Here is a 72,089-nt window from a genome sequence, read left to right as displayed (position 1 = left end):
CAATGTTCCAGTTGACCTGGCTGTGTCATTATTACGACAATGCATTAAGACAGTTCCTTTTGCTTATTATATCTTAAGCATATTCCCCTGTTGATGGGATACTATACAAATACCCTCAGTGTAACAGATTTGTAAAAATAGTCTGAAATGTTAAATATTTTCTTCTTCAAGTAACATCATTCCTCAACAACCATTTCCTGTATTTATATATTTCAAGTTTTAAAACATTTCATTTCCTGGGGCACCCGGATGGCTCAGTCATTGAGCGTCTGCCTACAGCTCGGGTCACGATCCCAGGTTCCTGGAATTGAGCCCCATGTTGGGCTCCCTGCTTGCAGGAAGCCTGCTTCTCCCTCTCCCACACCCCCTTCTTATGTTCCCTCTTTCGCTGTGTCTCTCTCAATCAAATAAATAAGTAAAGTCTTTAAAAAATTTTTTTTTCATTTCCCTTTTTCAGTTTACAAGCCTCATATGGCTTCCTAGTGCCGGAGGAGCAGTAACGTGGGTGTGGCCCGTGACGGCCCCACTCAGTCTGACCCCACTCCACCTCCCTGTTCTCAGTTCTTTTTAATCCGCCCCCTGAGCGGTGCTCCACCACACACAATGAATTTCTGTGAAGACTTCAGAAGGATCCCCACAGAATTAGTCCTTCCCTCTCCCAGTACTTGTTGCCTTAAATTGTGCCTCTCTAGAAGCCCTTGTTTCACTGAAAGCTTTACTATTATTTGTATACATTTTTGTCTCCCACACATCATTATGTGAGTTTGTTTTTCCTCCGCCCAGTGCCTCATAGGAGAAGTACTTTAAAAAATGCTGAATAATGGCAACTCCAGATTTTCTACCTACACAGGGAGATAGTCCAGCTGGAGAGAAAGCTGCAAGAAGAGACCTATCCTGGGGCACCGGTGGCTCAGTGGGTTAGGCCGCTGCCTTGGGCTCAGGTTATGATCTCAGGGTCCTGGGATCGAGTCCCGCATCAGGCTCTCTGCTCAGCAGGAGCCTGCTTCCTCCTCTCTCTCTCTCTCTGCCTGCCTCTCTTCCTACTTGTGATCTCTCTCTGTCAAATAAAATAAATAAAATCTTTAAAAAAAAAGAAGAGACCTGTCCAAAAGCTGCCTCGGTAGGGCAAACACAGGACATTTACTTAGATTGCTTCTTTGGGAGTGGCTCTGGGTGACTCGGTAGAGGTCATGGGGGTCACAAACCTCTGTGCACTCCTTGGGGTTGGAAGCAATCAGGGAGGAAGGAAAGGACAGTCAGGCTCAGAACGGCGAAATGACTGTCAGAAGTCACCCTGTGATTGACAGGATTAAAAATCATGGGCTTGTGTTTTTCAGTCCTGGGTTTTTCCCATGATTCGTTATTCTGTTTTGCTTGGGTGTTTCTCTTAATGTCTAATTCCTATCTCAGAATGACATCAGACAGAGCAGATGACATTTTTCTACCATCATGTAGCCTGCTTGGAAGATAGAGTCCCCTCCTCCCATCTTGAGCCCATACTAATCAGCATCTAGTCAGTAAAACAGGTTTTTCAAACAGAGAGAACTTGATAAAAGGCATTGGTTTCCACAGCGTAGGAAAGCCTGATGGAGCAAAAGGCAGAAGATGGGGTAGCGAAGAGTTAGTGATTACAAGAAGTCCCCATCAGCCCTGGCTGGAGGAACACAGGAAAAGGCAGTGTTGCCAGATGCAGGGTGAGGCTCACCATGGACATTCCTGGAGATCAGAAAACTCACGGCTGACAAATCCGTGGTCATTGCTGCTACAGCAGCGGAAGGCCAGTGGGGAGGGGGGCCCAGCCAGCTGGCTTCCTGGCTGCTCTTTTGCTGTTTTAACTATGGATGGTCTGGAGATGCAGCCATCAACCCCAGGCCACAAGGCCAAAAGGCCACTGAAGCCTGAGACCTTCCACTGCTGTCAAAAACACATTTTGTTAAAAATAAAATAAATTTCCCCCCTTCCTTCAGCTCTCTAATCTTCTATTAGTGCCTCTTTTGGGAACAACTTATTCCAGAAGTCATCTGGCTGAGAAATCAGGGAAATTTAATTTCCAGTGTTTTAGGCCTAGAATTTCACAAGGTAGAAAAGAAACCAAGAGAAAAATGGGCAAATGAGTGTCACATACCCCTTATTCCACCAAATCTCTGGCATAATTCCAGTTCTCTACTCTTTTTACCGATAAACTAATTGCAGCTTAGATTTAAGTATCAATACAACTAATTTTATAACCAGATAAAAGAAGTTTGGGGTGTACAAAATTTCCAGTTATTTCTTCAGATCCGTTCTTCTTACAATGTGTTTTACAGAATATGTTCTGTAGAAAGATCTGTCAGTCCCATGAGTTTGGGAAAATCTCTGCACTTTATATCCACCCTTGGGATTGCACACTACATCTTAATACTTGAACGTCTCTGAGAAGTTCATTAGTCCTGATCGAAATTGACATTTTTGACTTTGTAATTGGTCACAGTCCAGGGAATAGAGTAAGCAGAGAAATCTGTGTGTGTGTGTGTGTGTGTGTGTGTGTGTGTGTATGCATGTGTATATAATTTAGGTAAGGGTTATGAATGAAACAAATAGGGTGCAGTGATAGGAAATATTATAAAGGGAGAGGGACCTTATTGGATAGCATGTTCGGTTCAGACTCTGGGGGAGTAGTATTTTAACAGAGACCTTAAAGAGTGGTTGGAATCAGTCATAACAAGGAATACACCTACACAGGGCCACTAACTAGCCTATAGATCATACCTGTCAGCAAACAGCCCCCACCCTAGTGAGATGTGTCCAGAAATTGAGAATAAGCATTTGAAATATTTATAGTAATTTGATAGACAACCTTTATGGCATTAACTCTGAAAATAACTCTATTTTAGAAATTGTCATTCATTCCATGATAGATTGAAGAAGAAAAGATCTGATCCTCACCGCGGATAATTCAACAAACTCTGCTCTAGCAGAAGTAAACTTTGGTTGCAAAGTCTTTAAAGAAGGAAAGAAAGAAACAGCTGAGTTTGACAGAAGGCCCATGACTGAAAGTGTAGTTGTATGTAGGGTTTGCGGACCAAAAGGAAAAAAAAAAAAAAGAGTAATTGGATTTTATTGCAAGTACGGTGGGAAGCTACTGAAGAATTTTAAATAATTTAAACAGACACATCATATGATTGACATATTTAAAACAATCATTCTAACTGTTTTATGAAGAACCAGCTAAAATGAGATAAAGAGTGTAAAATATGCTGATCAGCTTGGAAGCTTCTGGAGAGATGATAATGGCTTAGATGTGGCTGTGATGGACAGGAGGGGGCTAACTGGGGGAGAATTGGAAGAGACTTGGCACATGACTCCCTGAGGAGCTGGAGGCAAAGGGGGAGAGGGGGATACAGGGAAGGGAGACACAGGAGGAGGCTGAAGTTTTTCTGAGAGGAAGATATGGCTAGATGTACACATTCAGGGATCAGCATTATTTAGTTTCCATAGCCATAAGGACTAGATAATATTGAAGAAAATGCAAAGGGAAGACTCAGGACCAGACCCTAAAGAGTATCTTGGGTCTCTCTAAGGCCCTGTGAGTTCAGGTAGAAGAGAACTAATTACCTCAAGTGCATGTTGATTCTTAGACATCCAGATTTGTTTCTAAATATCACTAATATTAAATTCCATTCAGTAAAATTACTGAGCACCTATACTATTTAGAAGCTGACACAGAGGTGCTGTAGAAGCTAAAAGCCAAGCGAGACTCTTATGAGCTTGCTATCTGGAAGGACATTTAGATTAGCTACACAGCTGTAAGACTTGTACTGGAAGTGCTGTAAAAGAATGTGAATTGAAATGAGAATCTGGAAATCTTCATGGGGAAGGGGGCATTGAGTTGGTCTTAAAGGAGGTGCATGAATTTGCGTCAACAAAAATAAAAAATTAATAGTATTAATAAAATAAAATATAGTATAATATATATTTATATATAATTATAACAAAAAATAAAAAGTATATAATAAGTGTAGATATACATATATATGTATATAATAATGAATAATATTAGCCCCATGCATACACACACATTTATATTTATTTCCACATCTTCATTGGCATATATATATTATATAATATATACACACAGTAATAACTATGTATAGTGTATATATAAATACTCTAAAACCTATATATATGTATATATACTGTATAGTGTATGCACACACACAGGTACACTAAAATACAAATTCATACCTCCATTCCAATTCAAATCCATTACTACAGGGTTTATTCTGACAGAAACCTGGCTTTCAGAGTTTATCATGTTTCTTTTCTTTTTTTAATTAAAATTTTAGTTAACATACAGTGCAATATTGGTTTCTGGAGTAGAATTCAGTGATTCATCACTTACATACAATACCCAGGGCTCATCACAACAAGGACCCTCTTTAATCCCCATCACCCATCTAGCCCATCCCCTACCCACCTCCCTCCAACCTCAGTTGGTTCTCTATTGTTAAGAGTCTCTTAGGGCACCTGGGTGGCTCAGTCGGTTAAATGTCTTCAGCTCAGGTTGTGATCACGAGTCCTGGGATTGAGTCCCACATCAGTCTCCTTGTTTAGCAGGGAGGCTGCTTTTCTCTTTCCCCCCACCCCTCAACCCTGCTCATGCCCTCTTTCTCGCTCACTCTCTTTCAAATAAATAAAATCCTTTTTTTTTTCTTTTTTTTTTTTTCTTTTTTTAGAGAGAGAGAGAGAGAGAGAGAAGCAGGCTCTCCCTGCTGAGCAGAGAGCCCGATGCAGGACTCGATCCCAGGACCCCGAGATCATGACCCAAGCCGAAGGCAGTGGCTTAACCCACTGAGCCACCCAGGCACCCCTAAAATCCTTTTTTTAAAAAAAGAGTCTCTTGTAGTTTGTTTCACTTGTTCCTTTTCCCCCTCTCTTTCCTATATGTTCATCTGTTTTCTTTCTTAAAGTCTACATATGAGTGAGGTCAGCAATGGTCAGCTTTTTGTTGAATTTAATGGGAGTTCTCTGTGCTTGTACTGTGTGTATGTGTGTGTGTGTATTTTTTTTTTCTGTTTAATCTTTGTATACACAGGTAGGTTCAGACATGCTAAGTCATATCTCTATGAGAAACACATTTGCTTTTATTAACTAGAATATATTTGTACAATAATTTTTGTCTTTAGCCTTAATAGCATTTGATCAAAATATTGCTTTCTAAAATTTCTTAGTGTGGTAATGTTATTCATAGTTTGGTTAGTAACTTTTGTTAGAGCTTATATTCCATTTTGGGATACCCCCATATCATGTTATATTTTTATTAACTTTATATAGAGTAAAATTCACTCATTCGGGGGTATAATCCTTTGGGTTTTGACAAATGCTTAAGTCCATGAATCTACCATGAATCTAGACATGATAGAGAGTACTTTCATCATCACCTAAGCTCCTATATGCTGCACCTTTGTAGATACTCCCCCCCCCAAGTCCTGGCAACCATTCATGTTTTATCTTTCTATTTTGGCCATTTTCAGAAAGTTATATGAGAAGAATCATATAAAAATGGCACCTGGGTCTGGTTGCTTTCACTTGGCAAGATGTACTTGAGATCCATGATGCTGTTGGAAGTATCATCTGTTTGTTCCTTTTACCATTGAATAGTATTCATTGTGTAGATGTGCCATGCTTTGTTCATCTGTTCACTGATTTTAAAATATTGGGTTGTTTCCAGTGGAGTGTTTGGGACTAGAGATATGAAAAACATTCATGTATAGGTTTTTGTGTGAACACAAGGTTTCAGCTCTCTAGAGTAAATATCTAGGAGATTTTTTAATTATTTCCTCCTGTGTTTCAGTTTAGGTCATGTCTATCGACCCATCTTCAAGTTCACTGATTCTTTGTTAAGTCTACTGATGCCCATTGAAAACATTCTTCACCTCTGTGTGTGTGGTTTTCATTTCTTGCATCTCAACTTGATTGATACTTCCTTGTTACTTTTCACCACTCTGCTGAAATTAACTACCTGATCTTGCATGTTGTTCTCCTTCTCTGCTAGAGCTTTATCATAATACTCATAGTTATTTTAAATTCCTTGTCAGATAGTTCTGACATATCTGTCATATCTGAGTCTGGTTCTGACAGTTCCTTTATTTTTTGACAATGTGTTGTTTTTCCCTCACCTTTTCATAAGCCTCATAATTTTTTTGTTGAAAGCCAGACACCTTGTCCAGAACAGTAGAGACGGCAAATAGATGTTATGCCTGTAAATGCATATACCTGTCCTTCTGCTAGAATTTTAGCATGTGGCTTTGTGTTAAGAGTTGGGCTGAGTTTGACATTACCTTCCTCAGCTGCAGTGCTTACCCTCAATTCACCACAGGAATCAAATTCCCTTAGTGACTTCTTGCATGACAGTTGGAGGGTGGTTTGCTGGTAGTCTCCTCCCCCAAACTGCCCAATTTTTTCTCCACCCTTAGTTAAGTCTTCCCTTTGTGTTGTACCTCAGAAAGGTTTGTCTCCATTCTCTTGGCCTTCTTCCATCAAGAGCCACTATCACTTTTTTTTTTTAATGTCCTCCAGTTCACTTTATTTATTTATTTTTATAAACATATAATATATTTTTATCCCTAGGGGTACAGGTCTGTGAATCGCCAGGTTTACACACTTCATATGGTCACCCCAAGACATACCCTCCCCAATGTCCATAACCCCACCCTTCTCTCCCAACCCTCCTCCCCCTTCTCCCAAACCCCATCCCCCCCAGCAACCTGGGAGGCCGCCATTCTCATTCCCGTCCTCCTCCGGAACTCAGCAAAGCATTCAGGGAACAAAAGCTCCTGAAAGCAAACCTGAACTGATTACTCAGCCTGGCCCCTGGTAAGGGCCGGCAATTCCGCCTGGGGCAAAGACACTTGAGAATCACTACAACAGGCCCCTCCCCTTGATCCTTCTTGGATCAACAAGAAATCCAGCCAGGACCAAGTTCATCTACCAAGGAGTGCAGGTTCAATACCAAGGAGAGCGGCGGAATTCCAGAGGAGGAGAAAGCAAAGCACGGAACTCAGGCCTTTCTCCCCTTGATTCTTTAGTCTTGCAGTTAATTTAATTTTTTATTTTTTTCTTCTTTTTCAAACTTTTTTTCTTCTGCTGCTAATTTTTTTTAACTTTTACCTTTTTTTTTAAACGTTTTTAACTAGTTTATCTAATATATATATATATAATATTTTTAATTTTTTATTTTTTTCTTTATTCATTTTCTTTTTTTAATTGTTTCTTTTTTTTTCTTTTTCTTTTTTTTTTTTCCTGAACCTCTTTTTATCCCCTTTCTCCCCGCCACGATTTAGGATCTCTCCTGATTTGGTTAAAGCGTATTTTCCTGGGGTCTTTGCCACCCTTTTAGTACTTGCTCCTTCATATACTCTTTTTTTAAATTTTTTTAAAATTTTTTTTAAAGATTTATTTATTTATTTATTTATTTGACAGACAGAGATCACAAGTAGGCAGAGAGGCAGGCAGAGAGAGAGAGAGAGAGAGAGAGAAGCAGGCTTCCTGCAGAGCAGAGAGCCTGATGCGGGGCTCGATCCCAGGACCCTGAGATCATGACCCGAGCTGAAGGCAGCAGCCCAAACCACTGAGGCCACCCAGGCGCCCCTCTCCTTCATATACTCTTATCTGGACAAAATGACAAGGTGGAAAAATTCACCACAAAAAAAGGAACAAGAGGCAGTACCGAAGGCTAAGGACCTAATCAATACAGACATTGGTAATATGTCAGATATAGAGTTCACTTTTTACTCGGCTTGTGAGTCTGGTGGTGGGAGAGAAGAGTTCTCTATTATTACTAAGACTCGGCTTTAGGGGGTGCCTGGGTGGCTCTGTGGGTTGGGCCTCTGCCTTCCACTCAGGTCATGGTCTGGGGGGTGGTTCTGGGATCAAGTCCTTCATGGGGCTCTCTGCTCAGCAGGGAGCCTCTTGCCGCCCCCGCCCCACCTGCCTGCCTCTCTGCTTACTTGTGATCTCTGTCAAATAAATAAATAAAATCTTCAACAACAACAACAACAACAAAAAAGACTCGGCTTTAGGTAGGCACTGTGTCTATAGGGTATGGGCTTCTCTGTACACCCGTCCCTCCCTTCACCTTAGTTGTGCCCCTGAGAGATATTCTAGAGCCTTACCTGGGTTAGGGTTATGATGATCACCTCCTCCCAGTGTGGTAGAGACTTTCTCAGTTTTAGCACTGAAAGTCCCATGTCCATCCTAAGCAAACTGGAGCTAGAGATGAAAGATCATTTTCTATTCTTTTCTTCAGCTGCAATGGGTTTTCACCAGTGTCCTAGGATGACAGTGTTTGTTATTCTATTCCATAAGTAAGATAAAGGAGACAGGTCCTACTTGGGGTTTCTTATCCCTTTAGCAGATACTGCTATTTGGCCTTTCAATCCTCCATGCTCAGGATGCTCTCTCAGTGTGTGCTAGGTGGGGCTCACAGAAAAGGGTCTGCAAGAAGGTGCAAACTCTCCTATACCTTCAGATGTAAGGAGCTTCACATTCTTGCATAAGCTTCATTCAGGCTCAAAGGCTGATGAAAAATTCCGACTGAGTTTTTTCACAACCAGTGTCTGATTGTGTCTGTCCCAGGTAAGCAACTGGTCACGTCTAATCTTTCCCTGCAAATATCTGTCTCTCAGATTTGGGGCTAATTGGCTATCTTGTTACCTCAGCTCTCTGATGGGTTCAAGAAAAGTGATGAAACTTTGCAGTCAATTGCACAGGGTTTTTTGTCATGAGTGACATATTTTTAAGCTTTCTATGTCCCTGGGACAAATCTTTGATTTTTACATTTGTACTAATAAAAAGAATTTCAACTGTGCATACATAACACACACACACACACACACACACACACACTCTATACAGTCAGCTCAAAGCTGCCCTATGTTGGCAAATACACTCTAATTGGCCTGTGTTGGATGTCCAGTTCAGAACAGACAGATTTGGTTATAGCTTCAGTGAACTATCCTGAAAATGTGTCATTTCCATATCTCTTTTGCATGCAATCCAGGAATGTTATGGGTGTTTCTTTGGCATCTAGGGTGTCAGTCACCAAATTGACATTCTATCTCCCTGCACAACAGTCCTTCTCTTTTCTTCACAAATTGTATTTGAATCATTTACTTAGCTTTATTTTTGCTGTAGTAGATTAGTGGAAATGTATTTAGTAAATACATATTGATTGTCTTACAGAGTAAGGCATATTAGAGATGTAAAGAGTATGTTGAGTTTTTATGGAAAATCCCAGTAGCTTATCCATTTGGAGCTCAAGGTAATCTTGTAAGTTGATAATTCATGATTTTCAATGTCATACAAGTCTCTGTGTTGGGACCTGTATAAGCAGATTCATAGAAATCCTTCTGCTAGCTCTGTCACCTGGCATTTTGCTGCAATGGCATATCCTTAAATATGTGCAGGTTATCTTTATAATCTTTATTTTCCCTGAATGTTTAACATAACATTTTTTTAAACTGACTTATATGACAGATTTTATACCTACAATTGCTCTTTCAACTTAAATCTATTATAACCACTATCATTATTACTGTTTTATTACCTAGAACCATGCACATTGTTTCTCTCATAATTATTATCTTTAACGCATAAATGTTACAAATATAATTTGTTGCATTTTATAGTTACTTAAAAAATGTTTATTGAACATTTGCAGCTCCTTTGTATTCTTCATCCTTTACCCAAGACATTCAATATGTTTACAAACAAAGTGTCATTTAAAAAAGGACTATACCATTTGTAACTATTATAATTTGTATTAAATACATTTATTAACACTAGTTTCACGGTTGTTTATAATAGCAAAACATTCCAAGAAAATTAAATAACAGAAGAGATGGTTTTGGAATTACGTACAGCCACTTAATTCAAGTTTTTATTATTTTTATCAGTATTAAGACTTTGTTAAAGTAACAAACCATAAAAAATAACTCTTTTGCTATATAATTCTATGCATTTTAATGTATGTATAGATTCCCATAATCACTAACACAATCAGTATATAGTGGTTCCACCACCACTAAAATTTCCCTACTATTTTTATTTATCACTCCCCTTACCCTTAACCCCCACAACCACTCATCTGTTTCTCCTTTCTATCATTTTCTGTAGTTTTGCCTGTTTCAGAATGTTATTTAAATGGAGTCATGCAGTATGCAATGTTTTCAAACAACTTCTTTCACCCATTATAAGGTCCTTCCATGTTATTTGGGTGCCAGTATTTTATTCCTTTTTACTCTTGAGTAGTTTTCCATTGTATGGATATACCATATCTTGGTTATCTATTTACCTATTGTAAATATTTAGGTTATTTCCTTGTTTTGGTGACTATAAATGAAATGGCTATAATCATTCATGTACAGGGTTTTTTTTTTTTTTGTAAACATAGTGTTTATTTCTCTAGGTTAAAAGGGATTTCTGAGTCATATGGTAAGTGTATTTTTAACTTTATAAGAAACTGCCAACCTGCTGCAGACTCTCTGTACCATTTTGGAATCCTCTGAGCAATATATGGGAGTTCCAGTTGATTTGCATCCTCATCAGCATGTGGTATTATCAGTGGTTGGTTTGTTCAGTTGTTTTTTTTTTTGTTTTTTTGTTTTTTTTTTTTTTGCCATTTTCACAGGTAGATAGTGGTATCTTATCATAAATTTAATTTGTATTAGTCATAAATGGGTAATGACATAGAGCATCTTTTTATTTGTTTACCTGCCATTTGGTTAGCTAAATATTTTCTCTGGTGAAATATCTGTTCAAATATTTTGCCCGTTTAAAACATTGTATTGTTTGTTTTCCCATCGCTGGATTTTGAGAGTTCTTTTTTTATTCTGGATACAAGTCTTTTTTTGGGGGGGGGTATGTAATTTGCTAATATTTTCCCCAATCTATAAATTATCTTTTCATTTTCTTAGTAGTATTATTTGCAGAGTAGACATTTTAAATTTTGATAAAAATTAATTTATAGACTTTTTGAAAGTTTTGTGGATTGTACTTTTGGTTTCATATCTAAGAATTATTTGCTTAACTTAAGGTATCCAAGAGAAGACAGACATACTGACAGCAGACATTCTAAACTTGAGTGAGAGAAAAAGACAGACCAGCAAGCCAACCTCCCATCTTTTTTTTTTTTTAAAGATTTTATTTTTATTTATTTGACAGACAGAGATCACAAGTAGGCAGAGAGGCAGGCAGAGAGAAAGGGGGAAGCAGGCTCCCCACTGAGCAGAGAGCCTGATTCAACGCTAGAACCCAGAACCCTGAGATCATGACCTGAGCAGAAGGCAGAGGCTTTAACCCACTGAGGCACCCAGGCACCACCCCCTGCCAATCTCCCATCTTAATAATATAGGGGCACACTGAAGGTATTGAGCAGGGAATGAAGGGATATTTTCAATGGAATCTTATGGATGATTGGTCTGGCAAAGATATACTACATGAATTGGAAGAGAGTGGGTAGAATCATAAAGAAAAAGTGGGAGATTATTACTATTGAAGTAATCTAGATTTGCAGTGTTAAGCGCTTAAGCTAGCATTGTGACAATATGTCATGGGAATGTGAAGGAACATATGGATAGGACAATCATTTTAAAGAAAAAATTCAATGTATAAGATTTAACAATACAGGGTGCCTGGGTGGCTCAGTGGGTTAAGCTGCTGCCTTCGGCTCAGGTCATGATCTCAGGGTCCTGGGATCGAGTCCCGCATCAGGCTCTCTGCTCAGCAGGAGCCTGCTTCCTCCTCTCTCTCTCTCTGCCTGCCTCTCTGCCTACTCGTGATCTCTCTCTGTCAAATAAATAAATAAAATCTTTAAAAAAAAAAAAGATTTAACAATACAGGAAATAAACAGGAAGAATTAATCAAGTGTGATTTGAAGATCTTAACTTGGATAATCACAGGGAAAGTTGGAGTAATAGCAGAAAAGTTGGTAAAAAAAAAAAAAAAACTGGTTTTAGGAAAAAACAATCATGAGTTTAGATTAGGATATCTTAAAGAGGGTTTATGTATCCCAGCACCTAGATCAGCACCTGATACTCAACACATTTTATTCTTTAAATAAGTGACCTTGAAACTTTGAGATGACAGGAAATATCTCAAAGGAATTATATTCCTTTTCTCAGTATTCAGTCAAAGGTACAGAAATATAGGGCAGCCATGAAGTCTGGAAACATAAGCAAACGTGTGTAATAAATGGTTTAGAATAGTATATTATACAACATAAAATGGCATCATGTGATATGTTCAATGTATTATTCCTCTTGAGCAATGCATATTTGATGTAAAATTGCAATGAATATGATAAAAATGGAGAATTTCCATCAATTCCTGCATGTATATAAGTCATGCATTTCCTCAGAAAATTTGTATCTCTGATTTTCACTGATAAGTCTTTAGTTTATCCAAGAAGAAGCAATCATGAGAGTTCAACCTGTGTAAAAATAAAATAAGAAGTTTCAATTCCAGAACTTTCTAATTCCAGTAGAACTCCCATGAGAGGACAAGGCTGAAGATATAGAATGGTGGCCATCATCAGGGAGGTTAGATATTTTAGAGTGGATATTGTGCTATCTGATGAATTTCCTAAGGGAGACAGTACAGAGGGAAAAAAGACAGATATTAAGGAAAGATTTGGAGGTAACATGAGGACCCAGGACAGTGTGGAATCCTGAAAATGGTGGAGCAAAGTTTTTAAAGATGGGTTATGTCACCCAAGTGGTAAATGCAGTGACCAGAATGACAACATCACAAAGATCATGAGGCTTATGCAGTAACTTCTAGCAGTTTCAGTAGAGTGGTGGGGAATTGATACAGTTTTGGAGGGGATGAATTATGAGATAGGGGAAACCTACAGCTCTCTCTGCATTTGTAGAAGTTTGGTAGTGAATGGAAGAATTAAAAAAAAAATACAAATAGTAGCTGTGGAAGCATCTGATCAAGTTTACTTTTTTTTTTTTAAGCTAGGGGTGTGTGTGTGTGTGTGTGTGTGTGTGTGTGTGTGTGTGTGTGAAGGTAGAGCCTGTGGAGAAGGAGAGATGAACAATATTGGAAAAAGAGTGGTAGATATTAAAGCATGGTCCCTTAGGACTTGGCTGGAAGGGGATTGCAAAAATTCTATTTCCTATCTCAATCTTCACTTTTATCTTCATCGTCTGGGTTTGTAACCAACCTGCGGACCTGTTAGAACATTTCTATTTTTCTGAAAAACTACTAAAATACTCTGGGCACAACTGACTTATAAGTGGTATTAACACTCTGGGTCAGTTTCTTCTATTGAATTCATCTGGTTTTGCCTCTTCTCATCTTCAAACACTTCATATAATAATCTCAATCATCATCAATTAATATTCACTGAGAAACTCCCTCCGTTTGGGGCATTATACACATTGCAGACTGATTGTTACTATGAGTTCCTAGGAATGACATTTTTAGTTATTAAAGTAGACCTTGGGGGAACCTGGGTGGCTCACTGGGTTAAAGCCTCTGCCTTCAGCTCAGGTCATGATCTCAGAGTCCTTGGATCAAGCCCCTCATTGGGCTTTCTGCTCAGCAGGGAGCCTGCTTCCTCTTCTCTCTCTGCCTGTCTCTCCGGTCAACACCAATGATTCATGCAATTACTTTGGCAGGTAAAATGACAAGACGATTTACTAATTATTATTAATTAGTAATTAATAATATTAATTAGTGATTAACTAATATTAATTAAAATATGTTTATTTTCCTATACTTGGCAGTTGTGGCTCATGTATCTCGGATCAGACTGGGGTCTGTCTATAACCTCCCAATGATTTCTGGATGATTCTGTCTACAGCATAGACACAAAAGTTTGTCTCATTGACACTTAAGAAAATGCTTATTTTTGCTGCACTTTTCAAACTCAAAACAAAAATCACTGTTTCTGTTTTCATGACTGTAAAGATAACTACAAATATCATATCATTGAAATTAAGGAATGAATGTATTGTAGTTAAGTCTATGGACAGCTAACAGATACCAATGACAAGTAAACTGGTGAATTATTTTTGTATTAACAGTGTTTGTTAATAAATTTTGATGAAAGCAATGGGTATCAGTTTAAATGAACAAACAAATACTAGGTTAGGCTTGTTTATTCATCTAAGTATTCATTAGAAAGCATTTAAAGTGCATATAATGTATTTCCTCTTATAGAAGGCTCTGAGGAAGAAAAATATCAACCCATTTGCTAATTTACTTTTCTAAGCAATAAACAATCTTCAAAGACTTGGGAATAGAGATTTCCTCTTCTAAGACCTAAATTTTGATTCAGCATTAAATGGACTCAGATTGAATGAGTGATTACCAAAAAGAGGAGTGGCTCCAAGACTTTCAAGGGAATCTGTACTCTGTTCAAGGATATCTGGTGAGGGCCAGCATCCCAGTTCACAGACAGCCATCTTTTTACTGTGTCTTTGCATGAAGGAAGGAGTGAGAGAGCTCTCTCGCGGGGTGGGGGTCTCTTTCATGTAGACACTAATCTCATTCTTTGGACCTCCTCCTTCATGACCTTATCACTTCCCAAAGTCCTTACCTCCTAAAATTATCCAACCAAGGGCTAGGATTTTAACATGTGTATTTGGGGGACACTCATGAGCCCTGATAAGCAGACACTCTTATATATACTAGGGATTGTCAGTTACAGTTCTCATCATGAATTAAAAATTAGTATACTGGGGGTGCCTGGGTGGCTCAGTGGGTTAAGCCTTTGCCTTTGGCTCGGATCATGATCTCAGGGTCCTGGGATAGAGTCTCACAATGGGTTCTCTGCTCAGCAGGGAGCCTGCTTCCTCCCCAGCACCTCTCTCTCTGCCTACTTGTGATCTCTGTCAAATAAATAAATAAAATCTTAAAAAAAGAGAATTGGTATACTGGTTTTACAGACTAGGCTTTTGAAGAGCTCTTGTAATATCAGTAAACATCCTCAAGTCAGATCAACTCAAAACGATGATATGCTAGAGATTCTGAGATTGTGTGGTTGAGAGCAGCCTCCCTGTCTTGCTGAATTCACCATGGCAAACACCACCTAGTCTCTCATGGGAAGAATCAGCCCTTCCAGTGATCTTGGCCTGCTTACCATTGAAGAAGCGGAAGTGAGCAGCAGGGTGATGAAACCAGTAGAGCTGATGGAAGCAAGACCGGTGCATAGGCAAGAAGGAGAACCAAGTTCTTGACCTTTCTTTCTTCTTCTGTCTATTACTAATATTCTAGGGGAAAATGTGTATGTTCTACACTACCGGCCTCTACTTCCGCTTTCTATTCTAATTCTTTATTTTCACCATTTTACAGAAACTGCTCTCATCAAGGTCACAATATGGCAACCTTGATTATCTAGACTTAGCTTTCCTCCTATATGTTATCTCCTCAGCTTTTGCTATTAAACTTGAGAGCAGGGATGTGTCTTGTTCACCATATTTTCACCAGTGTCTATCACAGATCACAGTGACTGGCTCCTAGGAAGCACTACATACATTTTTATTGAAAGAATGAATAACTCTAAAACTCGTCTTACTAACAAAAGAACCAAAGTTATTTTTTTTTTGGTGCTGTCATAGCATTTTGTCATAAGATCTTGTATAATTATTTATATTTACTCAACTATGTTCCCACAGAATTGAGAACAGCAACTGTGTCTTGTACACCTTTGTATCGCAGCCTAGCACAGGGCCTGGCATATAATAGATGTTTAGTAAAAGCTTGTGGAATAAATCAAGTAGGTGACTAGTGTTAATTCACTTACTCCAATAATTTGTAATAAATCATCCCAAAATGTAGTGGCTTAAAAACATAATCACTTATTTTCTCCCATGGTTTCTGTTTTGCCCTGGAATTTAGGAAGGGCTAGGCTCATTGTTGGAGGGGGGAGTGCTTTTCCAGCGCTTGTAGTCAGATGTCAGCTGGAGCTGTAGGAAGCTGAAAGCATGGCTGGGGCCAGAGGATCCACTTCCAAATTGCCTCACTCACTTGTCTGGCAAGTTTGTGCTGCCTGTTTGGCTGGAGCCTCTGTTCTTCTCTTTGTTGGCCTCTCCCTAGGTTCCCTTGAGTGTCTGCAAGTCATGGCAACTGATTTCCCTCAGAACAAGCAATTGTGGAGATTAAAGTGAAAGCTGCAATGCCTTTCATGACCTAGCCTCAGACGTCACATGGTAGCACGTTTGGCCACACACGGCCAGACCTCCTTCAGTGTGGGAGGAGACTTTTCAAGGCCACAAAAATGAGGAAGTGGACTATGAGGAGTTGGACTATCTTGGAAACCGGGTAGAATAGACAAAAATTTCAAGTGAGACAAATCCTCTGTCTAAGCACTCTTCTAAAGATATTTGTAAGCTATGAAGCCTGGAAGAAACAGTTATTGCCAAATAGGATAGTGCCTGTCTTTGAAGAGACGGCCATCTGGATGGATTGTACCTCCTCTTGCCATACACGCCATGCCTCAGTTTTTTCCTGATGGAGTTGCTGACATCTATGAAGAGTTATTCTTTAACCCCCCCCACCCACCCTCCCCGCCCCAAACAGCTTGCCTATCTCAGAGAAGGCAAGACCAGAGTCTGGGGTTGGTTAGGGCTTAAGCAGCCTACGCTCGTCTTTGGGCAGGAGCATGACTTGGCTTCTCTGGTACACTGAGGCTGTCATCAAGCCCTGGAATAAAATGCCAAATGCTTGCCTTTGGGTCTCTCAGCATCCCAGGACTCAGTGACAGCACATCTGCTGGTTCTCCGGTGTCCTCTTAGGGACACCTGTGCCCTGAGTAGTCTGGAGGAGATCCATTCCTACAACCTGCTCCTGGGAGTCTTTTCACAAGATTAAAAGTAACTGTAGAAGAGAGGGACTGGAACTCTGAGGAAGCCTGGAGGAACCCACAGGAGTCACATACTCCTTGGGTATAGATTTAATAACAAGCATGCTTCCAAGCTGGCTGAAAGTCCATAATGCGTTTACCTAGCCATTTCGTATTCAGTTACTGTCATACTTTGAAGCAATCAGATAAATTTAAAGGGCCAAGAACACAAATTATATAAAGTAATAGCAAATATTTAACAGTAATTGGAAAAAGGGGATTTGGGGATAAATACTTATTTATATTCATGGAAAAGAAGCAGTAAGTTTGGAGGTAATAGGTAAGACTTTTTCTTACTTTTCTTTTTTGATTGAGGTGAAAATTCCTGCATTACACAGTGTTTATATTAATTTTCTTTTGAAATTTGAAAGTCTTGTTTTACTTAAATGTTGTTAGAGAAGATATTTTCAGTTTCTCTTTTTAGTATAGCATTTTAAATTGAATACAAACTCCAAAATATGGGTCTAAATGCTGCTGTATTATCCAAATAAAGACTCCAAACAAATGTTATTATTGAACAAAGATTATTATTTTTCCAATTTAAACATGGCTCTATTTTTAGTCTACAGGCTGAATTTATTTGCTTGGTTATGCAAATGATGGTTTATCACCAAATTCTTATATTAATTTCAACTTATCTCCACTGATATCTTATTATATGCTAATTCAGTACTCAAAAATTCTATGAATTTTCCTTTTCTTTATTAATAAGTTTAGTGTGATTAGTACAAAGGAATCTAAGCTATGAAAATACTCGGTATTGGAAATTAATCTAGAGCTGGTCTTTGAACTGTGAATTATTTCTTGGGAATAAATTAGTCCTTTAAAAATGTTAAGCTTCTCTTTTAGCAAACCACCATATTGCATGGATTGTACAATGTACAGTTTTCATATTTAAATAACTCTGAGGGCGCCTGGGTGGCTCAGTGGGTTAAAGCCTCTGCTTTTGGCTCAAGTCATGATCCCAGGGTCCTGGGTTCGAGTCCCACATTGGTCTCTCTGCTCAGCAGGGAGCCTGCTTCCTCCTCTCTTTCTCTCTTTGTCTGCCTCTCTGCCTACTTGTGATCTCTGTCTGTAAAAAAAAAAAAAAAAAAAATCTTAAATAACTCTGAGATAGGATGTACGCTGTTGCTTCAGGGTATTGGCTAATACTCCAGTGGTCTGGAAAAGGCTACAGAGGACAGCTACCTAACATATGTAGCCAAGATGGCTCCAATTTCTCAAGTCTGTTGAGAATGTCAGTTTTTTTACTCCCTACATGTTTACTTTACTATAAAATAATAAAAACAATGAGCACCTCTATAAAAAATAATGGAAATAGAGTTGCTTTTAATAAAAGATGGTAATTTTTTTAATAGCACTAATTTTTTTCCTCCATAGGTCTTACATTCCTAGGAATTACTGAGAAGTTAATTCCTGAGGTTGGATAACATGGCCTTTGATCTACTCTTTCTTTTTATTTGGAAGGCCTACAAAGGAACATACATAGCAATAAACCTTTATTCTTAATATCCTTAAAATACAATTCAGTATAAAGAACACTTTAAGATATATCACATGTGTCTTGGGTTCTATTTTTTTTTTAAAGTTTCATTCCAAAAACCCCAGCTATTCCTTACAATGGCCTCACCCTTCAAGGACATGGCTGAAACCATGACAAGTTTCAAGACAGTTATACTCCAGTGTAACTGTCTTCAGTCTTATTCTGGCTATGGTATCTGTATAGCTTAGAGTAGTTTCTGCATACAGGGAGTTAGTTATACTTTATAATAGGCATTGTCATAGTAGTTTCTCTTTGTACCATGTATATATATTATTAAATATTACTATTTCTATTAAATTCAATGCTCTTTGTAGATATATTAGATAAATAGTTATTAGAGCTAACAGATATCAATAAGTTAATATCTGCTTGCTAAATGTTGAAATTTTTTTAAAGATTTTATTTATTTGAGAGAATGAGTGAGCAAGAGAGAACACAAGCTGGGGGAGAAAAAAGAGATGCAGGCTCCCCAGTGAGCAGGGAGCCTGATGACGGACTTGATCCCAGGACCATGGGATCATGACCTGAGCTGAAGGCAGACACTTAATTAACTGAGCCACCCAGGTGCCCTAAGTGTTGAATTTTTTACATAAAGCAAAGACATGTTTCAGTGTAGAAGTCTTAAATACTCTCAAGAGTTAGGATGTTGAAAAATTTAGGTTTTTGGGTAGGGTAATTCCTGTGTATAGAACCAAGAGATGACAGATCTCCAGAATTTTTATAAATACATAGATCGGATACAACGTGATCAATTATTGCTATAAACTTTCAAAATTATTACTTACGGTTTTATAATACCTCACATAAAATTATGTTCTTTAGAAAAAAAATTGCACAGCTTGGCACAAAATCTATAGCCCTATAAAAACTTGATATATTGACCAAAAGGTAGCAGGAAGGTAAGGATTTAATTATAGCAGTTATATATACAAACACATGTAGGCTTATGCAGACACTTTCCACTGCACCATTATCTACTGCTGTGTAACAAACCCCTGCAAAATTTAATGACTTAAAACTTAAAAATCAGTCATTTTATTATATGTCAGTATTTTGAAGGTCAGGAATTTGAGCAGAGTTCTGCTGAGTGGTTCCTTTGTTCTGCATGGCATCAGTGGAGGTCACTGAGAGGAATTCAGTCGGTGGATGGTCTCGTCTGGAGGAGCCAATGAAAGTCAACAGGATTGAGCAGGGGATGCTGGAAGGCAGGGCTCAGCTAGGACTGGTGACCTAAAGACATACACAGTGGCCTTTCCAGCATGACAGTCTCATTAGAGTTAAAATTCTTTTGGGGCAGCTCAGGGCTACCAGAGAGTATGTTCCAAGACAACTCAGTAGACGATGCAAGTTTCATTGTAGCTTAACCTTGAAAATTCAAGATATTCTATTTTTTGAAAATCCTCTCTATCTTAGTTTCCAAAGCAAGTCACTGAGGTCAGCTCCAATTTAAGGGCTAAGGAATTAGAGTCTCTTGATGGGAGGAAAGCAAAGAATATAAGCCAGCTCCAATCTACATACAACTAGACCAACTGATGGAGCACCTGGGCATAGCAACTATCCTTAGACTCCCTCTGTCTGGAATGCTTATGGCTGGACGGACAGCATTTACTTCTGCAATGTGCTCTGGTTCTCTGCCAACCAAAGATGAATCCAAATCCCCAGATATGAGCAGTTGGATTCATGTGTTCTACTGCTGCTCCATTTTTTCTTCACTGAGCCATTATAATCAAAAAAGTCTTTCTGTGCATCTGATGTCTATTATTTATTAGTTTTAGAGCTTTTCGCAGTCATGGACCACAGAAGGTCAGAGCTGCGAAGGACCCCGATATAAAATTTGGTTGTATTTTATAGATGAAATTTAGGACTAAAGTACCTATGCGACCTGTCCAAGGTGAGAATCTGATTAGGGACAGAGCCGTAGCTGGGATATCTTATAGCATGCTTGAAGAGAGGCAATCTTGATTTCTCTGTAGGTTGGGCACCCTGTGCACCTGATTCTTCCACTAGAAATAGACTACTGGCCTTGACTCAGTCTCCTATTTTATCATGCAGTACTTTAGAAGAAAGTACATAGTTTCAAGTATACCAATTTATAAGATATTATCTTATTTATCTAACCTATTTTCTCAGTTCCCATTCAACAAATGTTACTGACTCCCTACCAAGTTCTGGCATACATACAGACATGACTGCTTTCAAGAGGCTTTCCTTCCTGGTAAAAGGTCGTAACACAAAGTTTACAATGGCCATTTTGCTCTGGGCTCCTTATTTGATCATGCTATTTTTATCTTTATTTCTGTAACACGTTTTCTCTCCTTTCATTTCTGGAACAGACCAAGAGGGCTACAGTTCTGAGGGTTTCTTCTACTCAGGGCATGGATGTGGAGTGGGTGATAGTTAAGACATTCCACAGATCAATGGGGAAGTCTAGCTGTTATTGGTCCTTTTGTTTCAAGAGGTATTTGGTCATCAGATGAGCTGACAGAGCTTTGACTCCTCTCGTCCATGGGGACTCTGGGTGGCTGGCCTAAATACATAGTCCTGGTAGCTTGGATTTTCTGTTCTTGTGGTGCCCGGTCACCATTAGCTTTTGTCGTCTTCTGCTGTGGCTCATTCATCTTTCTCGCGGACCAGCCGGAGAGGAGGAGGAGGGGGTGTGGGGTGTGGACGGGACTCCCCGCGGACTGTGACAGCGCCTTCGACAGCACGTCCACCCCAGCCCCCGGCTCCCAGGGCTGGGCGGGACCACTCTTCCCGCTCCGCCGGGAGGGGCCCCAGGCCCGCGGTCCTGCCCGGAGTAGGGGTGGAGAGGGGCGGGTGAGCAGCCGACCCCGAACCTCCCCAGGAGACGTCAAAGGCCGGGCGGAGGCAGGCCTTCCGGGGTGGAAAGCGGGCAGCGAGGTGTGGCCCCGGAGCCGGGGCCGGCGGCGCTGAGGCCGCGGGCGCGGGCAGCGGCGGCAGGTCGCTCCCCGGGGCTCCCGGCCGGCGCCGGCTCCGGCGGGTGGGGAGGAGAAGGAACCAGATGGGCGGGTTCAAGCGTTGGCGGCGGCGGTCCCGGGGCCGCCGGCTCCTCCCCGCGAGTGTGCCCGTCTGCCGCTCGCCGCGCTGAGGCAGTGCGGCGGCGGGCGGGCCGAGGCTGCCGCCCAGCGCCCTCGCCGAGGCCATGCCCGGGCCCTAGCGTGCCTGCCGCAGCCCGCGCCCAGTGCCCCGTCCCGCGCCCCGCAGCCCCGCAGTCCCGCGCCCGCCGCCGCCTCTTCAATGGGCAACCTGCTCGGCGGGGTCAGCTTCCGCGAGCCCACCACCGTGGAGGACTGCGACTCCACCTGGCAGACGGACTCGGAGCCCGAGCCCGAGGAGCCGGGGCCGGGTGGCGGCGGCGAGGGCCCGGGGCAGGAGCCCGAGCAGCCTGCGCAGCCCCCGGAGCGAGTCGGCGGGCGGCCCCGCGCCGGCCCCGAGCCGGACGAAGACGCCGAGGCGGCGGGCGCCGAGCAGGTACGCGGCCCCGCGGTGGCCTCGGGCTGGGCCAGGGCGCCCCTGCCCCTTGAGGAAGGACGTCGCCGGGGACAGGGGCAAGCGCCGAGCGCCCCCCGCGCACAGGGGCCCGGGGCGCCGGCGGCCGCTGGTCCTCCGCGGCCAGACCCCTCCGCGCCGGCGGCCGTCCCGCTGCCCCGCGGACGCGGGGGGGCCTGCCGTGGCCCGGAGCGCCGGAGCCGTCCCCTGCTGGCCTGGGGCCTGACCGCGGGCGCGACAAGGAAGTCCCTCACGGCAGAACCCAACTTGAATGGGTGTTTTCTTTGCCTCTGCAGCGCAGCTGGGTGCTGCGAAGGTGGGGTGGGAGGAACCTGTCTAAAAATAGAGGATTGTGAAAACTGGTCTAGTGCGTGTTATTGGTAAAAATTACCCAGAATAGGGAGGCACTGCAACTAAGGAGCAGCGAGCATTCTCCTCTGTAGGAGGGTCTACAGCCATTCAAGTATTGTGGAAGGTCCCCAACCGAAGTTAAAATGCCACAATTCTTACCCTAAGTAAGGCCTTTCAACTGAGGAGTTCAGGGCATTCTTCAAAACTCTTGTACCACCCAGAGACTTGTTGCTCCACCTGGGCTTAAATCATTTGCCTAATAGAATTTGGAGGAGACGTTAGTAAAGGGATAACTATCCCTTTTAACCTCTGACAGACTGAAAATAATTCGGAAAACTAAAAAGGAGGAATTGTATAAGCAGCCCTCTAAAAGAAGTGCGTGCCCTGGAGGTATTAAAGGTTTGTGGTTCTGCATTAGGCCCTCCTCTTTATCAGCTGTGGAGGAATGAGAGTGGAAAAAAAAATGGAGCCCAAAGTCAAATATGACCACAGGGTGCTTGGCTGGAGAGCCTAAATATTACAGCTAAGGCTGCTTTATAAAGCTGGACGATCATTTCTGTGTAGGTCAGGAGGAAGCAAAGTCCCAGTGCAGGCTGTTCGCTAAATATGTTATTTCAGTCACCTGCAGTTTCGGGGGTTGGGAGGAAGTTGCTGTTTTCTTCCCCATTTGAGACAAAACTGAGGTTTAGAGAGTATGAGGAGCTTGCCCAAGAACATTCAGGAGAGAATGAATGATACAGACCCAAGTATGTTTGTAACTAATGTAGAACCTTTAACCTGTTGGAATTGGGACTAGCTCTCTGACCCCTTGTTTGGGATTTGCTGGTTTGCTGATGGGCCATTTTGCATTGTGAATTCAGCAGCCCCCTCCCAAAATATTAGAGGCTGTACGCCAGTTTTTCCCTTTCTATGTCTCCCAATTAAGTAACCGTCTCAGAGAAGTTTGGGATATCAAAAAACGCCAGCTTAGATTCAGTCCCGCTAACTAGGTCCATCTATAGAAAACAATTGGATAATTAATGTTTCAGTCAGTTAATTGTGACAGAAATGGTAGACCACAGCAGACCTCCCTTTTCCCCTTTAATGATTTATTTTTCTTGTTACTGTCACCATTTAACTTTCCTAAAAAAAATCTCCTTTTTAATGTTGCTTTTTGACTGTCAGCTCCATTTGTTGCCCCTCCTGGTAGTCATTTGCAAGTACGACTAGACCTACCTTTATGATCCACCCCAGTCTGACTACTTCTCACCTCCTTCACTGCCTTCATTCTTAGTTCAAGTGAAGATTTGACAAGTGATGGCGACATTAACAATCACCAAGTCTGGGGAAAAAGCATCATCAGAGGTTAAGTCAAGAATTCTCTTCAATTTTATATCCTATTAGACGTCCAAGTGGAATTCTTAACATATCCATGGATGGAGCCTTAGTCCAGGACTGCAATCATCAACTTATATGAATGGTGATGTATGAAGTCCTGGCAGATAAGTGGTCATTAAGGAGTGATGAGAAATAAGAACTAAGCCCTGGGCACTCCTCTATTTAGAACATATGAAGGGGAGGAGGAGCCAAAGAGAAGTGTGACAAGGGGAACCAATGAGATTGGAAGAACCCAGAAGAGGTGTGGCACCTGACAGTGTTTCATGAAGGAGGGAGGCATTGAACTGGCCAGCACTGCTGCGAAGATGCCCGAGTTGAGCACTGAGATATGGTTTGGTAAAAATGGAGATTTGTTAGTGATGTTGAAAGAGCTGTTTAGATGGAATGCTGAGGATGAAAGCCTGATTGTGGTGGGTCATGGGAGAAGAGGAGGAGAAGATAGGGGATATGTACAATTCTTTGGTGATATTTTACTGTAATAGGGAGCAGAGCTGTGTAGCTGCATTTGAGGGGGATTTGGCAAGGAATGTTGTGTACGTTTATAATTAGAGATACTACAGCATGTTTGTCTGCTGAGGGGAATGATCCAGAAGAGAGGGAAATTTTGATGATGCAGGAAATAGGAACAATGAATATATTAAGGAACAGAATCCTTGGCTGAGCAGGTGAAAGGCACAGGATAGAGATTCCAAAAGGAGCAGAAGTTGAGGAACAGGTCAGATACTTGCAGGTTGGTACATTTAGAGGTTGGAGGATGCAGTCATTCTCACGATAATCCTGGGAAATAGGTAAGGGCATGACTCATTATCTTTGTTTCACAGAAGATGAAACCAAGATTCAGTTAAGTGGTTGGCTTAATGCCTCACAAATAAGTAGCAGAGTTAAGACAATCCAAGTCTTGGGCTGTTGACATTGTACCAAGGTTCCTGTCGTGCTCCTTCACTTTTAGTGGAGCTGAAATGGCTTCATGCCTAATTAGCTGGACTTGCAGCCCCAAGCCTGGGATTCCAGTTCTATGCTCTCACTGAGCTTTGGGGTCTTGTTCAACTTCTCTAAGCACGGGCTACCTTGTTTCTAAGCTGGAAACACTAATACCTGCCATCCAGGTGTGTCCTAAGAATCAAATGAAATAATATATATGTAAGCGCTTTGTAAATGGAAAAGTGCTTTCTATACAAATGTAGGATGATGATTCATATGATTGTAGCTCAGGCTAAATAGATTCAGAAACTTGCTAGGCAGAGCTATTTTGAAACGTGTGGCAAGGACCAGAATTTAAGCTTTCCTTGCTTATGTAACATGACAGAGTAGCTAATGTTAAACATCGGAGAATTTGGTGTTAAAGTAAGTATCTCTATACTTGTAGTAATAGTGAGAATCACACCACTTCAAAAGGTGCGAAAATTGCTTGGAGGATGCTAATCTGTCAACACAGATGGGGGTGGAGGGTGATGAGAAAGGGATTGGGAGGGGGTGAAGCTCTTAATGAATATGCAGACCTAAACTTTGTCTTCTGTTTCATCGTTATCATCTGTCTTATTGTCCTTATGATTATCGCAGGACACAAGGCACTCCCTTAGACATTATAATAGTAGGCTTGGTTAGAGAAACGAAACTGATTACGTTGACCCATATCATACATTTTTAAAATTATTCATGGTGTTGAAAATTTTTAGAATTTAAATAGTATGAATAAACTACCATATATAAGTTACTATGATCTGAAGTTCATTTCATTTGAGAGCTTTTACTACTCTGTGTATATATATTTTAAATTTGCTGATTTATGTCACCTTGTGTTATCACTGGAGTCACAGATTATACATGCCTGTGTGTACTTGTTATGGTGCTACGAAGGATGGAATTTAGAAAGCTATTTAATTTGTTTTAAAAATCCCCTTTTCATTTCATAAGTTGTGTTTTCCTTCTAAGTACAGCTAAATGTTGCAGTTAGTGACAATTTTCTTTGTAGAATTGATTTATTATCTTAACAATTTTCTAGTATTATATATTCTAAAATTTTGTCAGAATCATTTGTGTGACCTCTGGTAAAGTAAATGTCTTAAATTCATTTTGAGTTCTGTTTCTGATGAATATTGATCTAGAACATTTGGCCTCTATAGTTCTTGGTGAATAATAAAGTTTTTCTATTCAGTAAAACGCCTTAGGACAAATGTTATTGGGTTCAAATCAGGCAAATAGAATGCCAAAAGATGTTGTAGTAAGCATCATTAAAAGAAAATTTCTAATACTGTCATTATACTGAAAAGCTTGATACTTTTCAGGCTTTCGTTATGGGTGTTCATTATTTTAAGTGTTCTAGAAATTTCTCAGATTATTTTCCTTCACCATGTAAATGGAATTTCACTTTTTATTTTAGGGTGGTGATTCCACTGAAGCAACTACCAAACCAAAGAGAAGTTTTTATGCTGCGAGGGACCTGTACAAATATCGACATCAGTACCCAGTAAGAGTATAGAACATTTTTCTCTAAAACATAAAATATTTCCCTTCTCTGTTTTTCTTACTTTTGTACTGCTAGTAAGCAAACATGCAAGAAGGGTCCTTGTGCCTTTTTTCTGTGTCCATATGCTGGAAATTGATTTATTTTTTTCCTTTAGCAGAACTTCAAAGATATCCGATATCAAAATGACTTGAGTAATCTTCGTTTTTATAAGAATAAAATTCCATTTAAGCCAGATGGTAAGTAATCTGCTACCCTGGTAAAAAGCAAACTTTAAATAATAACATATGCTTACTTGTTCTTTGTTTATTGTGTGGTCGGTACCTTCTTAATGCATTTATTCATTGACTGGCTTTACTTTGCTCTATAGGCTAATGTGTCCCCAAAGTCCTGAACTCTAGAGTTGTGAACATCCGTTTGGCAATTTCTGGAGGAATAACTGTGAATTAGCAATACCTTTCCACCACTTGTTCATGGTGGGGGTCATGATAGTGTTAGTGGGGGCCACATCTGTGAGAGGCAAAGAGATGAGATTCATAAATTCAGAGAGCCAAAGAATATTAGGTTACTAAGAAGTGTTAGAGGAGATCAAATTAATCTTTCTCATTTTAAAGATGAGGTCACTAGGTCTTAAAGCTTGGATGACTGACTTGTCTGGTCACTTGATTTGATTGTAGAGTTGGGTCTAGGATCCAGGGGCCAGTATTCTTTTCACCACACCATACCTCCAAATTATTTAGAACATAGCTGAAGAGTAACGGTTATATTAGAATTATTAGATAATTATTAGAATTATCTGATTCTAATTCTAATTCAAGGAGCTCCAGCAGTCCCAGTGCAGTGTTCTGATACTCTAGGAAGGGAACTCCAAAGATGGTAGATCTCCATTCATCTCTGCTGAGTAAACTGCTTCCTCCTTTGCAAGTGTACAACTGTCCTCATAGAATCTTTTCTATGTTTCTCCCCCTATAAGGAGGGGATGCATCTGTTATGGTAATATGCATATTTCACTGAGGCTTCGTGCTGTGGTACATGATGAGCATCCTAATTTTATCCAGGTTAAACCAGCAAAGTTGGCTTCTCTCCTTCTCACCCTTATCTCTTTGAGGTGACCAGATGGCCCTGGCTTCTGCTCTTTTTTCTTAGTGGAAACTGAGCCAGATCCACAGCCATGTGGGTCAGGGAATGAGGGTCAGAGATTGCAAAGCTTTCCAAGTAGCAGGACTACATTCTTTGGTAAACTAACTGGAGGAAGGCTATCTAAAGACTGGGAGAAGTGCTGGGAGGAGGAATTCCTGCACTGTGTACTGAGAGATGTGACAGTTGGGAGTCTGGACAGGAGAACATTGTCACAATGGCCAGATCCACTTGTCTTTAATTTTCTTTTCTGGTGTCCCAAAAATCTGCTCTAATTAAGGAGGAAACCTCTGGGTAAAAATGTTCTGTTGTGTTTACTAAGGATAGAAGCACACTGCTTTATTTACTAATTGAAGTAGTGTTTGTTAAATTATTAATTTTTTTAGAACCTGGGACAAGAAAACCGTTTGAAGAAATGCAATGATAGATTGTTAATTTGACTCCTACTTGAATTTAATAAAAGTTTACCTAAAGGATTGCCTTCAAATATTAAAAAACATTGAACATGACAGTATTTAACTAGATTATTTTCGTATTTCTAGTAGTGAATTTTTTTTGTGGTAGTAATTTAAAGTAATAACTTCAAGCACTGCATTAATTTTTTGTAATCTTTACCACAAAACTTATTTTGAAATCTTATGGGGTCGGTAGGGGTCAGAAGCTTTATCTGAGATCACATAAAGTGTTATTCTAGTTCATTATATAAGTTACATAAACTCACCCAATTTCTTCCCCAGTATGTGCACACATACACATATCCTTCCCCTTGCCCCTGCAACAAACATTCACCTGCCAGTAAGCATGAGCCTGCAATGACGTATTTTAATTATTAAGCAGGAAGAGGGATAGTTGGAAGGGATAATTGATTTAAAAATGCTGATAAGGCCAAGAGTATGATTCAAAAACAACTTTTTCCTCAACCTTCCAAGAGTAGACTTCTACCATAAACTGGTGGTATCTGGTAAAAGCAAGAATAAGATGAGTTGTTTTTGGAGAAATATGTTGTATTTTTTTCTGTAAAACTCATTAAATGGGCCACATAGTCAATTATGGGGACCTAGATAGAGTTAGAGAAGCAGGAAGGTTTTGTTCTACAATTGGCCCTTGAACAGTGTAGGGGTAACAGGTGCTAACCCCTGTGTAGTCAGAAATCCATGTGTAGCTTTTGACTTCCCCAAAACTTAACTGCTAATACCCTCCTATTGACAGGAAGATTTGCCAGAGGTATAAATAGTTGATTAACACGTATTTGGTATGTGATAGGCATTATGTACTGTATTCTTACAAAAATAGTTCAAACTTATATTGTTCAAGGGTCAACTGTAATGGGTTCTTATGGGGAAACAGGAGGATGTGGTGAAGAGGGCTTAGTTTTTGGAATGAGAAAGACCTGTATTCTACCTTTAGATTTATGATTTTGTCAGTGTGTGACTTTGAACAAATCATACAATGTCCTCGTTAGTAAAATGGGGATGGTAGCACTGGTTTGGGAGAGTTACATGAAGATTAAGCTGGATGATATATACTTTGTGTAATATGGATCCTTTTTCTCTATTTTTCCTTCCTCCCTTTCTTTCTCCTTTTTCATGCTTTTCTTCTCTCACCTTTCTTTTATTCCTTTCCTTTTTCCTGGGCTACATTTCATCTTGATCCCATCTTGTGTTTAAAGAAGTTAGGACCATCTAGGGCAAGGGTTGGCAAACTTTTTCTGTCCAGGGACGAATAAGAAGTACTTTCAGCTGTGTGGGACATGTAGTCTCTGTTGCACCTCTGCAACTCTACTGTGGTTGTGTAAAATAATAAATGAATGTGCATGGGTGTGTTCCAATAAAACTTTATTTATAAAATAAGTGACATAGTTTGTCAATTCCTTTAGAGTAACACTGTTGGATAGAACTTTATGTAATTCAAGGTACCATAGAATTTTGAAAAATTAGGCCTATTACATAACTGAGTATATGGCATAGGATATTCTCCTTGGTATAATTTTTGTGTGCTATTATTAAATTTCAAAGGTTTTAATATAAAGATTAAGTGGTTAAAAGTTAAAATGCCTTCAACATTGTCTTAAATGTCTGGCTCATCTTCTAAATATTTACTACCTAGGTGTTTACATTGAAGAAGTTCTAAATAAGTGGAAAGGAGATTATGAAAAGCTGGAGCACAACCACACTTATATTCAATGGTCAGTTACATTTCTGTATCTTGAACCATGTCCTATTTAATCATGTATGTTTTCCAGATAACATTAATATAACAATATTATTTTTCTAAAAAATAGGCTTTTCCCCCTGAGAGAACAAGGCTTGAACTTTTATGCTAAAGAATTAACTACATATGAAATTGAGGTAATGCAAGCTCATTTCATTTTATAGGAGATGGCTCAAATAATATTGTTCTTTTATTGTCCTGGTAACTACTGAATCATTTCAGCTGACTTTTTTGCCCCCTTAGGAATTCAAAAAAACAAAAGAAGCAATTAAAAGGTTCCTCCTGGCTTATAAGATGATGTTAGAATTTTTTGGAATAAAACTGGTTGATAAAACTGGAAATGTTGCTCGGGCTGTTAACTGGCAGGAAAGGTTTCAGCATCTGAATGAGTAAGTAAAGCCCTGGAGTATATCAGGGGCCAGCATGTTATTTTTTCTGGATTGGAGTTCTCTGTATGGAGCATAGTAACAACTAGTAGATGGACCAGAAATTTGAATTCAAAAGCTAGTCTGAAATGCATTTTATTCCTTGCTCTGTCTTCTAAAGCACAACAAAACAATAAGAAAGAATAACATTTCAGGTCGGAATAAGGCCATTCCTCTTCAGAGCTGTTTTTTCCTGAAACCTCTCTACTGCCCAGGCCACGTGGGGTCTCTCTCCCTCTTTATACCATGGTTCCTGGCACTCATACCCATTTCTTGTATACAGCTTTCCACATCTCCTCTGCTAGGTTGTGAGTGTTCGTCAGGCATGGTACCTTCTTAGATTAAATCCATAAATTAAGACTATGACATATAAAAATCATTTTGTAGACTGGAAGGGGAAAGTGAAGGAGGGGGAATCAGAGAGGGAGAAGAACCATGAGAGACTGTGCCCTCTCGGAAGCAAACTGAGAGTTTTAGAGGGGAGGGTGGTGGGGGACCAGTTGAGCCTGGTGTTGGGTATTAAGGAGGGCATGGATTGCATGGAACACTGGGTGTTGTACACAAACGATTAATCATGGAACACTGCATCAAAAATTAGTGATGTACTGTATGGTGACTAACATAACAACAATAACAAAAAGACTGAAATGTGTCTGTACATTACTAAAAAAGAAGGAAAATTAGAATATTCATTATTTGGGTAAAAAACAAAAGCCCACTTTTGCTTACTAAATCCTAAAACCCGTGAAGGAAATTTTAATATAGTTTATTTGGAATTGATTTACTGTATTCTTTTGCCTGGATATTTATAACTTTCATTAATACTTATACCCAAAGTTTATTTTTCTTATTATTTTCTTTGTATGCAAAATGATTTTTTTTCTTTTTAATTATAGGGTGACTTATGAATGTTGGACCATAAAACCAACAACTTTAAAGCATTTTTTAAAGCTTTTTTTTTTTTTTTTTTTTTAGCACATTATAATTAGCTGAGCTGGGCAAATACCAAGGGGAAAAAAAAAAGTAACCTAAGAAATTTTTCTTTGCCCAACAGTTTTAGGCATCAGTTAACTGAATTTTTTGGTGTTTTCCAGAACTTTCATCTTGCTTTGCTAAAATGAGTATAAGTATTAATGTTTAAGCCTTCTTTTTACTTTATTAGTCATAGTCAACACTATTAAAATGGTAGCTTGTACTAAAACACCGAAGATACAGGCATAAAGTTTTATGATCCTGAGGACAAGATCCAGTAACTCATAACTCAAGTTAAATTTGATTTATTTAGGACACTTAGAGCAGAAGCGTATATGCCTTTGCCTAAGCAATGTGGATAGCTGGATAGCTGTCTCTGGACAGAGTTTCTAAGGCCTTCTGTCATACTGTCAACGAACGCTATCAGCAAGTAGCCTACTGACGTGAAGGAGAGCAGCAGAGCATCATTGTAGAGAATCGCCATCCTCAGCTTCTTGTTTCTGCTTGGAATAGCAATCTCATTTAGTAAATGTTTGTCGAACGAACAAACAATGAACAAAAGACATTTGCCAGCTTAAATCCTCCTTGGGGTTTTATTTTCTGATTGTCTAACTGATAGTTGGAAATAGATCCCTTCTGAAAGTTTTAATTAAAATGATCTCCTGGCTTAGGTCAGGGGAAGGGATCCTGAATTAACCATCAGATTCCCTTGCCCCATTCAGATCCTTTTCTCTCCACCACCCACTGTCTCTCATTTTCCTTTCCCTGGGTATTGCACAGAGCTTTTATTTGTGTTTTAATCTGTGTGACATCTTGAGTTTCTTAGAGTAGGCAGGAAACTCAATATATTTATAGTAGCCCAGCAGAAAAAAAAGTATTGAATGAAAGTGAGATGAAGTAACGTTTAGTGAACAAGTGACCATGACTAAAAGAACTAAAATATTTCCAAACATGGGAGTACAGATATGTAGACCAACCACTCAGATGTATTTCCAATTTTATTTGTAAATTAAATTTACAAATTTAATTAAAGGATAAGGATACAAATCCTTAGATTATGGAGTCTACTTTAGACCCTGGAATTGCTTCTCACTTTTATTTTATTTTCTACCTCCTGTGTGTTCTTTCTTCACCTACCTGGTCTTCCTGACACCTGCAGTCCTTTTACCATCCTTACTTCTTTTGGGAAGCCCAGCTTCTCTCTTTTAGCTGCTGTGCACCTCCAAAGACTGCTCACAACATTAGAAGGGTTTTATCTGCTTTCTTCTCTCTTCTGTTTTGTCTTTCTTTGTCGTATTTATTTCAATTCATAACTGAAACACTCAGTTTCTTTCTTGTATACTTCCGTTCCATAATCTTCATTTTTGTTCTCTTCAACCCAAGTTTTTGTCCTTTTCTACTGTTACGTAAATATTTTAAATCAGAGACTGTATAGATATGGATAAATGTGTACAGAAATCCCATCTTGGCCCTTCGTCTAGGACTAGATATGTGCAGTTGAGCTGTACATTTTGGTTGCAATAGAGTGCATTTTGTTGCAATAGAGTACATTTTGTTGAATCATGTAACTCATCTTTGGGATTTTTAAAGAGAAATATTCCTCCCAATTTTCCATGCATTTCTCTCTCAGGTTTATAGAAGCAGATATTGCTCAAGGATTTTATCCCTAAATTTTTGGGGAATAGAAACTCCATACTAACCTAACACTAAGTCATTTCTGCTGTTAATGGCACACTGTCTTAACCTCGTTCAAATTAATCTTGCCTTAGAAGATTTTTACTTCCTAACTATTGAAAAATACCGATTCTTAAGACTGAAACATACCTGCTGTGTTTTACCCTTTGGCCTCAAAGAGTTGAATATTAGGATAACACTTTTGTGGTCAACATCCAGGAGAATGGGGATGATAAAACTGCTGTGCTTGTCTTTTCCAAGGTTTGGCTAGCCTGAATCATTAAGGTTTTTGTTTTGTCCAGACAAACTTTCTTATTAACATGTGAAACTGTGGAACCATCCCCTTGTGTCCCTCAGGTAATTCCACAACCTTCTTCACTTTTCCCAGATAATTTACTAGTTCTTCCTAAGTGAAATATTGCAAATACTTTCGGAAACGAAAGCAGGTGTATGCATTGCTTGTATAAAGTTCAGTGTCTGGTGTATAAAACAGGTTTTCGAGGGGCGCCTGGGTCGCTCAGTGGGTTAAAGCCTCTGCCTTCCGCTCAGGTCATGATCCCAGGGTTGTGGGATTGAGCCCCACATCGGGCTCTCTGCTCGGAGGGGAGCCTGCTTCCTCCTCTCTCTCTGCCTGCTTCTCTGCTTACTTGTGATCTCTGTCAAATAAATAAATAAAATCTTTAAACAAACAAACAAACAAACAGCCTTCATCTGATAACAGCTTTAGTTTGGGGACAGTGAAGAAGTTTGTGCAGTGTGGGGAAAAAGGCATCTTTGGAGTCCTTGCCATTAGAAGCAAAATTTAAAATTCTCTAGGAAAAAGGAGACAGAGGCCATGGACGGAAGACTATTAGGTGATTAAATTGGGAAAGGTACACATAGGTGGCTCTGAGTACCGCATTTAAATAATAACAATCACAATATGAATTTTAAATAATTTCTACTTTTTTTTTTGAGTCCTACGTGCTCTGCATAGGTCTCAACTTATTTGATTCTTCTAACAGTCCAGTAAGGGAAGGGCCATTTCGCTTATTTTGCAGATAAGGATATGGAGTCAGAGAGAGATACCATAACCTCATGTAGCTGTGGGGGGTAGAACCATGGTGCAAGCTCAGGTGTGTCCCCAAAGCCCTTGCTCCTCACTACGTTGCGGATAAATGCCCTAGTAGACCACATCCTCAGTGTGCTTAGGAAACAACAGCTCAACATCAGTGGGAATAAATTTTAAATCTAAATATTTCTCAAACATGAAGAATTAAAGTAACAGGGGGAATTTATATTACATATTTTAATATTGCATAGATTGCCATTACATTGAAGTATAAGGTTTTAATAACTTCTAATTTATTCTTCCAATGGTGTGTGATAGGACTTTCGGTAAAGTCATTGTTCAGTTAAAAAATATTTTTCCAATAGTTTTCATTTCCCTGCTTTTCTTCACCTGATTTCCACCCCCCCACCCCCACCAACACACACATTTTATTCAATCCTCTCTTTCAGGTCCCAGCACAACTATTTACGAATCACTCGTATTCTTAAAAGCCTTGGTGAGCTTGGATATGAAAGTTTTAAATCTCCTCTTGTAAAATTTATTCTTCATGAAGCCCTTGTGGAAAATACTATTCCCAATATTAAACAGAGTGCTCTGGAGTATTTTGTTTATACAATTAGAGACAGGAGAGAGAGGAGAAAGCTCCTGCGGTTCGCCCAGAAACATTACACGCCTTCAGAGAATTTTATCTGGGGGCCACCGAGGAAAGAACAGTCAGAGGGGGGAGGCAAAGCCCAGAAGATGCCTGCCCCTCCCACCTCCGGTCACATCAGTCAAACTTCTATGCACAAAAAATCCAAGGACTCCAAAAATTCCTCCTCAGCTGTTCATTTAAATGGCAAAACAGCCGAAGAAAAAAAAGTGGCACCTGGAGGGCCAGGAGAGGAGAAAGACAGGCCTAGTGCAGAGCCCAGCGGTGAAGCTACCAAGCCGAGAAACACAGAGGACAGTAATGGCGAAAATTCAAATTCTGAACTGGAAAAAACAGTCCCCAGTCCTACTGAGCAGAAGGAGAGTACAGCTTCTCCTGAAAAAGAGGAAGGATGGCGACAGTCATAGCAAAGACCCTGAAGATCCTGGAACTGCTGATGCTCCCGATGATGGACAATCACAGTGAATTATCAGATAACCCACACCCCAGCTTAGGTAAGGGAGGAGGAACTGTACAGGGTCTCCTGAAGAGCGGAGGGCACATTGCAAATTTTCCCCGTCTGTTTTTGATTTCCCAAAACTTTTTTTGCTGGTTTTTCATTTTGGATGACAATGAATTTAATCTTTAGTAAGAAGTTTTAAGCAAGACCCAATAAACGAATGTATTCTGTAATGCTTTTAGGATGTGACTTTTCAAATTCTGTACCCAATGATTGCTTTGAAGTGATTTTCAATGTATCTGGGAATAATCATGTAGTATCTCATGTATCAAATAAATTCCTTGGGAGATTACAGTCTACATGAAGAAAAGCAAGGGGACGAATTTCGTTCTGTTGCCATGCTTTTTGCCAATTTATGGATTTATTTCTTAAGCTGGAAAAACAGTTTGGTCATTTCAGATATATTCATAGAGTAATTTGGACTCGTCATTACAACACCTTAATATGTTTATTTTTAAATTCTGGTATGTGAGATTTATGTTCTTGGGGAGCTATAATCTCCCAGCCCATTTCGTGTCCTCACTGCCCTTGCCTGTTTCCCTCTCTCTGCACTTGCCCTCACTGGCCATCTTTGTCAGCCAGCATGTGTGTTTCTCGGGTATGTTCAGGTGATCCCCTGTACTGAAATTTAAATGGAACAGAAAGGCACTTTTCAGCTGTACGATCATCAAGAATTTGCTTTCTTAAAATAATAAAAATGTCTTTCTATGTTAAATGCTTAAAAACAAATTTTGATGCAAAAGTCCAAGAGAAAGATTTTGCTTTTATGGCTGTTCCATATAAATTTGGTGCCTGTGTCTAAATGCAAATGACTAAAGAATTAAAAAATAAGAAAAGAAATTACTCATTTTTAAATGGCATGCTTCTTACGCTGTCAACAAGGTAGTGGTCCCTAATCCTTGACTATCTCAGTGTTCTGTGGGCTATGAAATTAATAATAGTACTTAGTCCAGAGTATCTTTAAAAAAAAAAAACAAACAATTTGTTGTATCTCTAAGTTGTGAAACCTCAAAATTGAGAATAGATTTGAAATTCCATATCCTCAGGTTTAGCAAGCACTTGATGTTTTGATATTGGTTAAGAGGAAGTCATTTTATTTCCTCTACTACTATTATTAATTAGTACTACAAATCGGAAAATAATCAGAAATGCAGGGCTGAGAACTTCAAAGCATGCGTACAAATAGTTAAAGCAATTAATAGAAAAAAAATTCACTTTCATTTAGAGCGGAATTGGCTTTTGTGTATCTCTTGTGCTTTTAGATTCACTTTAACCACCAGAGAATTTTTATTATGTTCTATTTGTTAGTCATAACATACCATCTTCTGTTACCTTTATGATCAGAGGATTTCCAGCCAAAGATTTCTAGAGAATATATCAACAGTATGCCTTTAGAAATACCTTATTGCTTTGAAGTTTACATGAAACATCACATTTGCTCAAACTTGACTTTTTAAATACAAATATTAGAAACAACTTGTATATCATATTCCAGTTAATCTAGAGTATTTTCTCATTTTTGGTTCCCATAACATCCCAATTTTTGCTTTCTATTGTTTGTGAAGTGAACATAAAGATTTGGGGAAACAATTCTGCTTTTGCATTTCAGTTTCGTTTTTGTATGGACCCTCTATTGTGGTGCTTGTAGCAATGTCCCCATAGAGATGATAAACAGTTTTCAGGGTTAGATGGTGAGAGTAGTTGTCACATTGAACTGAATTGTAGGAACATGATTAATTCAAAATATCTTACCAATTCTGAATACATGATAAAACATTCAGACTGCTTTCTAAATGTATAATACTAAAAATTTGTGATCAGATATTAAAATATTTAAAAAAAACAGTGGACAGAGACAAAAATAAATGGATATAATCTGAATGTCTTGGAAACTGAGCCCTTACAGGTAAAACATTTCATTCAACAATTTAACTTTTAGAATATTATTCCTAACTAGGGGTTTGATTAGATTGTGCCAATTAATTAGAGAAGATTTAGTCTCAAGGGAAAAACTGCCTGGCTTCCATTTAAAACAGTGGCCTTTTCCCATTATTATTTTTAAGATCCATATTCATATGTAACAGTATGATTCCTCCATTTAATCTGCAAATATTTTATGAGAGAATTCTTCAGTAGAGAACAAGTGAGGGGATGTCATTCCTTTTGCAAATAAAAACTGAGTGTCTAAAATTTTTTTTCTATAAAGAATACTTTGTACAATTAATAGTTTTTTAAATAAGATCTATAGATACGTATTTATGTGGGTCTTAAATATGAAACAGCCCTCTGGGTTTGACGCTGATGTTTTGTATTTTGAAAAACTACCATATGCTTGCAGAAATTTATTGAGAAGCTGTTTTAAAAATGCAGTGAAGCATGGCCAAATAGCTAGAAACATTATTGAATCTTTGCAAATATATAGACTTTATTATTGCACCTTGGATTGCGAGAATATAAACATTGGCTATTGATAAAATATTAAATTGCAAATCATGGCAAATGATGTTATCGCTTGGTTAGTCTAGTACATTTCTAATATTTTGTGCTTTCATATCTCTAAGGGGATAATATATGTGAAAGTATTTTGAAGTATGTAAAGTGATATATAATATAAGATATATTTCTGTACAGTAGAGAGAAGTTTATAACATTAAGAATATTGTATCATTATACAGTTTCATGCTCAATCTCATAAGGAACTCAGAAGAATCATGATAGAAGTGAAAATGTGTTTGCTTTCTCTAAATCAGGTCTAGTTCTCAGTTCAAAAATTATTTTGTATAGTTTTATTTTGAATTTAGGTTTTGAGACTACTTTTTTCAGCTTCAAGTAGAAAATAAAATATATAACTCAGGAGTTACTAGAGAAGTTCTAAGATTTTTTAGCTAAGTATTAAAAATATAAATGTATGAAAATGTCATTTAACAGCTATCATTGTCATTATGTTTCATGTTTTGTTGTATAGAATTATCTACTTTGCTTCTAGCTTTTATGTTTTAATCTGAGTGAAAATATGATATGGTGAAAAAGGAAAAACAGTGCCAGTGTTCTGAGTTACTATTCAAAAAACCATTTTAGTAGGTAAACTCTATATCAAGTGGTCAAAACTGGTTGAACTGATAGAGACTATTTGGTTAGAGTTAAATTTCCCTTTAAAATAGAGTTATGGTTGAGTTTATACTCTCTTGAGTAACTAAATCAGCCAGGTTCTTTGTCTTTCTATAATTGAGGTTCTTCTAGAAGCTATATTTTCTAACCTGAGAAAAGGACATTCTTGACTTTACTTGAACGTAGCTTCGTCTATGAGTCTTTCATGTCTGTCTGGGCTGAGTGGGGATCCTTTGTTATAGGAATGGTTTTGAAGACTTCTAATTTGTTTCCCACCAAGAGAATTCCAGAGTATGGGTCAATCAGGGTCAGTGTAGGATCTAGAACATTAGCAGTTACATATATTGGCTTCTTTAGATTTTTTTTGTAGTGTTTATGACATGAACAGATTTGTGTGGGGGTAATCTCTAGAGTGACAGTGAGTACTACCGTGCCTCCTTCCCTGTTCTAGTTATCCAGCCCACCCAGCAGATTGTGTTCAGGGACAGGCTGTGTTTTTAAAAATCCCTTATTACTGAAGTTAATAATGATATAGTTATAAATATGAATGCCTGGAGGTGTCCAGATGTGCCTTAACTAATGTAAATGGTTCTCATTCAGAAGTTTAGATTTTTACTCCATTGTAAAATCTTGCCATGAGGAACTTTCCAAACCATGAATATCACTATTTTACTGAATTTACGTTGGTGCTTTTTCATTTTGGAGAAATTTCCCTTTGTGACAGTAGCATAGGAAGTGTACTTGCCACAGTGTTCAACAATGTCATTTATTTGACAGAAATTGTTTACAGTAAGAAAGATTAACTACATTGGTACACTTGTTTATGTTCTTGCTGGATTTTGCTACATGCTATGATTTTCATTTTAAACATTACTCAGTTACTACAAGTAATATTTATCAGTATTTCACTCTTTTCTTTGCTGCAGATGGATGCAGAAAATGGAAATATATTAGAGAATTATTTAGAAGTGTAACTCCAGTAGATGGTCAGAGGAATCTGAAACTAATTTTCTTACTAGAAACATTTAAAAAGCACTGTTTTTGCTTTTTTTCCTAGATTAGAATCTTCTTTGTCATCTGCTTTTTTTCCTGATCTGTTCAGGAAAAATAACTAATTTTAGTTATTTGTGGGAAATAGCTTCTTAATATGTTTGTTGCTTGAATTGAAGTTTTCATGTGGAGGATACAATTAAGTGTTTGTTTTATGGCTCAGACTGTGCCTGGAAGTAGAATCAAGAATGGGGACTAAGAATCAGGTGGGCGTCTTGGTACAGTGGAGCCAGCACTGGGTTCCAGTCTCTCCAAAGGCATGATGGGTCCTCAGAGCTTCCTCGGAATCATGAGGGTGTTGAGCCCCACTATCCTTGACTTCTGAAGAATGTGGACTAACTTGGATTCCAAATACAATTTTAATAGGTATCGATTTTCACAAACTATGTTATAATTTATTACCATTTTGTAGTTGTTTAGGAAATTATGAGCAATTGGACACCTCCTATGTAAATCGTAGCTGAATCTTTATAACCATCTTGGGAAACATCAGAACACCATTTCTGCCTACCCCTCCTCTCAGTTCTTCAATCAAAAATTCTTTTGGGTTGTTCTTTCATAGGTTAAATACTAAAAAGTTTTTATAAAATGACTCTGTATTTTAAAAATGAACTGAAAGGGAAGAGACATTGATGCCTACTTGTAAGGCTTGAAGACCTTGTTAAAAAAAAAAAAATCAGAAACCTCATGAAAATATATTTAAGCTATGAAGTTCATCATATTTTCATTTTTAAATTATAGCAGAGTTTATGGAACAGTTTACATTTACATTACAGAGAGATTAGTTATATAATAATCTTGGCCCTAAGATATTTTCAAGTTCCGTACTCATTGGTCAAATGGGCATTGATTTTTTTCGGGGCTAATTTAGTTTCAGGTGAAGAAAAGGAAAACACAAATGGAACAAAAGATTAGAAACAGTAACAAGAAACTTTCTACAGAAATAAAGATATAACCAATGATGAGTTTGCACAAGTGACAGAATTATTGGGAACAGATGAGGAATGATCTATAAAAGCTTTATGGGTAGGGATGTGATTTCAGAATTAGCTCTATGTTATTTTTGCCTAGGAGATAAGGGATTGGTGTGCAAACAGAATCCCATTAATACTCTCATCTGAACCATGACTTCCACCCACTCCATGGTAGAATGAAACATTTCAGTAGAGGGGGTAGAAGTAGACATGATCAGGTACCAAGTTTAATTTCTTTGCCAGTGTGTATCAATAGTTGGTGGTTTTACTAACCAATTAAACTGAGGGACTGGCTGAGATAGGATTCGGTAATAAGATTGTCTAGAAATGAAGTAACAAAAGAGTTGACATCATATTAATTGTGTGGCATTAAAATTAAGAGAAAGAAGTGAGAGCAAAGCATTAGCTGATCCTTTGATAAACATGTTTTTTCATTTTTATAAAAAGACAATTTACTCCCTTTTCCTGAATAAGCTATTGGCCTTTCATTAGTATTACCTAAGAAGATAGATGGCCAACTGGGTCCTGGCACTATTTTACTTTGGAAACTACTGTGTCCTTTGTATTTTAGGTACTTCAGGAAAATGGGTATGATTCCTAAAAAGATGTGTGGTTTACTTCCCATGTAAGCTCTCACTGTCCAGCAGCCACTGGGTCTTCTCTGTGCTCTGTATTCTACTGAAGTATGAATTACAGAACGCTGTGCATGTCTGTTAGTACCAATACCATGTGTGTGTGGTAGGAGTTGTAACCAGTTTCTGGATCTGTATGGTACTATGAAACACTTGTTTTATAATTCTATAATTGTATGGCAGTGTTATGCCAAAAATGTATAAAGAACAATAGTTTCTGTTGCCGACTGCTGTATTTTAAAATATGGTTTCTGAAATAATATATTTAGAATTCCTTTAGAGTAATTATTTTTAAAAACTATTGCCAAATACACATCCTGTAAAACGAATAAAAGCCACTTCATCTTGGTTAACATTTTAGCATTATGTTAGAGTACATTATATTGATTTTGCACGATTAAAATATTTTTGAGGAGCTGGAACAAATGACTTGCTGTTTTTCTATGATTAGACATATTTTTATGATGATCATATGAGATCCACAGTATTTCCTTTCATGTTGCAAAATAAATATTTTATTTTGAAGGGTGAAATCTTATTTACATATGAAGTTATTTTTGTTGCAAGATTTCGGAGGGCAGATTGCATGTGTAAATACTTGGATGTGTATTGTTTCTTTTTTTGCTTTTCTCTGTTTAAAAAGTATATTGAACCCAGATAAATGAAAATGAATAATTAATGGAGATGACATTTCTTCACCAAAGAGGCTGGTCTTTTTAATAAGTCTTTTTAGTAAGAGGATAGTTGGCCCACAAGGTTACATTAGTTTCAGGTGTACAACAGAATGATTCAGTTTCTCTGCATGTCATGCTCAGATCATTACAAGAGTAGCTACCAGCCGTCACCATATAACGCTATTACAGCAGCATTGTAAATAAGTCAAAATTTTGACTAAAGAAAATGCAGTTGTGAGGTGAAATGAAGAGGTTGCTCTAGATACCATGGGACCGTGTGGATGAAGATGAAGAGGGGCTTTGCTGCACTGATCTAGACAGGCAGGAAAAGAGAGGACAAAAGAACTAAGAATAGACTGTGGTAAGAGTCAGAATGAAATGACATTGTGCATAATTGAAAAACGGTTAGGGAAAAAAATAACAGCCACAGTGGTGAGTGAGCATGATTTTAACTGCAGCCTTTGGGATGAATTGTTTAGTAGAGAGGAATGGATGCAATTACCTTCGTGAGGGAAGAATGGGCACATTCTGGTGATAGAAAATAGAGAAGTTTTCTTTCCCCTAAATGTTGAATGGCTGTAGGCAATGTGAAATCCTAAGAGACTGGAGAGTCTCAGTATAGTGAGAAATTCAAGACTGAGTCTGCATTTCTTTAAGAGCATAAAATTTAATATGGGAGAGAATTTGAAGAGAAGATTTGTAACATGTTCCTTATTTTAAACCTCAAGTGGATGCACAGCAGGCAAGCTGGTGTTCCAGGGAGGGAAGGAAATCCCAGCCTGGATAAAAGGAGTGATGGGCAGTTTGGCTTCTTGTAGGTGATTTTACGCTTTGGCGATTGTGACTAAGGGGCTGAACTGACAGAGGGAACATTAAGGATTATCCTGCCCTTGGGATTATCCCTGAGAAAATGTTGGATTATTGGAAAAGCATTTTAAAATAGGTTCCTAAAAAGAGGGATTAGAGAGCCAGCATGGATTTGACTTGACTTCTCAGAAAGACGGGGTTTACTAAGGAATTTTGCTATACCACCCTACTATTTTTATAACCTTGGTGTATATTTAACACTACCAATGAATATATAAATATCTTGTCAAATGGCATATAACATTTTTGTTGTGATTGAAATAGCCTGTTTTCTCAACTCTCGATTTTGGAAAAGGAAGATTTTAGAGGAAGAAGAATAAACAAGGGGTGGATGATGTGAACCAAATGAGATCTGACAGTTTACCTTAGAATGCCGAGCTTGTCTGAGATCTTTGAATGGATGATTTGACTCTTGTCAGAAAGAGAAGTTCAAGAAAAAGCCCCGAAGGAGTAAAAAGTGAGGGGTAAGATGTATTTTGTTTAATGGAGCAAAGCTGACTTTCAGGCCAGAGACTTGGATCCATGCGACAAAACCATCACTTACAGGTGGCTGTGTGGCTTTGGACAAGTCCTGTAAATTCTCAGGGTCTTTGATCTCTCATTGGAATGGCAGCTATTTTATGTTTCTTGAAAGGATTAAGTGTGGGTTAAACATGAGGGACTTATTCAAGATACTCCTTTACTGTGGCTCCTAGTATTCTAGGAAAAAAATGCGATGTTTGGTCATGACATATATCATGTAGAATGTGTCTCAATGGAAATCAATCTACTCTAATTTATGTTTATCAGACTTACAGATAGAGACAGATAGTTTTAGTATAGTTTTTACTAAAAAAGCTGGTAGGTATGGAATTAATGATTTTATGTTTAATATACTGGTATGAACAGAATAGAAAATTTCCCTCACTGTGAATATAATGAATGTACAAAAGAGCCCTTTATTACTTCCTTGATTTTTTTGAATTGGTTTCCCTTTTTTGCCAAGAATGAGCTGGACTATGAGGCAGAGCTGAAGCCCTTTGATCAGGATCAGGAGAAGATCTAGTTTATTTTAGGATACTGTCAGTTCTGATTTTTATCAAAAGCAGAAAATTTTGATTTCAAAAAAAAAAAAGAAAATTTTGATTTCAAACCCTCCAAATATATATTTACTTCAAGATTTAATGGAAGGCCACCTGATAGTTAAGACTATTTAAAAACATGTATGTATGTATTCTATGAACATTGTGGCCCGGTTGTTATTGTTTTCTTATAATCAGGACTAAGAGAATGAATAATCTTGTGTTACATAAACATTCATCTTTCAAAATTCTAAACTGTAGGTATCTTCATACTATGAAATTAAAATGGGTTCACCTCAGGTCTTGGGTCATTGTCTTATTCAACCATTTGTCCTTTCAGAATGCCACACATATACTATAAATAAGATATGAAATACATTCTCATGGCATAAATAGTAGTTCAACGGTTCTGTTTTCTCTAGCGTTCATTGTGACTGGTTTCCCCTCATTTTTCTGTTCAATGTCCATATGTGGGAAGGGAAATTATAGACTCTCATAGTTGGCAGTGAGTGTGGACCCTAATCTTCTAGATAATGATGAGGTGACATGGCTTTCCTTCCTCAAATGCTGCAAATGCAAGAGCTGGAGGGAGGACCTACGCCTCCTGGCTCTTACTCAGCGTGTTTGCAAAGGGTGGCCCCGTTAACTCCCGAGAACCCTCTGCTAATTGGAATGGATTCAGAAGCATCAGTCTAGACAGTGGGTTGACCTGTGCTGTAGTATTAACAGAGGACCGGAGTCCTCTCCACAGAAGAGTTTCTTTCACCGCTGAGCATATTTGCCACTGGCCATTGATCAAGTTTAGCCAGCTCTGAGGCAGGTTCAAACATCTCCATGTGGGAAAGAAACCCACTGGTGCTCTGAAAATGGACTTTGAGGACAGTCATCCCTGACCATGTGACTTTCTGTGCAGAGTAGCTCCTTTAGATCTCATGGACGTGGACGTGTCCATACGGCTGTCACCCTGACATTTCTGATCTCGTTGAATGGCATCATGTCATCTCCAAACTGGAAACTGGAGAGCTACCTCAGAATTTTCATTTGTCAACACATCCAGTTTGGCAACAAATTCTGTTAATTCTCTTTCTCAAATTTGTCTCCATTCCACTCCCTTATTTCCATTGTCCCCATAGGCCTTTATCTATTGCAAACGACTCCCAGTTTTCCCTCTGCCTTCAGAGAGAATGCAGCCTTCACAAGACGCTACGGTGTACCTTTGTATCTTGGGTGCCTACCATGGGGCTTGGCACATAGTAAACACTCAATAAACAATGACTGAATTTAAAAAAATGTTTATCAGTTATAACTTGAAACAAGATGTGTAAGTGTAGGGACAGCTATTTCTGGATCTACTTCTGAAATAAAATATTTTCCTCAGGACAAAGAGCCTTCAAAGTGAGTTATTGTTACAACAAGCACAAGTACAAGTACAAAGATTTACATTGAAACATTTTGTAAATATTTTATGCTTTGATAAACCCAGATCATAGTTTCTTCCTGGTTTCTTGGGTCAGTTAGTAACAAATGTCATTAATTCAAATTCGAGGTTTTAAAAAAGGAAGAAAAGGACAGGATCCTGCTTTTCCTGCTTGACTTGGAATTTTAGGTAAGATGAAGTAATTTAAAGATCATAGCAGTGGATCAACAAAATCCCTGTTTCCGTGCCTGGCTGAGAGTTACATGCACGGAAATAAACAAGTGTGAGCGTGAGATGAAGTCTCTCTGTACGAAAAGCATCTGGAGCGTTGGCAGAATAAAAGCAATTCCCTTGGCAGTTCACAGCAGAGCTGACTTTTTTCCCCCTCCGGTTTTACACTTTAGACCAAGATTCAGATTGACAGTAAAGGCCACACTTGAGGAAATGGCTTTTCCCCATAGTGTTTGATTTTCTGATTATACTCCTTCTTTGATGTGGGCTTTTCTTTTTCCTACACTTGACAACCAAATTTTAATGAAAAGCTCACTTGTCTTAGTGAGCTTATCTTTCATTAAAGGGAAAGCCTGTGGAAGTTTTCATGGATGGAAGTAAATGGTCGTCCAAATTCTTTTCAACTTCGTGAGCACTCTTTTGAACAATGCTAAGCAAGGCTTGAGTGTGATGTATACTCAGAAAAACTTAAGCTAAACTTAACTTTGTGAAAAGGGTGATGCTTCATTTTGTCCTTTTTTAGCTTATTGTAATGAACTCAAATTATAAAAATATAGTGAGGTCACAAAGTCACACCAGACTTATCCATATAAAGAAAATGTAGCACCTACTTCTATAATAGCTCATGAATCCCACCTCATGAGTCCTACCATGATGATTGGTAGGGACATCTTAAACTTGCCAATGGAACTATTTCAACCCCTTCATTTTATATTTCTTGTTTTGGTTAAACATCTGGACTCTTCAGAATTTGAATAAGAACCTTGGGGCACCTGGGTGGCTCAGTGGGTTAAGCCACAGCCTTCAGCTTGGGTCATGATCTCAGGATCCTGGGATCAAGCCCTGCATTGGGCTCTCTCTGCTCAGTGGGGAGCCTGCTTCCTCCCTCTCTCTCTGCCTACTTGTGATCTCTCTCTCTGTCAAATAAATAAATAAAATCTAAAAAAAAAAAAAAAAAAAAAAAAGGAGCCAGCATGGCTGTGTTTCTTTTGGTAAATTACTAGTCATTCAGGTTCTATTTTTTTTTTTTTTTTTATTTGACAGACAGAGATTACAAGTATGCAGAGAGGCAGGCAGAGAGAGAGAGAGAGAGAGAGAGAGAGAGGAGGAAGCAGGCTCCCTGCTGAGCAGAGAGCCTGATGCAGGACTCGATCCCAGGACCCTGAGATCATGACCTGAGCCGAAGGCAGCAGCCTAACCCACTGAGCCACCCAGGTACCCATAGTCATTCAGGTTCTAAACCCTCCTTTCTTTTCTTGCCCAATGTGGCATCTGGAGGCATTGATGAGGTATACTAAATATTGTGGCAGCAGAGGAGAACAGGTGAGAAGATCTCTGGGGTGTCATCTGGATGTTCTCTGGGCATAACCGTAGAGTGGCTGGGCCAGCCAGCTGCTGGATAGGTAACTGCTGAAGTTCAGCTGGTCTCAGCTGCCTATTTGAACTTCAATCTGATGGTGCTCACGGTGGAGCTAATAACCTTCAGTCTTGAAGGTCCTACAAAGAGCAGCCAGATGGGTCTTCTGTGATCATCCCAATTCCACTGTTCCACCCCAATTCCATGCCAGGGTTGAATTGGCTGCCAGAAAAGGTTTACCCAGAAATTTTCATCCACATAGGTCACCGGGGAGAGTGTGAAACCAGGAAGCCTGGTGCTTTCCAGCTTCCCTATATACCTATGGATGTTTTTACAGACTCTGATATGTACTAATTAAAGAGTAGGTTATTTACACAGAAAGCAGAAGAGAAAACAAAATAACGCCTATAATAATAAACACAGAGTACTTTCTTTTTTTTTTAGTAGAATCTAGAGTTGGAACAAACTAGAAAATACAAAGTCCAACACCTGCATTATAAAGAAATAGGTATAAAAGGCTTCCTTGGATTCTGTGACATATCTGCTGTTAAAGTTAGCTCTAGCCTAGGTCTCCCAGCCCCCAGCTCTGTGCTCTTTCCATGATCCAAGGTTGCCTTCCCTGTAAATGCAAATTTCTATGTAATTTCCATAATAGATACAGGCTGAAAGATCTTCTGTTAAAACTATATGCTAAAATGTACCTTTTAATTCATGCTTTGGTTTGAATTAGTTAAATAATAATTAGGAGGCATCTGTATGATAGAGATTTGGTTCTGTGATTTGAACCCCATCTCCTCAGCTTGGCCATGTGGCCTTGGAGAAGGCTATAAACACCTTCTGAGCTCCAGTTTCTCTCTCTGTAAAGTGAGAACAATATCACTCAACTTGGAGATGTCTGAAGTTACAGAACTGCAGTGTTTCTTCCTGACACAGAGTAGTTAATATACTGTTACTGATGGTGGTGTTTCTTGAATACTTGTGGTTTCTGAGTGTTTCTTTTAAAGTTGGAAATTTAAGAGAGGAGAGGGAGGAGAGGAAGAATGGGAAGAATGAAAAGACAAAGAGCCAGATCTCTCGATTATATTTTATTTTTTATTTTTTCCTAGATCATATTTTAGATCAGTCTTAGATTTTTCATTAGAGTTTGTTTCCTGATTACATAATAACACCTAATTCTTCTTTATCTAACTTGATGGTTATGAGAAAAAATTGACATTGCGAATGGAAAACGCACTGTATAAACTAATGTTATTATTATACTTATAATGTAATTATTTCAGGAATTTGAATAATCTACTTTTTAAATTAAGGAAAATCTATAAACTACCCATCAGGGAACTTGGCAAGAGAAATAATATAATATTTAATGGTTCACAAAGTTTGTTTCCTCTTTATCATCACTATTTTTGTGTGGAAAGCAAAAAGATCAGTGGGAAGCTTAGATTTTCCTGTAAGTGTTTTCAAGAGAATTTTGTCCGTCTAGGTAAAACTCTGCTGATAAGCATTTCTCTCCTCTCTTAATCTTTAGGCCTCATACCAGTGCTCTGTAATTGCACAAATGCTGATTCAAACTAAAGTATGGGTATTCTGCTAAAGAAAATATCCAGCCCTAGGAAAAAATGTTCAGAGTGCCCATTAATGTGATAAATCAGGTAATTTTTGAGTGGTAAATATACACAGATCTGTAGACTGGGAAAATCTGCAAAAGAGCTGCTTTCAACTTTAAACACCTAATTATCTTGGTAAGTAGCTTTATTACTGACACCAGGGAGACCTGTCCATGTCTACATTCCCTCGTGCATATGTATTTATTGACATTCCTGCAGTTGGGTGGAGGGAGCTTTCATGAAGAGATATTTTTTCTAATATAGCAGTGAATTCTCTCATAACTGGAAATGCTTCCGAATGAGAATTACACTTCCCCCATTACTACCTCTCCTTTACTATCATCAATTTGAAGAAATTGTTATTCTGGGAATTAAACTAATAAAATAAATAAATAATGGATGAGATTCCTTTCTGCAGTAGTCAACTTTTAAGACAGGCTGTCTGAAATACTTAGGGATAAATGTAACAAAACGTATGCAAAATCTGTGTTGAAAACTACAGAAGATTGTTAAGAGAGAGACAATAAGAAGGAAAGATACCATGTCCTTGAACTAGAAAACTTACATTGTTAAGATGTCAATTCTCCCCAAATTATTCTAGATTCAATGCAAGCTCAATAGAAGTCCCAAGACATCTTTGTAAAAATTGCCAAACTGATTTTAATAGTTACATGGAAATGTAAAGGACCTAGAGTTGCCAAATAATTCTTAAAAGGAAAAATAAATTTGAAAGACTTCCTTTTTATTCTTTTCTTTTTTTTTCTTTTTTTTCTTTCTTTCTTTCTTTTTTTTTTTTTTCCGTTGTTGTTGTTGTTCAAGACTTACCTGAGAGCTACATAATCAAGATAATGTGGCCTTGGTGTAAGGATAAACAAATAGGGGGTGTCTGGGTGGCTCAGTCTGTAAAAGTCTGCCTTCAGCTCAGGTCATGACCCCAGGGTCCTGGGATCCAGCCCCCCACCCCCCGCACTCAGCAGGGAGCCTGCTTCTTTCTCTCCTTCTGCCTGCTGCTCCCCCTGCTTGTGTGCTCTTCCTCTCTGTCAAATAAATGAGTAAAATCTTAAAAAAAAATAAAATAAAAAAAGGATGAACAAATAGATCAATGAAATGGAATAAAGAGTTCAAAAATAGACCAACATTTATAGAAAGTCAACCGATTTTTGACCGAGGTGACAAGGTAACTTGACGAGGAAGGGTCAATGGATAGTGCTGGGACATCTGGGTATTTAAAGAGAAAAATAAAATGAACCTCAACTCCTACTCACACTACACAAAAATACACCTAAAGCAGGGCGCCTGGGTGGCTCAGTCCATTAAGTGTCTGCCTTTGGCTCGGGTCATGATCCCAGAGTCCTGGGATCAAGTCCTATATCGGGCTCCTTGTGCAATAGAGAGTCTGCTTCTCCCTCTGACCTTCCCCCATCTCATGCACTCTTTCTCTCTCCCACGCTCTCACAAATAAACAAATAAATAAAATCTTTTTTTCAAAATACACACAAAGTGTATCACCGAACTAGAATAAAACCTAAACATATAAAATGTCTAGAAGAAAACAGACATTTTTCAAAATTTGAAGGGAGACAAAGATTTTGTAGCTAGAATATAGCCCTATCTATAAAAAGATTGGACTTTATTAAAGTTACAAAATTCTGCTCTTCCAAAGATAACCTAAAAAACTTAAAAGGCAAACCATAGATCAGAAGAAAATATCTGTAATACATATACCTTAAAAAGAGCTTACATGCAGGATACATAAGGGACTCTGACAACTCAAAAATAAGACAATGACGATTAAAAAGTGGGCAAAAGACTTGAACAGAATCTTTACTAAAAAAAAAAAGTGGGCGCCTGGGTGGCTCAGTGGGTTAGGCCTCTGCCTTCGGCTCAGGTCATGATCTCAGGGTCCTGGGATCGAGTCCTGCATCGGGCTCTCTGCTCTGCTCTTAAAAAAATGTGTATATATTTTATATGTATACACATACACACAATGGTCAGTGAACATATGAAAATAAGGACATGAAAATATTATTAATCATTAGGGAAGGGTAAATTAAAGCCAAAATAATATATTATTACAAACTCTCTAGAATGTTAGAATTTAAAAAGATTGACAATATCAAATGTTGGAAAGAATGTGGAGTAACCAGAACTTTCATACACTGTTGTTAGAAGTGCAAAATACTGTAATTATGCTGGAAAACAGTTTGCCAGTTTCTTATAAAATTAAACATATACTTTCTTATGATTCAGGCTTAGACATTTAATGCAAGGGAAATGAAAACCTCTGTCCACAAAAAGACTGGCACACTAATGTTCGTAAAAGCTTTCTTCATAATATCCCTAACCTGGAAACAGCCCCAAATCTATTTACCGATGAATGGATAAACAATTTGTGAACTATTCTTGTACCTTATCCTTCGGTAAAAAAGGAACAAGCTTCTTACATGCAACAACACTGGTGAATCTAAAAAAACATTCTGAACAAAAAAGGCAGACACAAAAGAATGTGCATGAATGTATATGCTGCATGATTGTGTATATATGAAGTTCTAGAATGGCAAAACTAACCCAGTGATAAAAGTCAAATCAGCAGTTGCCTGAGAAGGGGTTGTTTTCATGGCAGAGTTATGGGGGAACCTGGGGGTAGGGTGGTGAGAGAATTATTCTGTATCTTAATTATGATGAGGTATACAGATATATATATTATTGAAGCCTATCACACTGTACACTTAAAATAGGTGCATTTTATCATATACAAAATATAATTTGATAAAGTTAAATGCACAAACAAATAAATAAATCATAAATAAAATGACCCAAATCCTACAAAGTCCATCTCATTTGGAGTAAGTGCGAAGAACCTAGGAGGATAGTCATTCTCTATGTTTTTATATTCTTCATAAGAGGAACTGATTCCTACATCCTTCCCAGAGTTTCAGGTTTGCTGCCTTTCTTAGCTTACAATATAGTTCAAAGTCTTCATAAACATCAAATTAAGCAGTTGAAATTCAAATGCATTTCTACTCAGTTATTTTTCTGTCATTTCAATTTCAGGTATTCTTTGTTCTGCCTGTCAACTCCAGTGTGAGATCTCCTGCTTCATCATACTTTGTTGTGGCAGCTCTAATATAAGCATCTGGATCGTGTTCAAATCAGGGGAATAAATTCCTTGAATTCGTTTCTTATTGGAAATCTCTTCCATGTTTGTCTTTCTGTCCTACTTTCTAAGTAGTTTCTAACTAGTCTCCCTACTCCCAACCCATTCTACAAATCCTCATGTGACTTCTAACGTCTTTCCTTGATTAAATCACCTGCCTTCTGACAAGCCTTCATTTTGCTTACTTAATAGCATCAGAGTCACTAGTTTTCCCAGTGTGGATCCCTACTACCTTCCCTAATTAATCTCCCACTACTCCCCTGTGAGTGGCAGATGTTCAGAGAACACTGACTACCCGTCATTCCTTGAGTATCTCCTCTCTTACCTCTACCCTTAACTTATGCCTTCTTTCCACTTGGGATGCCTCCCTCTCCCACTTTGCCTTTCTAGATCTCATCAATCCTCAGAACTAGTTTGCATGACCCCTCTTTACCATCACTCACAACTGATGTGATTCTACCTACTTGAGCATTTTTTCTTTTTCTTGCACTTGCTCCTGTATTAGATCACAAGCACATGGAAGGCTGGAGCTCAGACTCTGACATCTCTGTCTCTCCCATAGCAGTGGCTTTGAATCTAGTAACTAGGGAAAATACATTAATTGAATGAATCTAAAGAATGAATCATATCATGCAAGTTCATATAGTTGAAAAGCAGAAGAGTGAGAACCAGGACTTCTATCTCCCTATTCTTCACTCTATTACTTTTTTTACACCACTAGTGTTGGGAAAATTTCCCACAGGACTTTGAATTGCCTCCAGGAGAAGGATGAGGAGAGCACATTGCTCCAGACATTTAAAATTGAATCCAAGAAGGTAGTAAAATTTGTTGCAGGGAATCATCCTAGCAGAAATATTAGCTTAGATGCCTTTTCTATTTCTAATCTCATATAGTAGTAGAGCAAATGGACTGTTAAAGTCCCCTATGGAAATTGTGACTATTCATTAGATCTTTTCATATGCATTTTCTTTTTCTTTTTAAATGGAATCTTATTGGAGGCTTATAGCGTATTTTGTATGTGGTCAATACTTTACAAATGGGTCTCAAACTTCTTTGTGTTTGAGGAATGGTTTCACAAAACAGAATTTTGGATGGTACCTTTTTTTCTTTATTATTTTTTTCTTGAAGTAAAATTAACTTAGAGTGTTACATTAATTTTAGGTGTACAATATAATGATTCAACAGTTCTATACAATGGAGCACCCGGTGGCTCAGTCAGTTAAGCATCCACCTTCAGCTCAGGTCATGATCCTTGGGTCCCAGGATCAAGCCCCGAGTCTGGCTCCCTGCTCCGTGGGGAGCCTTCTTCTCTCTCACCTTCTCTCTCTCTCTCAAATAAATGAATAAAATCTTTAAAAAAAAATCCCATTTGTGTACCTTTCTCAGGGCACCGCAGGACAAGTGTACTCTTAACCCCCTTTATTTCACCCATCCTCTTCCCCACCTCGCCTCTAGCAACCATTAGTTTGTTCTCTGTATTTAAGAGTCTGCTTTTTGTTTGTTTCTTGTTGTTTGTTTGTTTGTTCATTCACTTGTTTTGTTTCTTAAATTTCACTTATGAGTGAAATCGTATGGTATTTGGATGGCACTTTTTAAAGGCACTAGTTTGCACCTGCCTTTGTCATGGCACACTTCGTAGGCCACCCTTCGGCACCATGATGCCATTTGAGAAGAATCATATACCATCTCGACCAGCTTGCTTACATCATTGTATGTTCCAAAGAAAACATACGTTTTCTTTGGTTTGCGTTGACTTTCACTACAGCTCTTATACCTTGCACCAAATTGTGCCTTAATGCTCTGACAAGCAATACTAGAATATATATTGACTTGGTTGTAGCAAAAATACATTTCTGTATGGATAAAAATGTGGTCATTTGCCTTTGACATGACACACATGTAGATATATACTAATGTACGTGATTAAAGTTGAGACACTGGGGCAAAATGGACACACCACGTAGGGGAGACTCTTGGCTGTCCTCCAAAAGTCATCCTCTTTATTTCATTGGGACAAAATTGTAGGTGGACACATGGTTGTTCAGCCAGAGACCCACTTCCCAGCCTCCTTTCCACTCTGTGAGGAGTTGTGCCTGGGTCCTTGAAGTAGAATGTGAGAGAAATGAGACGTGTTGCTCCCAGCTGTGGGCCTTGTGGCATGGAGGAGCGATCCAGCTTCCACCAGGCAGCAAGGCCAATACACCTAGAGCAGAGGCGGACACACTTTTTCTGTGAAGGGTCAAATAGCAACGATGTTCAGTTTTGTGACTAAACAGTTTTTGCTCTACGGCAAAAGCATCCAAAGATGACACAAAAACTATGGGCATGGCCATTTCCAATAAAACGTTATTTATAAAAATGGATAGCAGGTTGATTTGTCTCACAGGCCTGTAGTTTTCTAATTCTTGCCCTATGGTGAAGAGACTGTGTAGGGGAAGAGATGCCTAATGACTCGCCAGCCCAGGCTCATCACCCCAGGACTAGTTATGAAGGAGAAATACACTTCATTTTTTTAAGCTACTGTGTTCTTGGGCCACTTTAGCTTTCCCTCCTAACCAGGACACATAAACAGGCATTGTTGATCTACCTCAGACTCAATTTCCCATTTGAAAGCAGGAAACTGTAGTTGGGCACTGGCCATTTCAGACGGGTTCCTCACTATGTCTTACTTCTTCTCCCAAGAAGGCTTTAAGTTATTCCTTCCTCTCTATCCATTTTATTAAGGAAGAGAGATTGGTTTTCCTAGTAGACATCTGTCCATTTGGCCTATTATCTTACACTTTTTTGAAACCAACACAGGTATTCCCAGGGTGTTCATATATTATGTGTGTGTGTGTGTGTGTGTGTGTGTGTGTGTGTATATAAAATATGAAGGAGGTAAAATTTCGTGTGTATGGAGCACGAGGAGCTTTTTGGTCCATCCTCTACTCAGAGGTCTCTCCTCTCCTGAGATGTCTTTTCTGTATCTACAGCTAGTCTGGGAACATTGCTTTTTCCTAGCTGTAAATTAAAGCAACAGTTCAAAAAACTTCCTATGTCTTTTTACTCCTCATTCATTTTGTTTTGTTTTGCTTTTTTCCAATTATAAATAACATGACATTTAGAGAAAATTTGGAAAATATAAAGCTTAAAAGTTATAGACAGTACCAATCCCACACATAATCATGGTTAACTATTGTGGTGCATTTTTTATTCCTTCTTGGCTTGTATTTAGGCATAATTTAAGAAAACTGTTCAAAATCCAAAGAGATAGGTTTCAGTAATTAAAGCAAATGGAATTGGTGAATAATAGCTGGGGTGGTCAGTTATTTCTGCCTGAGGATCAGGGAGGGTTTGATGGAAGAGGCACTATTTCAGTTAGGACCTAGATTGCAAATAGAATTTTGAAGAAGAGTGAATAAGGGAACAAATCCCACGATAAAAGAAAAAAATGGAGGCATTAAAGTATCCATGTATATGAATAATTTAATGGCTGACTGTGGTCCTGAAGAATCTATTAAAATTTTGTGCTCCAGTTGTCTTGTTTATGCATTGGGAACAGTCATATTTGCCTTTTTTATCATTCTAGGAAATGGAATATGTTAAGATAATCCCTTTTCAAGTACTTTGAACTCTTCAAAGGAAAGACACCTAAAAATCTACAGCATAATTGAGGTATCAGATTTTTGCCACTCTTCCAATCTCTTGTGATTTTATTCACTAGTATTTATTTTGTCATCTAGAATTTTATTCATAAGCAAGAGCTTTTAGAAAATCATACTTATTTTAGGTTAAATGAGAAAAACTTTAGCTTAATTTTTCTTACGTGTTTTTTAATGTTTCTGACTGTGATTATAATACTGCACAATAACTTTTAAAGTTAATTGTCAATTTCAACCATTATTAATTTGGCTGTCTCAAAATCAGACTATATGTTATTCAAGTATGACTACTCAGTGACATAAAAACAAATCTTCACTGTGTGTTCGAAAATAAACATTTTAATTGCAGATTAAATGCAATCTTAATCTTTGGAAGATTCTTCCAAACAGTTCAGAGTATGTGTTAATTTGACATCTGTAACATTTCAGATATTTCTGGTTCTCAGGTTTAAAAAAAAAAAGCAATCTAAAAAAGCAATAGAACAAAGGGAAAATATTGACAAGCAATTGCTTAAAAACCCATATGAATACTTGGAAATGTCAAATCTTTACTCATTATAAACTTGAACTTTCCATGTTTTATATGATAAATATTCTAGCCTCTTGTTAGGTACCATATCATATAAAATTTTACAGGATTACATTCATATTTAAGGTTTTATTCTAAAATTCACATGGACTAAATAAAAATCTACTTATTTAGACCTACACAAGAGTAATTTCACGGTCATTCTCCAAGTTGGATTTTATAGTTTTACTAATCAAAAGTCGGTTTATTTTTTAAAGAAACTGTAGTTCAGGTGTGACAGGTATAGAAAATAAACTCAAGTGTATAAAAAACATCTCATTTCTTATTGCCTTTAAATGAAATTAAACAGACTGATTCCAACCTCCCCAGACTTCCAGGATACTCCATCTCAATCAGTGTTGGGGTTCCTGATTCTCTTAGGATCACAGCATTTGGGACGTTCACATGGTGTGAGGCAAAGAAAAGGGCATTGACTTGCTGGGCCTTCATGGTCCCAGTTGACATATCAAAATGAAAATTCAAAATGTATGCTTTCTTGGAGTTTCATGGCTCTGTGTTCTGTTGTAAGGCCAAGGCCGCCAATCCCTTGGGTTTCTCCAGTCTAGGCACACCATGCAGCTATCTTGTTGAGATCTTGCTCCATTTTTGCAGAGACAGTGTGCACAGTGGTGTACTTTGTATCCTGGACAAAGGGCTAGATTGAGGAGGTAAAGGTGCTTGGAGCCAGGATGCATCCTGCTCACCAGGCCGTGGGCCCTGGCAGGGGGCTGATTCATTTTACTCTGGACAAAGGCACCATTTGTTCAAAAGATGGATTCCTTTTGGCTTACATTTTGGGTGCACTTTCCAGGCGGCACAAAAGCTTCATATACAGACTAGCTGTGGCACTTCCCTCCTTTTGGCTTTGCCCCCCCAAGAGCCTCACACTGTTCATCCTCTTCCCACCAACCACATGAGAAGGAATATCTTCTCTAAGCATGGACAGTTCTCAAAGGCACTATTCTTCTCCTGCTGTCTTCTACAACTCCCAGCACCATCTCTTTTGAGGATTTAGGATTTTGCAAGAGTGAAAAGGCCTGTGGCTGCAGATGGTCTGCTTTCTGCCTGGCCAAGATATCCATGGGGAGGAATCACTAGGGCCTCACTACTAGCTTGGAACAGAAGATGGATGAAAATTAAGAGAACAGTATGTGCCCTCATACTCGAAATCACCCACCACACTAGTAGTAAGAGGATATATTAAGTTACAATATTTATGAATTGCTGCTCCACCCCCTCTAAGGAGAAAGGATCAGTTCTTTGGCTGGGCAATCTGTCTTGGACTTGAGAAGTACCATCCCGGATGAGGAACGGAGTGGGGAGAGCCCAGAAGTCAACACAAAGAGTAAAAGAAAGGAAAAAGGTCATGGGGGGAATGGAGGGAAAAATTAAACAAGATGGGACTGGAGAGGGAGACAAACCCTCTCTTAACTCAGGAAACAAGCTGAGGGTTGCTGGAGGGTAAGGGGGGAAGGATAGTGTGGCTGGGTCATGGACTTTGGGGAGAGTATGTACTACGGTGAGTGCTTGTTTAAGACTGATACATAGACCTGTACCCCTGAAACAAATAATACATGTTAATAAAAATAAATAAGTAAATAGGTGAGTAAATAAATAAATAAATTTAAAAAAAAAAGAAAGGAAGGGGTATATAAGGGAGAGAGGAGCCCCAGGAGAGAGGAGAACAGAAAGGGGAGTCCTGAGGAAAAAGTGGGGCAGTTGACATGACAGTGAGATGTTAGAGAGAGAATTTAAGATTGTATTTTGTCGTAATTCTTCCACCACTTTCTCCTCAAGAGAATAAGTGAAGTTCTAATTGCTTTCCCAGGCTTTTTTGGGGCGAGATTTATTATTTTTTATGCCATGTCATGTGCTGAGATTGTCTTCCAGGTAACCTAGTATATAGTTGGGTACATGGTCATTCTGCATCATCGACCAGGGAGAGGGCGGTGTCTTGCAGCCATGGACAGAAATTTAGGATCAAGGATGAGCATGAAAAATAAGTCAAAGATGAACTGACATACCCTTAGGAGGATGGCTAAAATTAAAAAAAAAAAAATGGAAAATGCCAAGTGTTGGTTAGGATGTGGAAAAACTGGAATGCTCCTTGATTGATAGTAGCTTGTAAATTGACATAACCATTTGGAAAACTATTCAGCAGCAGTTACAATACTATAAAGAACATATATATACTCTATGACCAACAAACTCCCGGATGGGTGCCCAATGGAAATATGTGTATTTGTGCACCAAAAGTCATATGCTATTCATCATAGCCTCAAACTGCCCATCAAACTGACATTAGAACTTATAAACAAACTGTAATATATTCAAGCATGGGATTCTGTATAGATCATTTTTAACTATGCATGGCAATAGGGGTGATTCTCACAAATGGTATGTTGAGTGAAAGAAGTCAATAGAGTTCATACTCTATGATTCTATACATGTAGAATGCAAATACAGGTGAAGCGATATCTGTGGGGTACAAGGAAGGTGGTTACAATTACGGAAGTGTTGGTGACAGGAAGGAGGTACAAAGGCAGCTTATGGGGTGTTGATAATGTTCTCCTTTTTTGCTGCATACTGTTTACATGGGTGTGTTCAGTTTGTGAAAATGTGACAAACAGTATAGTTAGTATGTGTGCACTTTTAACTATGTTTCTCAAACTTCAATGAAAAGCGAAACCAAAAAAGAAAAAATGGACTTAAATTTGGGCACACTTTATATCCTGGCTTTTTTATAAGACTGTAGTTCTCTCACAAAACTATTGAGTAGGCACAGAATTGAATAATGAATCATTTTGTATCTATCAAATCCTGACACAAAGAACTGAAAAACATAATTAGTCAAGAAACTTGGGAAATGAAATTATCTTTTCTTAAAGAAAATCAACATCAGAGGTTGTCTGACATTTCTGTTTCTCCCACAGTAATGCAAACACAAAAGCAAAAATTAAATGAGATCATATTATAAATGTTAAGCACAGTGCCTTTCTGCAGTAGAATCAGTAAGTGGAGGGTAAGGGGGGAAGGATAGTGTGGCTGGGTCATGGACTTTGGGGAGAGTATGTACTATGGTGAGTGCTTGTTTAAGACTGATACATAGTGGCCATAACTATGTGGTCCAAGCAGAGAGGCACATGCTTATCAGGACAGTAGGTCTCCTATAGCCTGAATGCTGTTGCTCACCTGTACCTGAGGGCTTGGACTGGATGCTAGTCCTGGTGTGGCTTGGGGTCCCATTGCGGCTTGTGGAAATGAGTTTGCTTTTAAGGACTCTAGATGAGCAGCTGGTGTCACTTGACATTTATTTTCTGCTTTGTGCCAGGCACTGTTCAAAGCAGAATGACTGGAGACAGGGGAGAAGCTGGTACACATTACTTGAGCCAGTGGTCTGGAAGGAGGTTTGATGTGTCTGGAGATTGTATAGCAAGGCAAAATTTAGATGAACTTTTTTGGGGGGCTGACCCCCCCCCAAAGATGGGGTCTTTCTTTCTTTGTTGTTGTTGTGGTTCCCAGCCTTTGAAGTAGGTAGCATTTCACAGAGGAGAAAACAAAGTCACAGAAAGATTTAGTAATTTGCTCAATGTCACACAGCTCTTAAGGGGACCAACTAGGATCTGAATCCTGAGGGTCTGACTCCAGAGGCTAAGATGCTAGAAATCAAACTATGTTGAATCCTTAGTACATGGTCATGCTTCTGTCCCCAACTCCAAACAGGACAGAGTGGGATGGGTCAGCCACAATGCAAAGGCAGAAGGATTCAGATGTTAGAGATTAAACCAGACAGCAAATGATGTCTAGTCAGGGAGTTTTGGAAATCTCTGGTAAATATTTTGCTGGAATGTTTCAAATACAATTCAAGCTTATTTAAAAGTCTAAAATAGTTTCTATACAAACAAGAAAAGGCTCCATCCTAATCGACTGGATGCATATTAATATCAAGTATTCATTTAAGCAATTCTTTCTTATTTAAGGAGTTTTTAATCAATATTCCGAGATAATATACTTCAGTTGCCATAATTCCTTTTTACATTTTTTAATAATTTAATGTATTCTTCTCCCTGTCAACCAACATTTAAAATACACTTCTTTCATATTAGTGGGATTTTATGTGCCTGTTAAATACCATGTGGAAATAATCAAGTCCCATTATGAACCCAATGCTAGTTCAGCACCAATTTCAAAGCAAATTACCCACGTAGTGTCAGCAGCTATGCACCTTTTAACTTGCAGTTTAACTTCTAAAATCCCTCTGTTTTAATTTTGAGTCCACTTCTTCAGTGTCAGTTAATTACTTTGGCAGGATCTGGACCACGTTGGAGTCTGCACCAGTGGGGAAACAGCGTTCACTACAGCAGGTGGTGGCTGTGGATGGCACGGATGGTGTCTGGCAGGGAGGCTTAGTGTTTCCTGACAGATGACTAGCTTTTTCCTCTTTCCTTAGGGGCTTTCCTGGACTTTTTCAGATCACTCAGGCTTGGGTTGGAGAGTCATTTCAGTGACTTAGAGAACTAATGTAGATTCTCCACTAGCCTTATTCTCTTAGCCAGTGATTCTCTTAGTCACAGTTTCTTGACCATATGTGTAGCAATTAAGTGATCTGGGGAAACAATACAGCAAAGAGGAATAAAGCATGATGGTGTGGGGTCTACTAAAGAAAAGGTCGTTAAGTCTGAGAAGGCGGCATTTAAAAACAACCCAAACGATAAGAAGAGATGAGCCATCAAAGACCTGGAGAAGAGCATTCCAGCAGAGGGAGGAGCCAGCATGAAGATCCTGGGGCAGAAATAGACTTTGAAGTTATTTGAAGGTATTTGAAGAAGAAAAGAATGTCTGTGTATGTGCCAGAGTTCAATGACATGAACCGGGGATGAAATCAGCAGAGGAGATAGGAAGGTGGGCAAGAGCAAGGTCAGGAGAATTTATAGGTGATGTAGCATCATTCTTCCTCTAAATGGAATGGAAAGCCTTTGAAGAGTTTAAGGAGGGAGTGACATGATGCCAGTCGTGCTGTAAAGGATCACTTGGTTGTGGTGTAGGAGATGGATTATATGGGAAGAAGAATGGAACATTTTTGTGTATTATAGGCAGGAGATGATGGTGGCTTTGATGTTATCAGGGGGAGGTAGTGGTAGTGAAGAGATACATTTTAGAGGAAGAGCTGATAGTGATGCACTGGATGGAGGAGATATGAAAGAGTGAAATCAAGGATGAGCAACTAGATGAGTAACTAAGATTTACTGAGATGAAAAGACCTCAGTTATTCCTCACCATGGCCCTTTGAGGTAGTTCTATTATCCCATCTATCCTATGTGAACCCTATATTTATTTATCCTCTCCTGTATCTCTTTATAGCTAATGTGTATCTATCCTGTATTATTTTTATATTTATCATAAAAGAGAGGAAAATTAAATCTTAGGACTGCAGGGTAATTTGGCCTTGGACATGCAGTTAGAAAGTAGTGAGCAGGAATTTGAGACCATTCTGCCTGAATTCAAAGTCCACACCCTAGTCACCACTGTAAGATTATCTTTTAGTTCCCAGCCATCAACTGTCATTGACAACATTTTTAATTATTTTTCTTTCAGGCTTAAGATGAATTTTTGTATTTTAAAACAGATCTGCAACATGTAATTTTATAAATGATATTTCCCATCAACTATTATATTAAAGTATTTCTAAACACTGTTCATAACATCTTCCATGTAAACAATCATCCTTCAAATGTTCCTTTTCAAGAGAATAATAAGACTTTGAACATTAAGTTTCGGGGAAGAAATAGGTAAAAGGCCCAAGAAAGTTTTCTCAAGGAGAGAAAAAAAGAACAAATAAATGTTTCATTTCTCTCATTAAATATTTATTTCCTAAGATTTTCATTCAAATATTTATATATATATATGAAAAATCTATACTTAACAAAAAAAATCTCTTTACACATTATTTGTGAATTGTTTTAAGAATTATTTAGTTTTATTCTTCAAAATTACCTTCAAACTTAAAAAAATAAAATCTTTAGGTCTTAGTTCGGAGGGTAGAGCCGTTCACCTACTTCTTAGCCTCCAGACTGGAATAACAATATGTACTCTGCCTCATTGTTTTCTTCTGAATCCTGTGATTCGGGTAATAGGGACCTGATCAGGCTGATTCAAGAATAATAATAATGTGAAAAATAGTTATCTTAGACAGGGTTTTTCTAGAGAGTAGAGATTGAAGCAAGCATGAATGTTAAAATCTGAAGTCAGTTTGGAAGAGTCAAACCCAGGGAAGCCAGAGTGTGGAAGGGGGAAACAGCAAAGAAAGATGAACCATGGCCTATGATGCATTACTACCTTGGCTGCTCCTTTGTGGGAGCTGTGACAAGACACAGCTTGTCTTATAGGGACTTCTCCAGACAGGTCCTATGGAGAAACTGCATTAGAGAAGTCCAGGAATGCGGGAAGGAGGAGTTGCTGGGGATGGCACGGTTGGTGTCTTGCAGGGAGGCTTAGTGTTTCCTGACAGATGACTAGCTTTTTTCTCTTTCCTTAGGGGCTTTCCTGGACTTTTTCAGATCACTCAGGCTTGGGTTGGAGATTCATTCGTTCCTGGGTGTCTGACTTCCTCTCACTTGAAGGTTGCATCATGAGGGACCTTCAGTGAACACTCAGGAAGTTTGGTGCAGCTGCCTGGAGTTTCCAGGGGTCAGGGTAGTGAGGGAGGATCATGCACTCCCAGCAACATGGGCCGTCTGGGAAGTGCCAGGCAGGGAGTCTTTGAAGATGGGAGTAAGTTTTGTATTGGGGATATATCTGAATGTCAGTAGACTGAGAACTATACTGGGATTATCTTACTGAAAACCTCATCAAAGCCGTATAAGGTAGCTGTTATGTGCCTTAATTGATAGATAGGGAGATTTAAATAATAGATGCTGGAACTAGGTTTTCTTTTCTTTTTTTTTTATTTATTATGTTCATTTAGCCTACGTATAGTACATCATTTGTTTTTGATGTAGTTTTCAATGATTCATTAGTTGTGTACAAACCCAGTGTTCATCACACACATGCCTTGCTTAACCCAGTGTTCATCACACACATGCCTTGCTTAATACCCATCACCCGGGTACCCCATCTCTCCACCCATCCTCCCTTCTGTAACCCTCAGTTTGTTTCCCAGAGTGCAGAGCCTCTCGTGGTTTCTCTCCCTCAGCAGAGAAAGACAATGATCACATGGTCTCACTCATATACGGAACATAAGGAATAGTGCAGAGGACTCTAAGGGAAGGGAGAGAAAACTGAAAGGAACTAGGTTTTCGTGTAAGAAGTCAGACCCTAAAGCTCATGCCTTAACCACTGTACTGTCCTTTGGAAAGCACTGGACGAGTCCAGAGGGTCTTATTGAAGTGATGAAATTCCAGGGAAATATACAGAGGACTCTCCTGAGAAATACAGTTGGGAATGGGACCACCATTGAAAGCCAGGCCAACCCAGAGGTTTCAGAGTCATGTACCTTCATGGCATATCTGCCTTTTCCTATGATTTCTATTCTTTTTTTTTTTTTCACTCTGTGAGTCAACCACCTTTCAACCTTCTTATTTTTAACTAATGAATAACAGCTTCTGCTCACCTTCCATCTCCGGCCTCTATGCTAACTCGTGGCATTCTAGCTCTGACTCTATCCTTGTGACATCCATTATCTGTGTCCTGGTTTGCTATTTCTACATTTCTTAGGGAAGCATTGGCCTAACATAGTTTTTAGAGTGTGTTGGAAAATAACCCTATTAAGTTCTTTCAAAAGCGAATTCATTAGACACTGTGGGTGGATCACAAGACCCCTGTTTGGGACTTAACAGGACCTAAGTATGCCCAGTAGTTCTCAGAAGCAGATTCTGAAGAGCATCCATGAATGTGCCAGCCCTGAAACGTTCTTCTTCTTTTCTCCCTTTGTATAACATGGCCTGAAATTCAAGGGCCTTGAAAAGAGGGTGTGATTGGCTGAATGTAATTGACGTACCAGTCCTTAACTACACCGTGCAGTTTTCACAAGGAAATTAGCTGAAGGAGCCTCCAGTGATGCCTCCATTCACTTTACCAACAGGATTGCACATAATAAGGGAGATAATTACCTACCTAGGATAATTACCTAGGAGGATATTAGGATGCTGGAAGAAAGCGAGGGATGAATGTTGGGTTGACAAAATAGGACAAATGTCTTCCGTGTGCATTCCATCGTTTCTTTTACCGCAGCACACAACTCACCATCCGTTGGCCAGTTTATAAATGTCCATAAAACTGTGGCTAGCCTTCATGCATTTCCAAGTAACATCTAAATGACTTTCCAATGATCTATTTTGAATTATTTATGCCTTCACTTTCTTCTGTTTGCACATCCTAGATCTAATCATGGAAAATGACCATATTATAACCATGTATCACACAATACTTTGGCATCATATTTCTTTATTTGCAAATACTTCTTCAGCATTGATCTTCAGTTTACTACTGTGCCAAGTGCTGTGGGGGCGAGAGGGGTCCTGGGTAACATGCGATGATTGCTTTCTAGCTGCTTAGCATTGAATGTAGGAAACATAATTTGAAATAAATAATATAAAATAATAGAATATAAAGCAGATTTTAAAAGTACATTATGTATGTGGGGGGCTAGCCTGGCTGAGAGCTTCACTTGTGCTGACGTAAGGAGCTATGTGCAATGTGTCATTTAAATATGGGAGGAAATATTTTTGATCCAGGGAAGAGACTTGTGCTGTGGTCACTAGGTGAGTTTTGCCCAGCCTATGTTACTCTAAATTATAATTTTTGCTATTCGTTTGTTCCAAAAGGTAGGACAGAGATTGATTTAGACTCTCTCTCCTTCTATGTATAGTACAGAGATTTCGTCCTGGGGCTATTCCCTTTGGCCACAGTCCCTCTGAGCAGCTTTGCAGGGAGGTGCTGCCATTCTGTCCTTTTTTAAAGGCACAGGCCTGATCCTCCTGTCTCCTGCTATCTTTCCACTGCTAATGTCACAAGATGCCTCTGGCAGAATAAATAACTTTATTACGAAGCTGTAAAGTAGAACAAGTTATTAATATTGTATGAATTGCATTCTATTCCTTTTTTTTTTTTTTTCCTCTAATGGAGGGGAGATCTTACCAGAGTCTAGAAAATGTATCCTTGAAACTGCTGAGTAGCATGTATTGAATAAAATGAGTTAGGAAGCTCCATCACCACTGGAAATTCTGATTGGAAGCTGGTTTTAATAGGTTCAGGTTTCCTTCTGAGATGCTCATTTTCTTCAGGAATTCCACAATTATGGCAGCCTACTTCTCAGTGGTAGCTACAAGGAATTGGATTTTACTGTGCAGCGTAAACAGATCGGGATCGATGAGATGACATTCTGAGCATTATCAAGAGGCTTGTGGACTGCTTTGTTGTGAGAGGTAATTGACACTGAAAGCTTTTGAAAATTGAGGTTTACAGGAGCAGACCCAAGTCAATGATGTTTTGTTTCATCTGAGGTGTTTGAGTAAGACATTAGTTGGCGGGTGCTAATACCACTTTGTGAAGCTCAAGTTTAGGCAAGACATTAACCTCCTCTACAGCAAGCAGAAGTTTTATCCTTTAGAAAGGATAAAAATAAAATTCCCTCCAGATCAGTGCAATTACTCTGTGAGGAACAGAGGAAGAAAGGGATCTGCGGATATCACAGACTGTGCCTCGTTTGATAAAGGTTTATTTATTTCCCTTGGGCCATTAATAACCACATGTTAAATTTTCTCCCTCCTTGATTCGAGCCTATCCTTCATGGTAAGTTAATTTTTTTTAAAAGATTTTATTTATTTATTTGACAAAGAACACAAGTAGACAGAGAGTCAGGCAGAGAGAGAGGGGGAAGCAGGTTCCCCACTGAGCAGAGTCCATGAGGGGCTCCATTCCATGACCTGAGCCCAAGGCAGAGGCTTAATCCACTGAGCTACTTAGGCGCCCCATTGTAAGTTAATTTAAAAAACACAACCCTCTGAAAAGACTCAGGATGCTAGGTTCTAGTACTGAATTTTCTACCAGCTGACATGATTGTCAGCTTTTTTGTCGCAGGGACAGGAAACACTCATATTATTGATTTGCATAATATTGATTTCCCCATGGGGTTTCCTGAGTGTGCAATTCCTGACTCACTTCCCCGGGAATAGACCGACACACTTCCCTCCCACTATCCACGTCACTATTTTATTAGTAGCAACAGACGATTGTGATACACTTCCAAACGATTGTGGCCTCCCAGGTATCTTGACATCTGGCTGAGATCTGCGGCACTCCCGGTTCAGCTGACAGAGTGTGAATGGCTTCATTTCCTTGTGCTTTATTTTCCCTACAAGTGGGCCCCTTTCAGTTCTGAAATTTTACAAGCGCTCTCAATGAGCAATCACCAAGCCAAACGAGGACTCTTTGTATCTTTATATTGTGCTAACAGAAGACATTGCCTCACTTAGTCAGAGTTCTTCCAACACCGAATTCTAAATTTGACAATGGCACAGAGCTGTGATTTAGGCGCTGTTACACTCACTGGCATTGGACAGGGTTATGGCTACTCCCTTGAAAACATTCTAACTTCCTTTAATGTGCATTTTGGACCCATTAACCATTCATGCATAATGGAAACAAGTATATTATGGTGTTAAGTGTTAGTGTGGTAGAAGCATACAATTTACATTTGCAATTAATTCCAGCCATCAGGGCACAAGCCTGTCAGTTCCAGGAGAGCCTGGCCTTCGGTCTGGTCTGTCCGAGGTCTGGCACAGAGGAGATGTCTAATGACATTTGTTGAGTCAACTAGCAACTTCCACAATAATGAAGACATATGAAGTAGTGGTGTCTTTTGTTTTTTGTATTACTAGACTCTTTTTGCCTGCTGGGGACAGAAACCCAGCTTGCCTGAAGGTAAGCATAAAGAAAAGATGCTGTTGTGTGAGTGCTCCTAGAATGGAAGCTGGGTGCCCGTCCTCAGGCGTAGTACGCTGGGACCCAAATCAAAGGCTTTCTGTTTCTCCGTCTTGCATCCTTGATTCGTTCCGGCTTCTTTTACAAGGTGACTCATGGCCACAGGTAGTGCCTGGGTTCACATTTCAATTTTCCCTTCAGAAGGGAGCCACCTTCTTCCTTAGCTTGTCAGGCTCCAGGTTTTTACCCAGTGTTTGTTGCAAAGGTTAGGGGCCGGGCAGGGTTCAGCCCAAGATCTTTTATCACGGATTTGTTAGTTCCTGTTGAAAAGCAGAATAAAGAAGGGAAAGCTTTTTAAAAGGGTATTTCTTGAACATCTTATTTTAATGAATTAATTTGCCAGTCTTTTGATGTAAAGCCAGGGCCTTCAAAAAAAAAAAAAAAACCAAAAAAACTCCGGGACTATTGTTTGGAGGTCTACCTTGCTCCTGAAACACACACACAGAAACACACACACACACACACATACAGATCTTCATGCAGCTTTTCAACTGTGATTTCTTTAAAATGAAGAAGAGACTTAAAGATATGTGCAATCAGTCTGAATGTAGAATCCTTCTAAATGTTTAAGATTCCCCCCTCATTGTGTATAGTGCTTTCCCCCATGATCTGTTTGGGGGGTGTGTGTGTGTGTGTATGTCTGTAATTCGTCTCTATTTCCCCCAAAACTTTTGGGATACATTGGACAAAAATAGAACTTTCATTCTGCTGCACTCATTCATTGTTTGTTCAATATCTAATGAAATTACATACTTTTAATAACTATCAAAACGGGCATATACATGTGGGAATAAACGCAAGTGACTCTCAGTGTTTTAAATGTTTACCTTTCATACATTAAAATCATTAACACACACAAAAAGAGATATTCAAAAGAAATCACAGGATTTATTTTAAAAAAATATATCCAGGTAGTATAGACCTAGATGGGGTATATTAAAAATCGTATGATGAGGGGCATCTGGGTGGCTCAGTGGGTTAAGCCTCTGCCTTTGGCTCAGGTCATGATCTCAGGGTTCTGGGATTGAGCCCCACATCGGGGTCTCTGCTCAGTGGAGCCTGCTTCCTCCTCACTCTCTACCTGCCTCTCTCCCTACTTGTGATCTCTGTCTGTCAAATACATAAATAAAATCTTTAAAAAAAATCATATGACAAACCCTTGAATGATGAATATCTTGTCAGTGTATATATGTGACTGTGTAGTATCATCTGGAGATAATGCAAAAGCTTAGCTTTGAAGTGGCTATTTATGTTTCACCGTAGCCAAATGGCTTTCCTCCATGCGTGTCTTCTGGCTCATATGCACCTGAAGCATGGTATATGAAAGTGATTTCAAATTGAAAATTGCTGGGCATGGATGTAATTTAGGGTATCTTTTAAAGAACCACATTAACCAAGCAATAATGAAAGATAAGCGAGAAATAATTAAAGGGCTTAAAGCTGTGCTAAAAAGTTAGGAATAAACATAACAGAGAACACAGTAGTTCTCCTCTCTAAGAAAAGCTATTGACCATCACAAGCCAATACTGTATTTTCCCATTTTTTTATATCATTTTCTTATAAGACTGTGATGCTCTCCTAAAAGCATTGAATTATTGTGTACTCATCAGACTGGATAACAAATACTGAAAAATACCCTTAGTTGAGTTACTTGGGATGTGGAATGATTTGGCCTTAAAGATAAAATTTTGGCTTAGGTTGAATATGAAAAATGTTCAAGAAAATACTCAACATAGGAGCTTTGCACAAATTCTGATCTAGATAAAGTATCCTAGACTCTCACAGTTTCTGCTGTTCTTCTGCAAGCTTCCAGCGTCATCTTTCACTCTGACATAATCTACAAGGGATTTGGCCAGCTTTGTCTCTCCCTATGGCGCCGTATCTCTACCCTAGCAGATACGGCTCATGGTGATAGATGTCATACAGACAGCATGAACATAAAAAGGTGTGGCATCTCAAAGAAAAGAATAGGCAGAGAGATGCTATCTGTCAAAGAATGTGATGATCAAGTCTATTTTCTTATAGTTGTTAATAACGCCACACTTTCTAAAGAAAAAAAGGAGTATACTTTAAGAGACATGATCATGGAGGATACTCCTTAATTGAAGGAAGTTTATTTGGCAGTAAGTCATGATGGATTTTTAAGAGTGGTGAACGCTACTATAATGAACACCCATAAGCTGGAAGAAATCATGAGGTAGTTGACAGCTTTTCAAGCATCCGAAACTATCCTTTTAGCCCTGAGCCATACTTTGATTCTTTCAGGGCTGGCCACGCACTGACAGGGCTAACATGTTGAGTCTCAACACAACTGACTGAATGGATTAAGGGAAATTTAGAAATATGCTTGATATTTCTAGGAATCATGCAAATGCAAAACTTTTGAAATTTTTTTAAACTTATTGTGATGAGTTTACTTTCCATATGGAATTAAAAGATCTAATTTGAATAATTAGATAATAGGATTACAATTCAGTTATTGATCAATAACATGACAGAATTTAAAAAGCCAGTGCAAAATGGTAGACGGAATAGAGGTAATGAAATGCAAAGGTCAAACTTTTAGATCTTTGCATTAATGATTAGACTCTGATGTCTGACTGGGCCCTGAGGTGATTGTTTGTTTGGCCTTGTTTAAGAGATGCCGTTGTGAGCTCAAGTTTATGTGACCTTTCTCCATTTACAACTTGTCCAGTTTGGAGTTTATGAGTTTCTAGTTCTGCCCAGTTTATAAAAGGGTTAATTGAATTTAAATTAAAAAAAGAAAAAAAAAAGAGAAAATGTATCTTCTTTGTTTACTGAACTCATGAAAGGATCATGAATGGAATGAAATAGAATGGAATGGTGTGGATGGAATTATAAATAAACATCTTGTTTCTACTTTTTCTAAGTTGTTTTACTTGAGATAAACTTTACATTATATTATGTGTGGCTACTGCCATTTATCAACACTAATTTTACATGTACTAATCTATTTTTAAGTGAAGGTAGAAGTTCACCAGGGGCAATATTTTTTACTCACAGTAAGAAATGTATATCAATGTATATAAATATAAATGTATAATATAAACATATTTATAGAAACATCTCTAGATATTATATAAATTATTATTCACATGTATTACTTATGTATATAATACTTATATATAAATTATATTAATATACATATGAAATAAAAGTCTCACAAAACAAACTTTATTCTTACTACTAGTAATGCTTTTTGACCACTTTCAGGAACCTCTGTGGTGTGTAGGGTTCCCAAATCAGGGTGTCAGCACCATCCTGTTAGTCCAATCTCATACAATTCTGCAAAAGAAATGCTGAGCCAGTAAGCAAGAGTAATTCCACTCCAGTGCATGGGGGGAGGGGCCAAGAACAGTATCCTATGATCTATTTTACCTGTTATTTCACAATTTTTTAAAAAGACTTTATTTATTTATTTGACAGACAGAGATCACAAGTAGGCAGAGAGGCAGGCAGAGAGAGAGGAAGGGAAGCAGGTTCCCTGCTGAGCAGAGAGCTCTATCCCAGGACCCTGGGATCATGACCTGAGCCGAAGGCAGAGGCTTCAACCCACTGAGCCCTCCAGGCGCCCCTGTTTCACAATTTTTTAAAAATGTCTAGTGACTCTCTAGATTGACAATCCACAATCTTTTTATGCCTTTCTCTCTCTTCATTTGATGTCCTGACGGAGAGAATTTGATCAGCTCAATTTAAATAAAGGGCTTATGCCTGCACTAATCAGCTGCCGACGAAGAGAAAAATATCCTTTTTTAAAAGCGTATTTATTTTATTTAAATTCAATTAGCCAACATATTATTTTCAGAGGCAGAGTTCAGTTATTTGTCAGTTCCGTATACCAGCCAGTGCCCATCACATCACATGCCCTCCTTACAGCCTGGCACCCAGTGAGCCCATCCTCCCACTCTCTTCCCCTCCCCCAACCCTCAGTGGGTTTCCCAGAGTCAAGAGTCCCTCATGGTTTGTCTCCTTTTCTGATTTCTCCTCCCATTCCATTTTCCCTCCCTTCCCCCATGATCCTCTGCGCTGTTTCTTATATCCCACATGTGAATGAAACCATATGATAATTGTCTTCCTTCGAGGGACTTATTTCGCTCCACATAATCCCCTCCAGTTCCAACCATGTTGATGTACATGGTAAGATTTCATCCTTTCTGATGAATGAGTAATATTTCATTGTGTATGTGTATGTGTGTGTGTGTGTGGATAGATAGATAGATGATCGATAGATAGATATCTTCTTTATCCATTCATCTGTCAATGGACAACTCAGCTTTTCCTACAGTTTGGCTATTGCGGAAATTGCTGAGAAGAGAATAGGATCCTGTTGTTCCAGGTATGATCATTTTCTATCCCAAACTTTCTGCATCAAGGGATTAATTGCAGAAGGTGGAGATTCTGTGAGTCAAGCAGTCACCCTAGTTAGCATGCACTTAAGATATCAATACCCTTGGGATTTTGGACCCCTCCTCTCAGTTCCTTCAGGGATCTAGGCCAGGATACATTGACAAGTAGGGATTATTATCTGATTTTACTGGAGGAGGATTCAAGAAATAAAGGGTGAATGATTTACTCAGAGTTCCAGGGAGACTCTATGGAAGAGACAAGCATAGATCCATGTCTTCTTACTTCTAGTTTATGGCGGTATGTTGCTTGTTCAACACAGGGGGCTTAGAAACCTTATTGTCATTACAACTGCTTTGTTCATGTCATTCCTTCAAAAAAGCAAAAACAAAACAAAACAAAACAAAACCTTACATATTTTCATTAGAATGATGCTCTTCAGAAAGTTATGTTCCCTGCTATGTATTTTATGCAATGTTATAATGGGTTCTTTGATCATTCGCTCTGGTACTCATATAAGTCTAGCAGTCCATAATTTCCTGTGACACTCCCTTTTCCTTTTTATTAGATAGCGAAAACATTTCCCTTCTTTCATCTTTAGATGTGTTTTGTGTGTCCTTTATAATTTCTCAGTAAGATTGAACAGTGGCTCTGTGGTGACAGCAGTAAAGCAATTTGCGATCCTTCAAAAAGATGCCGGGCAAGTAAAAATTATTACTCTGTGTTAACAAAGTAACATATGACACCTAATATATTTTACTCTGATCCTCCATGTCCTTAACTCTGGCTTTTTCAGAATTATGTCTATGAAAGTATATTTTTTAAATGTGCAGTAGACATTGATCAAACTGGAAGCAAAGTTTTTTTTGTTTTTCTTTTCTCTTTCTTTTTAAAAAATTTAAGCCAGCAGTGTTATGCTGATGGGCATTCTGGGGAGCATTCAGAGCTATTGGTTGAGGACATTGGTACCCCAAGCTGAGGATTCTATAACCCTTTCCAGGTCTCTGTCAGGAACCTGGCATAAAGATTTCTTAGTAAATATGTAACACTCGGACAAGAGTCCACACTTGGTCTTAATCATTATGATGGCCATCTTATACTTGCTGACTATCCCATTAAATCTCTACACTGAAAAATGAAACAAGATGAAACCAGAGAGAGACAAACCATAAGAGAGTCTTAATCTCAGGAAACAAACTGCAAGTTGCTGGGGGTGGGGGGTAGGGATAAGGTGGCTGGGTTGTGGACATTAGGGAGGGTATGTGCTATGGTGAGTGCTGTGAATTGTGTTAAGACTGACGATTCACAGACCTGTACCCCTACAGCAAATAAAACGGTATATGTTAACAACAACAACAACAAAAACAGAAATAAAAGTCATGTTTTAAAAGTGCATGTGTTTGTGTGCACATGTGTGTGTGTGTGTGTGTTTCAGAACAGATGTTTTAATTCAGAATGTAGATGACTACTTTTTTCAAAAAGAAAAGTATCCAGTAGGGAAAGAAATATAAATAAGGAACTCAGCTAGTGGTCAGGAAGGAACTTAGCCGGAGGTAACAAATCTGTTTTGGGAGAAGTTAGTATCTGATTATCATCAACGTGGGGAAATCTCTGGTTTCCGCTTCAAAAGCCTGAGCTCAATT

The 72,089-nt window shown here is 38.8% G+C and overlaps 1 protein-coding gene across 3 annotated transcripts; it reads left to right on the top strand.

Moving 5' to 3' along the window:
• Nucleotides 1-21,546: 21,546 nt before the first annotated feature.
• On the top strand, nt 21,547-40,943 carry OGFRL1 (opioid growth factor receptor like 1). Of its 3 annotated transcripts, none has more exons than XM_045069360.1 (7): nt 21,547-21,926; nt 26,053-26,139; nt 26,297-26,375; nt 29,380-29,458; nt 29,555-29,621; nt 29,728-29,873; nt 34,056-40,943. In XM_045069360.1, the coding sequence occupies exons 1-7, from the start codon at nt 21,693-21,695 to the stop codon at nt 34,663-34,665; spliced, it is 1,302 nt and encodes a 433-aa protein (XP_044925295.1). In that variant the 5' UTR covers nt 21,547-21,692; the 3' UTR covers nt 34,666-40,943. The 3 variants fall into 3 exon arrangements, with proteins under 3 accessions (XP_044925295.1, XP_044925294.1, XP_044925296.1); XM_045069359.1 differs by having other exon boundaries at nt 26,294-26,375; XM_045069361.1 differs by lacking the exon at nt 21,547-21,926 and adding an exon at nt 22,101-23,639 and having other exon boundaries at nt 26,294-26,375.
• The last annotated feature ends 31,146 nt before the right edge of the window (nt 40,944-72,089 follow it).

This window comes from Mustela putorius, unplaced genomic scaffold, assembly GCF_011764305.1.
Source record: "Mustela putorius furo isolate JIRA1106 unplaced genomic scaffold, ASM1176430v1.1 tig00003927_pilon_pilon_pilon, whole genome shotgun sequence".
In the NCBI taxonomy this organism is placed as follows: domain Eukaryota; kingdom Metazoa; phylum Chordata; class Mammalia; order Carnivora; family Mustelidae; genus Mustela; species Mustela putorius.
This window is presented reverse-complemented; position numbering and strand designations above follow the sequence as displayed.

Excerpts from the sequence above, each read along its gene's own strand:
- OGFRL1 (XM_045069359.1), top strand. The coding sequence starts at position 21,693 with ATGGGCAACCTGCTCGGCGGGGTCAGCTTCCGCGAGCCCACCACCGTG. Across the intron at positions 21,927-26,052 it reads AGGCGGCGGGCGCCGAGCAG|GGTGGTGATTCCACTGAAGC; the intron begins GTACGCGGCCCC and ends TTTTTATTTTAG. Across the intron at positions 26,140-26,293 it reads AATATCGACATCAGTACCCA|CAGAACTTCAAAGATATCCG; the intron begins GTAAGAGTATAG and ends TTTTTCCTTTAG.